Raw genomic sequence first — 69,606 nt, 5'->3', positions numbered from 1 at the left:
CTCTCTCTCTTTTTTAAAAACACTTATTTATTATATATAAGTGCACTGTAGCTGTCTTCAGACACACCAGAAGAGGGCATCAGATCCCATTACAGATGGTTGTGAGCCCCCATGTGCTTGCTGGGATTTGAACTCAGGACCTCTGGAAGAGCAGTCAGTGCTCTTAACCGCTGAGCCACCTCTCCAGCCCTTAAGTCACATCTCTAAGCCATAATCCCAGTACATGGTACTTGGGAGACAGGCAGGTGGATCTCTAAATTTGAGGCATCCCAGTAGAGTGAGTTCCAGGACAGCAAGGGCTACACAGAGAAACCCTGTCTTGAGAAACAAAAACAAAAAACAAAAACAAAACAAAAAACCTAACAAGCAAACGAAAAAAGACACATTTATAAAACACAGGTGGAAATGACAAGCAATTGAGGACACAAGCCTGAAAGGTGGAATCCAGGGTGTTAGCTATCTAATCCAACCTTGATTCTCTGTCTTTTAGGACCTCTGTTACTTGAGGGCTAAGCAATCACATAGGCAATAGCGCTTATACTATAAAGAAGAAATTAATATCTTGCCCGCTATGACCTATGTAGCTAAGACCCTTTCTGTTTTTTGTTTTTTGTTTTTTACACAAGTTTGCCTATATGTAGCCTGGGCTACATAGGAATATCCTGTCTTAAAAAAAATGAGTGGGGTCTGGAGCAATGGCTCAGCAGTTAAGAGCACTGACTGCTCTTCCAGAGGTCCTGAGTTCAAATCCCAGCAAGCACATGGTGGCTCACAACCATCTGTAATGGGATCTGATGCCCTTTTCTGGTGTGTCTAAAGACAGCTACAGTGTACTCATATAAAATAAATAAATCTTAAAAAAAAAAAAAAGAGTCAGGGCTGAAGAGATAGCTCAGAGGTTAAAAGCACTGACTGCTCTTCCAGAGGACCCGGGTTCAATTCCCAGCACCCACATGGCAGCTCACAACTGCCTATAAACCCAGTTCTAGAGGACTTGACATCTTCGCACAAACATACATGCAGGCAAAACACCAACATACATAATAATAAAAACTTAAAAAAATAAAACAGAGCAATCAGCCCCAGGGATGTCACTTTGTCCTCATTATTTCAAGTCGAGCATCTGGATCACATCTGCAACTCTGACTCACAAAATGTGGATGCAGGAGAACCAGGACTGGAGTTAGAAATGGCTTTGTTCTTGTAGAGCAAAGATTCTCAAACTTCCTAATGCTATAACCCTTTAATATAGTTCCTCATGCTGTGGTGACCCCCAACTGTAAAATTATTTTTATTGCTACTTCTTAACTATACTTTTGCTGTTGTGAATCATAACATAAAATCCATACACATGTTGCACAACTCACATAGACCCACATAAACAAAAATAAAAGGCTAAATCTTAAAAAACAAACAACAACAACAACAAAAAAAACCAGACAATGGTGGCGTAAGCCTTTAATCCCAGCATTTAGGAGGCAGAAGCAGGAGGATCTCTTGAGTTCAAGGCTAGCCTGGCCTACAGAGTGAGTTCTGGGACAGCCAAAGCTACACAGAGAAACCCTGTGTGGAGAAAATGAAACCAAACTAAAAAAACAAAAAACAAAACAAAACAAAACAAACAAATAAAAAAACGAAAAAGAAAAAAGGTGAACACTTCCTACTCTTGCAGAAAACCGGGGTTCAGTTTCTAGCACCCACACGGCAGGTGGGGAGGTGCGGGGGTGGGGGAGCATTCTCAGCTGTGAAGTCTAGTATTGGAGGATCTAATGCCCCCATCTGGCCTCTGGAAAAACTGCATTCAGATGGTGCAAAGCACCCAATACCATAAAAATAAATCTTTAAAACAAACAAGGAAAAGGACTATTATCTCATGCTCTGACTCTGGTGCCTCCAAGGAAACACTGAGATAAAACACTGAAGAAAAATGAAACTAAAATGGTGAAAGGAGCCAATGCCAGGGCAAAGAGGAAGAACGACCCCACCCCCAGTGAACTTAGTGCTGTAGCTCAATGGCAGAGTTCTTGTTGAGCATGCATAAAGCCATAGACTCAGTCATCACACACATATACATACCCTCACACACACACTCTCACACACACACACACACACACACACACACACACACTTACACTCACATTCAATCACACTCACTCACGCACACAGATTCACACTACACTCGTACACTCTCACACACATATCCACACCACACTCACACGCATCAGAAGAGTGGGAACTCTAATCTGATAGCACCTGGGTCAGGCTCTAGTGCCACCTCCCACCGGCAGGATGCCCAGCAAGCACTTAGCCTCTGAGTTACAAATTCCCAACTTTCCACATTTCTGCCCAACCATCGATGGGAACAACTCCATCTTACAGAAAGACAGATTTTTTTCAGTAACTATTTGAGGACATGTATTAGCCTATGCCATGTGAAGGAGTGGCCAGTACTTTAGTATGTATGAAGACTATTCCGTAGGAGTTGGGAAGATGGAAAAGTGACATGGTCATTGACCCCTGCGCTCTGATGCCAGAGGTATGTCTTTACCCAGGGACATTCCTGCCTCCAGATGCCTATCTCTGTAGCTGGACCTCTCCACACCTCTTGTGTGATTCCAGGTTTCAAGTCTCCCCTAGCCCATGAGCCACTGCTTTTGACTGCACTCCAGTTGAATATAAAAGGGACGATTCCGTGAGGAGTGGATAAGCTGGTGACAGTTGGTGACAGCAAGACGATCTACCATATCGGTGCATAGCTACAGACTAGATATTGGAGGGCGTACATCTGGAACTCCTTCCACTGGGGAAAACATCGAGGGCGCAAGGAATATGTGAAGCTGTGTTATCAGCTTAGGGCATGTAAAGCTGAGGTAAACATTGTTCAGCTGAGGGATAAGAGCAAAGAACAAAATTGAGTTGAGGCACACTTGAGGGGGAGCTGTCAAGAAAGTAGGGAAAACTCGTGGAGAATTAGAGAGTTACTAAGGCCTGAGAAGGCATGGGCTTTGTGCCAGGTATGAAGACCAAGCCAGTCACTAGGCATGAGGACAGAGTCATACAAGCAGGTATGAGAACAGCCCATCCTAAGAACAGTCACCAGGTCCCAGCATCCTCTGGTGTGTCTGTCATGCCTATTTATGGATTCGTGTTATCAGACTGGAAGTGATGGAATGCAGGAGTGAGTTATGTCTTCTCAGGAGCGGCCAACATACGACATGACAGGCCACAGTGGGAAGACTGAGCTTTACATAGAGGAAAAGGTTGAGCTTTACAGATAAAAACCATTCAGGACTTGGATGCCCCTAAAAAGTAGATCCCCAAACAATAACCAGTGCCTTGTATTTTATAGTAGGCAAGATAACATCACCCACTGTTAAAATGTACATTTGTGTGTTGCGTGTACAGGTGCGTGTGTGTGTGTGTGTGTGTGTGTGTGTGTGTGTGTGTGTAACTGGAGGTACAAGTATACATGTTACATGTGCCTATGAAGGTCAGAGATTGATTGGGGACCATGTCTTTGATTGCTCTCAATCCCCCACCCCACTTGGTTTTTAGAGACAGAGTTTCTCTGTGTAGCCTTGGTTGTCCCGAACGCTGTAGACAAGGCTGGGCTTGAACTCAGAAATCCACCTCCTCTGCCTTCTGAGTGCTGGGATTAAAGGCACGTGCGCCATCATTGCTGGGAGATTGTTTTAGATTTGTTTATTTTTTTTATAAAATGTGAGTACACTGTCGCTGTCTTCAGACACACCAGAAGACGGCATGGGATCCCATTACAGATGGCTGTGAACCACCATGTGCTTGCTAGGAATTAAACTTAGAACCTCTGGAAGAGCAGCCAATGCTCTTTACTGCTGAGCCGTCTCTCCAGAGCCCAAGTTTGTTTTTTCTAAGACTCGATTTTGTAGTCCAGGCTGGACTGTAACTTGATCCTTCAGCCTCCAGTTCCCAAGGGTTGGGCTCACTGTGCTGTGTGCTCTGTGATTGACTAGGGCCTTGCACTTGTTACACACGTCTTTATTAATGAACCCTATTTCCAGCCACACAGCCAGGATGCTTTTCTGAATATAGGGTCTTGCTCTGTATACCGATACCCAACGCAACAACCAATACGGATGATTCTCCAGCAGCAGAAGCTTCTGGTGAAGATACCAGGCTCTGTGAGGGATCATCATGCAGGTCAGGGCATGGGTAATTATCAGTTCCTGATTCTCCTGCTTTCCCCGATAGGGTTTTCATGGGCAGATACACAGCAAGGCGGCTTGAGAGAAAGAATTGAAGTCGACGTGCAGGCTCCTCTGTCACCTTGGCAGCAGCCACACGTGCGCACGTGTGTGAGACCTGTCTTTAAATAAGCTTTTCATTCTTTCTTTCACTTTTTTTTTTTTTTTTAGTTTTGTCTTGTATTTTAGACAGGGTTCTCCTGTGTAGCCCTGGCTGTCCTAGAACTTGCCTGTAGACCAGGCTGGCCTCAAACTTACAGAGATCTGCCTGCCTCTGCCTCCAGTGCTGGGATTAAAGGCACCTGGCTATGATTTTCTTTTCTAAGAAAAATATCCTTATGTGTTCATTGAGGCCACATAGGGAAAGAGACAATCGAAGTAAAATCATAGTTTCAGGTCACCTACAGTGGCCACTCAGGAAAGAGGGTCCTCGGACCTGGGTTTGGGATAATCTGAACCTGGTACAGAGAAAAGACAGAAAGCAGCTCTAACCAATACCCTAATTTCTGATCCACTGACTACATACTCAAGACTTAGGACTCCATATAGGCTGACCCTTTCTGTTACTTGATCACCCTCAGAAAACCCTAATTCTCCAATCACCACATCAGTTGGGTGTGTGTGTGTGTGGTCCTGTGGTCCAGGAGGTGAGGGCACCTTGGGGATCAATATCAGAGCTTTGCCCGTGCTAGGAAACCCTTTACAATTGAAGCAGAGTCTTTTTAAATTACTCATTCTGGCCTTAAAACCACTGTTTTCCAGGTCCTTTTGAACTCATGATCCTCCTGCCTCAGCCTCCTGACTAGGATTGTAAGTCAGTGCCACCACACTCAGCCTATGCCTCACTGTTTTGTGCTAGGTCTACTCTGCCAAACTTAGTACTCTGAACCCAGCCTATGTATGGTTGCTTATAATAGATGTCCTCCATCCTTGGATGTTTCCGGTTTGAAACAACTCAAATACAAAACCCAATAATTTCCATATTTCCCAAACAAGGGTCAACCTTGATACCTCTTTCTCACAGACCCACAGCAGGTAATCTAGTTGGCTGAAGTTAAGCAGGTTCCAAAGTCTGCTATTTGACTCCACGGGCACTGGTTGATGGTCACCAGAAGCACACACCTCCTTGCTGGCCTTTCCATCTCCATCCTCACCATCCTCTCAGTGTCTTCTCCAGCCAGCAGCGATAGGGAAAGTGCCATTGGAAAATAACCAACCCTATTCTAGAAACTCAGGCTCAAAAGGCCCCAACTATGTGTTTTTGGCGTCTATTAAACTGCTGGCTTGTTTTATTCCCCTCTGCAACTACCAACCAATATGTAGTTTTTCTATGTTCTTTGCCTTAAAATGCATCCTGTTAAATGTATTCAAGGCTGCTCTGTGAGAAGTGTTTTTCTCTAGGCAACCAGACTCTTCTTAATTTGGACTTTGGTCGTATTGAGTGGTCTTTGGGTATTAGGGGGAAGGCTGGTGGTCCTTCACACCCTTCTGCCTATGAGCAGAAGTCCATATCAACACACCCAGTTGGGATGGTCTTTTGCTTGTGCTGCACACCCAAAGAAGGCAGGTGGTTTGTTTTGTTTTTTTTTTTTTTTTTGTTTGTTTGTTTTGATTCAGAGGATAGTAATATACAACACAGAAGAAAAGTGAAAGTTGTGAAAGGACAACACAAATCCCATTTGTCTCCATTTAGGGACCAGGCCTAATTTGAAAAAAACGGCCATAAGCATCAGCTCCAGAACAGATCTTAAGTCCCAGAAACTAGACCATAACACACCAGCTCCAGGGAAAGATCATGAAATCCAGAACAAGGTCATAAATCCTCCTCTGAAAGAATACCCTGGGGACAACCACAAAAAACTGGAAAATATCCTCTCAGATGGGCCCTCTGCGCTGAGCAGCCCTATCTCATCCTATGGTTAAACGTCATTGCGTAGGAATGCAGACCACTGAGCACCTGTGAGTCCCTAAGCATACACCAATTAAATTTTAGATTACCTAATCCTTTTATTAGAGTTCCCTATAAGACCTGCTCTCCTTTGTCTGGGGGTCACCATTTCAAAAATGGTTGACTCCCGCATGCTGGTTGTTTCTGCAGAGTAAATACTCTTTGTCTTTGCATACTATCTGCTTCCTGCAGCGATTTTCAGACCCTTACAATTTTGGATACCGTGTCCTAAAAGACTCGAGGAACTTGAGATCCCAGATCTCTCTGCACTAAACATTGGGCACTCTCTCTTCATTGTAGTTTGGGTCTGCCAGCCTACCTGTTCTAGGCTGGGCAGATACTTCACATTTCCAACGGCGTAGTGACTGAGGAGGATATCGGCCCTCAGGCTTTTGTTCTTTTTTTTTTTTTTTTTTTTTTTGAGAGCTGGGGACCGAACCCAGGGCCTTGCGCTTCCTCGGCAAGCCTCTACCACTGAGCTAAATCTCCAACCCCGGCCCTCAGGCTTTTGATCTTCCTGAGACTCTACCTAAGGGCTCGGAGGCCCGACTGCGGAGATCATGGAAACTAAATCCAAGCGCGGAGAACCCGAGCCCCTTGGCACAGGTTGCAGAAGAGGAAAGACCCAGCTAATACAGTAGCGGTGAATTATACTACGTCCTGACAATCCCTGTCCGTCCCATCTAGTGGAGCGCCAGGGGCCTAGAGGAGAAGGTGCTACAGAACGCAACACAGGACCTTCCAGGACACTAGAAGTCCCGCCCCTCCCACAGTTTCTCTCGCGATTTAAACCATACCTCTGAAATTTCATTGGCTTAGGGTGGCTTAGACAATGGCACGCTGTTTCCCAGAAACCATCACGACTCCGCTTTGTCGTTGCCACGGTGATTGTGACGTAAACGGACATACATCACTGACACGCGACAAGTATTACATCCTTTTGCTGGCCAATGAAAACCCAGAAGGGCATTTCTGGCGGGCCAGAGAGACACTGGACCAATGCTATAGATTGTGAGCCATTTTCTGGACCGCTCCGTAGAGAAGGCGGGACTTCTGGCTTTTTACCAGCCACTTCCCCTGCTGTCTGTGGAGCGGGCTGTGTCACCAGGTGGTTTACTACCGCAAGGCCGCTTCCGGAGGTTCGTGAGAACTGGAGCTGAAAAGTCAAGAACTTTAGGCCTCTCTGATTATCATCTTCCCCAGAGTCCCGATGACCGTGGCGTGTCTGGGGGGTCCCACCCAAAGACTGAGCGTGTGCACCGTCTTCTATGGGGATATCCGTCGAACCGAGGTAGACAGAGGCTCCAAAAGACCTCCAGGTCACGACTCTCGCCTGGCCATTTTCCTGGCTCGCTTTTCCTTGCTACTGACATAATAGATGCTGACATGACCTTTGACTAGGACCTCCCGAGACTTTTCCCCGAGCGTTTGTTTTTACATGATGCCGTGCTTCTCTGCTACACAACTGCAGAGGTGGCTTTTACTACACTGTTAATGGTCTGTCATGGGATGAATCACCTTGAACTGGAGTTGATTTCTCACAAACCACTTGGTCTTCCATAGGAATCTCTGCTTCCACACTACAGAGTGGGGAAAGGGAAACCAGGATAGTTGGAATGAAGCTATGACCAGAAAGGTCATATAGCCTGTGAATGCAAGTCAGGTGTGGAGGGCCCTTGGAATGGATGGTTCTCTCTTGTCCAGACACCAAGGAGAGTAGCCATACCTCCTTTCCGTCTTCCTCTCCCAGTTCTGACGCTCCATCCTATCGTTCCCTGACTCCTGGGTTCTAACTGATGTTGGCTAAGCATCACTTTTTCTACTTTCCCCCTTATACTTCATCTCTTCTGTTACTGGCCACCACATAACATGTCTTGAGCTGGTATGTATCCTTAGTTATTGAAAACTAGCTCTTTGGGGGGCTGGGGATTTAGCTCAGCGGTAGAGCGCTTACCTAGGAAGCGCAAGGCCCTGGGTTCGGTCCCCAGCTCCGAAAAAAAAAAAAAAAGAACAAAAAAAAAAAAAAAAAACTAGCTCTTTGAGACTAGTTTCTTCCCTCTAATCGTGAGCATGCTTGATGATCCAAAGGCCTGTCTTTCTCTCATTGCACAGCACTTAATGCCAACTTGTGCTTCAGTCTCTCCACTTAGGCTCATTAGGTGGCAGCCCTGCAGAGAATTGTTTCCATAGTGATGACAGAAAAGCCCATACTATAGCCTGCTGCCCTTGATATTTGATCTTTTCAGAAGGGAGAGTATCATTACTGTTAATTTGATGCAGCTTGCTCTTTGGGGACAGCAAGCACCTATGTATGAAATCTGTTCTTAGCACCTACACAAAACCCTGCCAAGGGCCACCTTTACAAATTCTCTTCTCCCTATACTGCCCTCTTCCAACATTCCTCTCTGACTCCCTTCATAGAACATTGGCATCTTTTTACTACTCATGCTCCCCAGTAACTGAATACAAGGGTATTCAAGGCTGATACCAGCCATCTGCCAATTTGTCTCTGTAAAGGTGTCACAGATATTCTAAGCACCTCACCCATCATTGTCTCTCCTGTCTCCACTCTAGTGAGAACACATTGCTCTTCAAACGTGGCTCTACTCCATTCCTGCAGGATTCTTTCCATCCAAGGCCTTCCTGGAAATCCATATCTGAAGTCACATTTAATTTCTTTTTTTTAAAAAAAAAAGATTTATTTATTTATTATGTATAAGTACACTGTAGCTGTCTTCAGACACACCAGAAGAGGGCATCAGATCTCATTACACATGGTTGTGAGCCACCATGTTGTTGCTGGGATTTGAACTCAGGACCTCTGGAAGAGCACACAGAGCTCTCAACCACTGAGCCATCTCTCCAACTCAACTAGCCAGATTTTATGATGTGGAAATGAGGAAGAAATATTTAGGAAAGACCCCATGGAGTATGTCCTCAGTTACTACAAGTTTAACACTTAAGGTAGAAAGGTAGAATCCTTATAGGTCTCCCTACCTTCCTCCAGTTCACCCCAAGCATCTCATCACCCTCGGTCAGCCAGAGGGGAGCTTTGGAACATGTTTACCCTTATAGAGTGATTCAAGCCTTCCAGGGCTCCCTCTACCACACTTAGATTGCCACTTTACCCTGTCTCCCCCTCCCCAACTTAAGGAATCCTGAACACTCCAGCTCAGCCTCACTTCCAAATAGTTGCACAAGGCGATCCTATTCATCCAACAGCTTTCTATACCATTTTCCCAAAGTAGGAAACCCTCCATATAATGTGTAGTGGGGGCGTTGGGACCTTAAAACTGACGTGAATCTACGATTCCGTAGCAAGGCAAGACAGCGAAAGGGAAGGAGGAGAGTCCATAGATTGCCTTTCCTGTTCAGGACCGGGGAAATCCGTCAGCAGCCTCACCGCCACCGGAACCCCGGCAGGCCCTGAGGGTTCAGGGACTCAATGCCCAGTGCACTACCTTCAAGCCTGCGGGGACTAGAACGGAAGGCATCCGCTACAGGTGCCATCCTCCCCGCCGTCGGGTCCCAAGAAGAGGATCTACTAATTGAAAGGACATTGCTTATAGAACCCAGCCCATTTGGCGAGCAAAATAAACGTCTGCGGGGGCACGGGAGAGGGGAATGGGGTGTGTGTGTGTGTGTTGGGGAAATCACGCCTCTGTTGCACACACGGCCGGAAAAAAGTTTTTTCATCTGGGCTGTGATTGGCTCAGAGTCTACTGAGCCCCACAGTCTTGTGGTAAATGTAGTTTCAACCCGGCATCTGGTGGGTGCGGAGCGAACTTTTGTTCTCTGTGGCATTGCCCTAGCTGGGCGTGGAGAATGGAGCTGGGCCATGGCGACAAACACCTTTAATCCCAGCAGTCGGGAGGCAGACATAGGCGTATATCTGTGAGTTCGAGACCAGCATGGTTCGCAAAGCCAGTTCCAGAACAGCCAGGGCTACACAGAGAAACGCTATATTGAATAAAAACAAAAATGAAACAAATAAAAAAATTGGCACGAATATGAATTAACTTTCGTTTAGGATTTTCCTTTTAGAGATAACCCGCAAGTACCCAGTGCCCTGAGATCCTTCCTTTCATGTCTCTTTCTGTCTCTCTCCTCTCTCTCTCTCTCTCTCTCTCTCTCTCTCTCTCTCTCTCTCTCTCTCTCTCATTTTTTTGGTTTTTTTGTTTTTGTTTTCTTTTGAGGGCTCGGGTCTCCATTATAATGGTTGTGAGCCACCATGTAGTTGCTTGGTACTGAACTCAGGACCTCTGGAAGAGCAGTCAGTGCTCTTAACCGCTGAGCCACCTCTCCAGCCCAAAATCTGGGCTCTACTCGCCCACACTGATACCCTCACCTAAATACTCGGGTGACAGGCATGTCCAGCCATGCTTGGCTTTTATAAATGGGTGCTGGAGACTTTTGTTGTTTTAGACAGGATCTCACTATGTAGCCCTGGGTGGCCCGATACTGACTTTGTTTACCAGGATAGCCTAGAACTCACAGAAGTCTGCCTGACCCTGTCTCCTGAGTACTGGGGTTAAAGACATGAGCCACCATGCCTGGGAAAAATAATGTTAATCTGTCGATACCCGCACCGACACGGCACCGAGAATCGGGTGAAAGCCTGAGGGATTAAAGAACACACACACACACACACACTCACACACACACACACACACACGTTATTCGTGTTAAGCAAGAAAAGGAAGGGGCTCCTGTAGCTTTATTCGGCAAATATATACCCCAAGTTGACCAAGTGGAAAAGATCTGGGAAGCACAGTGGGAAACCCCAGCTCAAGACTTCGGTTACAAAAGACCAACTAAGGGTTGGGGATTTGGCTCAGTGGTAGAGCTCTTGCCTAGCAAGCACAAGGCCCTGGGTTCGGTCCCCAGCTCCGAAAAAAAAAAAAAAAAAGACCAACTAAGTACCCTGAATTTACTAGGGAGAAATCCTGGAAGACCAGCCTAAATCTCAAAAACAAAAGACTGGGAAGACAAAAGACAGGAACAAATTGACCATCGCCCAGGTGTGTTGGTACCAGGCCAGACTGCTCCTCCGTTAGGAACAAAAGGCTTCCACATGCATCAGCAGGGCTCAGCAGGGGTCAAACCCTGCAAGGGACCCAGAAGGGTCTGACAAGGGGGGTGAAACATTGCAGGGGACCCAGGAAGCCTGCCATTAATCTTACATTTATTTGTGTGTCCCTGCCATGGGATTTATGTGGAGGTCAAGAGACAACTCACAGTAGCCAGTCCCGGGTATTGAGCTCAGATCGCTGGGCTTGGTAGCAATCTCACCAGCAAGGGCACTGAGGATTTAAACTCAGGTCTGTAAGCATACACAGCAAGTGCTCTTCCCCACTGATCCATCTTCCTAGTCCCATGACTTTTCTTTTGAGAGATGACATAGCAGGGAGAGAAACTTTAGAAAATAAGAAAGACCAAAGAACCAGAAAAAACATACTAGACTGGTATCCAAAAGAAAAAAGACTAGGGGGTGGGGGGGTGGGGAGGAAAAGTTACATCTTTCAAGCAGACCCTATAGACCCTATGGTAGCTTGTAGTGATCACCTCCCTTGCCTGCCTGCCTTCCTTCCTTCCTTCCTTCCTTCCTTCCTTCCTTCCTTCCTTCCTTCCTCATATACCACTGAGCTACACCCCTAGCCTCTATACTTCTTGAGACAAGAGTTCACTGAGTTGCCTAGCTTGGTTTTGAAAGACCCCCGGAGTGGGGAGACCCTCACTCAAGTCTCGGGATGATTCGACCCCCCGCCCCCCAAGAACTCACACAAGACCATCCTTGCTGTAATCACATGAGGTTTATCGATAGGAACCAGTGCACTGAGGTCGAGACTCATATCCCACGCAGGGGCAGTGGAGTTCGACCCGAGAGGCTGGGAGAAAGGGTATTTAAAGGGAGAAACCACAACCCGAGGGGGCAGGGATGGCTTCATTGGAAAGTGTCGAGAATACCAGTGAAAAATCACAAGAAGGAGCTTCCTGTTTCTCAAGATTGTTCTCTAAGATTTTAACTTTATGGTCAGCTAGTTCCCGGGAGAAGCTTTCTGTTATCTTTACTTGGTCGGGAATCACGTATCTAAGGACCTTATCTTAAGTCCTTTCATCTAGTTACTGGGAGAGCAGTCTCAAGAAATGTGACCTTTTACCTACTTCCAGGTAGAGGACAGGGTCTGGAATTTGAGGTATTTAGGGCTTCTTAGGGGTGAGACAGCATTTTTAAACTTCTGACTTCTTAGCTCCTCTTTTTTATTCTTTCAGTTTGAACTTACTATGTAGCTGAGACTGTGAACTTGTAATCCTCCTGCCTCTGTCTCGAACACCTGGGCTCACATGCTTTTGCCACCACCAGACCTGCTCTGGCTGTTTTGTTACGCTTACTTTCATATTTTAAAGATTTAGTAATTTTATTTACGTGTATGTAGCATGTGCCTGCGTGAGTTTATGTGCGCTACATGTATTCAGGTGCCCTTGAAGGCCTGAAGATGTTGGGTCCCTGACACTAAAATTATAGGCAGTTGTGAGGAGGCTGGTATGGGTGCCGGGAACGAAATCTGGGTCCTCTGCAAGATCAGTAAGTGTTGGGCCATTTCTCCAGCCCCTCATTTTGTCTCATTTTGTTTGTTTTGTTTTGAGAGAGGTCTCATATTTAGCCCTGGCTCACCCAGGAATCTTTTATAGACCAGCCTGACCTTGAACTCATGAAGCCTATCAGCCTGTTCTTGGAGTATTGGGATTTAAGGTTCATACCACCTCAGTCAGCTTTTTCTTTCCTTTAAAAAAAGTTATTTCCAGGCTGGAGATCTGGCTCAGTGGCTAAGAGCACTGACTGCTCTTCCAGAGGACCTGAGTTCAATTCCCAGCAACCACATGGTGGCTCACAACCATCTGTAATGGGATCTGATGCCCTCTTCTGGTGTGTCTGAAGACAGCAATGGTGTGCTCATATAAAGTAAAATAAATCTTAAAAAAAAAAAAAAAAAAAAAAAAAAGAGCACCGACTGCTCTTCCAGAGGTCCTGAGTTCAATTCCAGCAACCACATGGTGGCTCACAACCATCTGTAAAGAGATCTTATGCCCTCTTCTGGTGCATCTGAAGACAGCTACAGTGTACTTATATATAATAAATGAATAAATCTTTTAAAAAGAGTTATTTCCTTTGTTTGTAAATGAGTGTAGGTGCCCATGTGCTATGGCACTTGAGGAGAAGTCAGAAGACATCTGGTGCAAGTCAGTTCTTTTCTTCCATCTGGGGATGGAAATAGGGTGTCAGGCTTGGTGACAGGTGCCTTTAACTTGCTAAGCCATCTCACTGATCGCTTTCTTCTTTTGGACTCAGGGCCTCATGTATTCCAGGCTGCTTTTGAACTCACTGTACACTAAAAAATGATTTTGAATTAATTGTCCTCAGTCTTTCTCCTAAGTGCTGGGATTACAAGCATGTGCTACCACACCTGGCTTCTTTTGTGTGTGTGTGTGTGTGTGTGTGTGTGTGTGTGTGTGTAAAACGGACTCACTCTTAGTCCACGCTGGCCTCAGATTTGTAATAAATCTCCTAGTGTAGCTTTCTGAGTTCTGCCATTATTGTCTCTTGTCATCCAGGGTGATTCTCAAATTCACACTATAGCTACAGCTACACTTGAGCACCTGGTTCTTCTGCCTCTACCTCCTAAGAACTAGAATATTAGCTGCTACGACATGCAGCTCTCAACCCATGCTGTTTGAGAGCCTACTGTACGTTAGGAACTGCATTAGCCCACTCTTGAACGAAAGACCAAGGAACTTTCTCTACTTTGAGAGACAAGCATACATAGAATTAAGAACTCAACACGGGAGAAATGAGACTCCTGACGCAAGATTCCTCATGTGCTGCAATACAGAGAAAACCCCTTTACGATAACAGAGTCAGTCTTCACTGAGACTGCCCCGCCTTTCCAAAATCTCATCTATGACTTAGATTGATCCCAAGGAAATGAAGAATCAATATTGTGATGTCTGGGGGAAAAAAGGGAAGAACAAGGTAGCCTTAGGACAAGCAGCCGAGCATAGAAAGAAACTAGTTGATCTGTGCAAAGGTCTGAAATAATAAGAATTTGTAACACTGACCTTCATTACAAGACAGGGATAGGGGACTACAAACAGAAGCCAAAACCCAACCCTGCAGCTGCCCACACAGAAGGAAATTGCCTGAGCTGGGAGTTGGGGTTATTTTCTCATGTGATCCTGGTTGATGTGGAAGTTGCTGATCTTTATTTAATTTATTTTTTATTCTATGTGCACTGGCATTGGTGTTTTGCTTGCATGTATGTCTGACAGTGTTGGGTCCTCTGGAACTGGAATTACAGATAGTTGTGAGCTGCCTTGTTTTTTGTTTTTGTTTTTTTAGATTTATTTATTTATTATATGTAAGTGCACTGTAGCTGCCGTCAGACACACCAGAAGAGGACATCAGATCTTATTACAGATGGTTATGGGGGTTGCTGTGTACAGGGGTTGCTGGGGATTGAACTCAGGACCTCTGGAAGAGCAGTCTCTCCAGCCTGTGAGCTGCCTTGTGGTGCTGGAATTTGAACCCGTTCCTCTAGGAAGAACAGTCAATGCTCTTAACCACTGAGCTATCCTGGAACCTGCTTTGTAAACCAGGCTGATCTTGAAATCACAGAGATCTTCTTGCCTCTGTCTCCCAAGTTCCTAGGCTAAAGGTGTGTGCCACCACGCCCGCTGCTGCTCTGTCTCTTTAGAAGCGGTTCTCAATATGTCTTTTTCTTTTGTGCTCCAGGCTTCAGTCGCCTGCTTCCCAAAATCTCCTACTTCTGCATTTCCAGGTTTTGGGCCAGGGCCGCTAACCCGGCGCTGGGGCCTACCCAGCAGACTCTATTGGTGCTCAGGCCCCGCCGAAATCCGATGGTGGTAGTAAATTTCACTTTCCAGCGTTCTGCCAGGGCTGGGGGTCAGGGAAAAGATGCTTTGGCCGTGGCCATGGATACCGGGAAGGCACCGCCTGTCATTCAGGCTAGTCAGCAGGAACTACGTTTACTCGAGCATCCGTGTTGTGCATTGGGCGAACGCGGATCGGAGAGGCGGGGCTTCCGGCGGTCTGGGATGTCACTTAGCAGACCGGCTTCAGGCCATACGGGTGATCAGGATTGGTGCATGAAGGACCTGGCCGACTCTGCACTCTCCAGGAGGTTCTGGTGACCCAAGACTAGGGCAAGTGAGGACGGTACTCGCAGTTGCCCGATTCGAGCCGTGGCTCAGCACACGTCGGCAGTGCAGGCCAGCGGCCCTGCCTCCTAACCTGAGTTTCCTCCGTTGGCTCATAAGCCGCAGTTGAGGCCGTTAGGGTTGTGCCGAAGCCACGCACGCACTCTCCATCTCACGGCCACAGTCTTCTGGGCGTACAACGCCCTTTTCTGACCGGGAAACTGAGGCCTAGGCGGGCTGCGCGAGGCCGTGGGCGGGAACGGGCTATGCCCAGGACTCCCGCCCGTCGTGCCCCGCCTCCACTGCAGATTCCAATGGCGGTAACCTGGCCGCTGACAGATCCAGCGCGGGTGAGTGTAGGGATCCTTTCATGGATGGACCCACTAGTTGTCCTGTCTTGCCCTCTTACTGTACTGTTGGGAAGGACCCAGTTGTTTCCAATACCATAGTCCAGGTCAAGGTGTGCCGGTGTGGAAGCCTCACTTGTGACAGCCAAGTGGGTAACGTCTGGGAGAAAGTTAAAGGAAAGCACCCACATGTGCAAAAACCAAGGCGAGACTTTTATATTTTGAAGTGTCTCTCTCTCTCTCTCTCCCCTCTCCCCTCTCCCCTCTCTTTCCTCTCTCCTCTCTCTCCTCTCTCTCTCTCTGGGTTGGCCTCAAATTAGAATTAGATATGTAGCTAAGAAATGGTCTTGAACTTCTGGTCCTTCTGCCTCTGCTTCCCAGGTAGATTTTCAGGCATGCACCATCACACACAGTGTATTTGGTACTGGAGATGGAACCCAAGACCTTATGCATACCATGCAAACACTACAAACTGAGCTATATCCCAGCCTGGAACTTAGCAATTTAGAAATGGAACGAACAAGGAAGGGGAAGTCTTGTGTGTTTGAAATAGCAGGCAGAGGAGTTGGAACTTTGTCCCAAAGGCATTGGAAGACGCGGAGTGCTTTTAACACAGATCGGACAGTTTCCCAATTAAGATTTTTAAAGCATGATTTTCTAATTTTTAATTATGTGCATTTGTGTGTGGGTATATGCATGTGAATGTTGGTTCTCTCTGGAGCTTTGTTATAGGCACCTAGTGTGGACACTGGGAGCTGAATTCATGCCCTCTGAAAGAGCAGCACATACTCTTAACCACTGAGCCATCTCTCTAGCCCCAGGTTTTGAGGGTTTTGTTTTGAAAGGCAATCTCACTATGTAGATCTAGCTGGTTTGCAACTTGATATGTAGGACCCTTGAGACAGTGTCCCACTATGTAATCATGGCTGTGCTGGAAATGTACAATTAGACCAGGCTGTTCTTGAATTCACAGACATCCACTTGTTTCTGCCTCCTGAGTGTTGGGAGGAAAGGCATGGGCCACCACACCCAGACCCCCAGTTAAGATTTTAAAAGCATCTTCTCTTTTTTCTGAGTGTAGAACAGACATGGAGGAAGTATTATGTAGAACAGAGACTGTTATCTCTTGGTCCCTGTGAATGGGATTAGTTATGGTGGTCCCTGGACGAGATTAGTAGATCTGCTGATGTGCCAGTTTTGTGTGAAGAACTCTCTCATTTGTCAGCTCTAGTACCTGGGAGGATGGAACTACTGTAGACATGGGAAAGACCAGGCGTGTGTGATGTCCCAGAGTGGACTGATTGATGGGTCTGAAGTAATAGATGTCCAGTTAATTGATCCTATTGTCTTGAGCCAGGACCTAGGAATTGAAGAGAGATAGTGCACTGGCTGGTTGCTGGTTTTGTGTGTCAACTTGACACAAGCTGGAGTCATTAGAGAGGAAGGAGCCTCAGTTGAGAAAATGCCTCCATGAAATTTAACTATAAAACATTTTCTCAATTAGTGATCAATGGGGGGAGGCCCAGCCATCCCTGAACTAGTGGTCCTGGGTTCTAGAAGAAAGAAGGCTGGGCAAGCCAGCCATGGAAAACAAGCCAGTAAGCAGCACCCCTCCAAGGCCTCTGCATTGGATCCTGCCCAGTTAGAGTTCCTGTCTTGACTTCTTCCAGTGATGGAAGAGTACGCTGAATAAACCCTTTCCTTCCCATGTTGCTTTTTGGTCATCAATACTAAGACAGATAGTTTCACAGACTTGATTAGGGTTGGTTGCTTAGGATTTGAGAGCAGTGAAGAGAGGCTTGTGGTGCCTGAGGGGAAGAGTCCCACAGATGGCTGAACAAGGGTAAGAGTTGCTTGAAAGCAGAAAGGAAATGGAGCATTGGTATAGAGGCAAGAAGGATTGACTTTCTATATGTCTACTAGGTTGATAAGGCCACTCCCACCTCCCACCCCTGACACCCTCACACCCACAACAGTAACTGAGATTGTCTATTTATTCCCAAGGACCAATTTTTTTTTTAAAATTGATGTTTTTGAGACAGGGTTTCCTATGGCTGTCCTATGGCTGTCCTGAAATCACTATGTAGACCAGGCTGGCCCTGAACTCACAGATATATGCCTCCCTCTGTCTTCTCAACCAGTACTACAGGGAAGGAAGATAAGTGTCCAAGAAGCATCTCCATTAGGATAGGGAACTGGTTCCTGCCTCACACAGCCATAGCATAGACACTATCTTATTCTTGCTGATGTAGGGCTTGATGGCCTTTGAGGATGTGGCTGTGTACTTCTCCCAGGAGGAGTGGATGTTCCTGAATGCGGCCCAGAGGGCGCTGTACCGCCATGTAATGCTGGAAAACTTCGCACTTGTAGACTCCATAGGTAAACCCCCGAGTTGAGTCCTCCATTGGAAGCAAAACTGGGACCAGGTATGGCAGCCAGCTGAGCACACCAGGTTCGGGAGCCATTACAACTGTCCCCTCTCCCTAGCTGTTTATGAGTATGGCCCTCTATCCATGGGCATGTGAGAGGAAGGTTGGGGCCCTTATATAGTCTGATAAACTTAACCATTTCCTGCATCCCTGGGGTGCTGGCTGGCTACCTTCTTCTGTGCCTGAGTTCTAGCACCTTCCTTTGGAGCAGCTGATCCAGTCGTTCCTTATGGGAACCCTTGAGCTGGGCCTGTGATCCTCCGTATGGTATGACCTTTGGGGTTTTGGGTGCATTGATTGCATGGTCAATATCCATGATATTCCATATCCTGCTCTCTGTTGGGGCTGGACTGTCCTGAGCTGTGACTGGCCTCACATGCTCCTTTTCCCTTCCTAGGACCCTCTGTCTCCCGGCCTCGTGTGATCATCCAACTGCAGCGTGGCGAGGAACCCTGGGTTCCCAATAGGACAATTGCAGGCCCAGGCAGGGGCACCCACAGGAGATCCAGCCTTGGTGAGTTGGGCTTCACCTAGGATGTACTCAGGGCCAACCTGGGCTACTACATTCTCTACTTCCTGGTTTTATAAACACCCTCCTTTCCTGTCTAGAGACAACTCCCTTCCCTTTCTGAATCTTTTCCCTCATCTTGTGGCCTTTCCTGCCCTTAAAGGAAAAACTTGAAGGGCACAGGTGCTGTGTCCATGCAGGATATATTACCCTTTTGAACCACATGCACAGACACACCCACCAGCTGGGTTTCCCCATTGAGCTGTCACATCTGTAGGGTCAGTCCTTCTTCTCAACTGTTGTTTGAACACTTCCTGGTTGGGCTGTTCCTGGCACTGTGCACACAGCATTGGCCAGGACACTGCTGAGTAGTATAGGGAGAATGCCTGGGAAAAGCAGTCTTCAACAGGATTGATAAATAGTGCATAGACTGAAGGGATGAACACAAAGAGAAAGGAGGTTAGGGAGTGAGGCTTAAGAGAAAGGAACCAGGACATCCAGTACAGAGGTCCTGACCAGAGAGGGCTATAGCTATTAGGACAGACTCTTTCCTACCAACTTCTCCCAGGGCCAGCCCACGCTTCTGGTTTTTTGTTTGTTTGTTTTTCTTCTCCCACCCTTTACACTTAGTTCATTAAGGTTCCCTTGACTGCCCAGGCAGTTTGCTGTGGTCACTTTCTGACCAGATGACCCAGGTAACTATCTTTCCTCTGCCTTCAGGATCCAATTACAGTGCAAGGGACAGACATGTGTCTGGAGCATCTCCAGGGGCCACCTGTGACAGGCCTGATAGGATATCTACTAGTCTCCTTCCTCCTGCTGGTGCCTACCCTGATGCAAAAATTCTGGAGGGACACCAAAGTGCCTGCCCATCTCTACAGAAAAAACCCACAGGGGTATCAGTGATTTACTGGGAGCAGCTACTGCTAGGTTCTAGCAGCAGTGAGGCAACTGTCAGCCTTCGATTGACCTCCCCAGTAGGGGTTCCTGAGAATGGTTCATCTAGAGTGAAGGCCTTCTCTGACCTCCTGGCCCCAGGGAAGCAGCCACGGGTAGCAGAGCAGCAAAAGCCAGAGATGCAGCTAAACCCTGGGAGAACTTTCCAAAGTATCCCAGATCTCCACGAGGCTGAGGAGGGACATGGGATAAGTGGGGCTTGCCATGAGTCTCAGGGAGACCCCAGTGTTCCAGAGGCCCCGATATGGGATGAGCTGGGAGAAGCCCTCCAGGCCGGCCCAGGTCTTTTCTCTGGGGACAAACCTTTTGAATGTAGGGCGTGCAACAAAGTGTTTGTGAAGAGCTCAGACCTCCTAAAGCATCTGCGCACTCATACTGGAGAGCGGCCATATGAGTGTGCCCAGTGCGGCAAGGCCTTCAGTCAGACATCTCACCTGACTCAGCACCAGCGCATCCATAGTGGTGAAACGCCCTATGTGTGCATGGTGTGCAGCAAGGCCTTCCGACACAGCTCCTCACTGGTGCGCCATCAGCGCATCCACACTGTCGAGAAGACATTTCACTGCAACGAGTGTGGCAAGGCCTTCAGCCATGGCTCCAACCTCAGTCAGCACCGCAAGATCCACGCAGGAGGGCGTCCCTATGCCTGTGCACAGTGCGGCCGCCGCTTCTGCCGCAACTCACATCTTATCCAGCACGAGCGCACGCACACAGGCGAGAAGCCCTATGCCTGCTCCCTCTGTGGCGCAGCCTTTAGTCAGGGCTCCTCGCTCTTCAAGCACCAGCGTGTGCATACTGGAGAGAAGCCTTTCTCGTGTCCACAGTGTGGCCGTGCCTTCAGCCACAGCTCCAACCTCACACAGCATCAGCTGCTGCACACTGGCGAACGTCCCTTCCGCTGCGGCGACTGTGGCAAGGCCTTTGCCAAGGGAGCAGTGTTGCTTAGCCACAGGCGCATCCACACCGGTGAAAAGCCCTTCGTGTGCACACAGTGTGGCCGCGCTTTCCGTGAGCGCCCTGCCCTCTTTCATCACCAAAGGATCCACACAGGAGAGAAGGCCCTGCGGAGGCCCAGGGGCAACATGCACTCCCAGGTCGGGTCTCTTGGGGCATCCTTAGACGGTACACATCCAAAGGCCACTTTAGACCCACCAGCAGTCCCAAATATTGCTGAGGCCTAAGGTCATAGCTGTGCTCTTCTCTGGAATCCCTTTCACTCACTGTGGAAGAGCCTGGGTTCTCAGCAAATTCACTGCTATGTGAGCCAGATACAAGGAGGACTTGCCAGTCAAGTCAGTTCCATTTACAGCTATATCCTGAAAGAAGCTGGAGGGGAGGAATCTGTAGAGTGCATGTACCCCCTGCACTGGTGGGGCGGGCAGCGACTGCCCCCAGAACTTGTTAGTGGGTGACCCACAGACTTTGATCTCCATGTTGATGCCACATCAGTGTTTCCTGACTATGGCTATGAAAACAGGAAAAGAGCACGCAGGAGGTGGGAGCTCTCAAACTAGCAGCTGGAGACACAGCCCCAGTGCACTCCATTTCCTTGGTGCAAGCCTCAGGCAAATAAACAGTTTGTTTCGTAACTTCAGCTTTTTCCTCTGGGAAGTGAAGAGGGAAGGAGCTTTGGACCAGTGGAAGGTGATGCTATAAAATATTCTAGCAGCTGGATATAGTGACATATGCCTTTAAACCCAGGACTTGGGAGGCAAGGGCAGGTGTGTCTCTTGTGAGTTTAAAGCCAGCCTGGTCTACATAGTGTGTTCCAGCTCCCAACTAGAGAGAGTTACACAGTGAAACCGTCTTTAAAATAATGTAAATGTTCCAATAGGATCCAAATAAAGTCCAAGTAGACTCACAGCCAGCTATGTGCTAGGTGCTGCCCAGAAGGCAACTTGTGGGCCTTGTATTGGTGTCGCTGCTTCAAACAAGAAAACTGAGGATGCACAGAAGAGTTGTGGCCTAGAGCACACAGCAGAAGCAGGACTGAACTCAGATGGACTTCTCCAGTCTCCATCTACAACCCCTTCCCTCTAGTCTACCAGGCCAGGCTCCAAGGGCTGGCCTAACCCACCAGTGGGAAATGGAGGCCTGGAGGGAAGATGTGGCCCTCGGCTCTGCAAGACAGATAAGAGTGCTGGCTGCTCATTCAAGCCTGTCGTCAGCCATTACCAAAGCCATGCTATATGAGCCTTACCTCTGAAGTGGTGCTAGTAACTGAGAGGAAATGAGACAGGGCTGCTTATGTTTGCTGGGCTTAGCCATCGTGCACCCACCTGTCCCATCCGGTCCCACACATACGAGTCCCGAGGTAAAGAGCTGAGCAGGGAAGCCTTGGCGTTTCCTATGACTTCTGAGACCTCTCTAGTGTAACAACCCTAAACCTTGAGGGCAGATGGGTGCGTGGGATTCAGTTTGCTTGCTGTGGCCTTTAGCAGACCAGGTCTCATTGGACCTGAGGTCAGACCAACAGGGAAATGAACGCCAGTATTTAAAAGGTAAAACAGATATATACTGTAATTTCTTACCTAGATAGGAATGTCCACATCTCTTGACTCCAGGACATGCCTCCTGGTTTTTACTGCTGTTGTTCATAGTTCATAATTATATGTGTGGATGCATGTATGTAAGGCATACATGTAGAAGTCCAAGGACAATTTTCAGGAATCAGTTTTCTCCTTCCATCATATGGGTGCTGGGGATGGAGCTCAAATTGTAATGCTTCATAGTACATGACTTTAACCACTGTTGGCCCTGATTTTTTTTTCAGACAGGGTCCCATGTAACCTAGGTTAGCCTCGAACTCTGTAGCCAAGGCTGGCCTTGAACTTCTGTTCTCTTGCCTTTACCTCCTGAGTTCTGAGACTACAAGCATACACCACCAGCCTGGTTTGTTCAGTACTAGAGATTAAACCTGAGGCTGTGTGCCTATTTAGCAAGCACTCCGCCAACTGAACTATATCCTTCTCCCTCGGTTTCAGGTTTTAATTAGTTCAAAGAACTAGACTTGGTGTGGCATGTCTGGAATGCCCATAGTCAGGAGGTAGAGGTAGAGGAGGCAATTCAAGGATAGTTTGAGGCCCTGTGTTTTGTTTTGAGACAGGGTTTCTCAGTGTAGCCCTGGTCATCCTAGAACAGGATGGAGCTCTGTAGACCAGGCTGGCCTGAATTCAGAGAAATCCACCTGCCTCTGCCCCGCCAAGCACTGGGATGAAAGGCATGTGCCATCACAGCCCAGCATTGAAGCCCCTATCTTAAAAAGAAAAAACTGAGTTGATACACACCTGTGTGAACAATAATACTTGTTTTTACCTTAGAGAAGATATTAAACGGATATCCACAGACATGATATTGAAGTCAGCACAGAGGATTTGGCTTTAATCTGAGTTCTCAGGTCACAGAGATACAGCTTATCTGTAGCCCAGTGTAGGGTGGAGTCATCTATGTCCCTTTGGTGGCCACAGGTAGGTGGGGGAAGCCAGGAGGTCTAGGAAAGGCAAACTGCTCAGAGCAACAGTTCTGTTGAAAGATGAGCCTTTGTGGAGAGAGGAGGGTGGGAAGAATGAGTCACTGCTGTGACCACGTCTGCTGTTGAGGATGAGTGCATGTGTAAAGTTGAGTCCAGCTCTTTAGGAACTCCCGTCCCGTCACCTGGAGGTATAGTGGTGTAGACCTGTAACCCTAGCACTTTGGGAGGCTGAGACAGGAGGATCTGAAGTTAACCCTCCAGATCAGTGTGAGGCTACTGAGAAAGTCTGGAGAAAAAAAATTAAACAGGTCAGATGTTTAATCCCAGCACACAAGAGACAGAGACAAGTAGGACTACATAGCAGTTGGGGGTCCATAGTGAGACCCTGTCTCAAAAAAGCAATAAAACCATCTTGCAGCTACCATCTATGCATAAGACACACCTGTCCCACCCATCTGCCAGTAGAGTCAGACACATCTGTCCACTAAACCTCATTAATTCATGAAAGGAGGGATGCTGTACAGGATCCAGCTGCCCAAGACCCTGTAAGAGAAAATCCTCTGAGCTAGGCCTCTTGATACCCAGTAGGCCCACTGTCAGATCCTCTCAGATGGAACTATGTAATGCCAGGAAGGCCCAGGACCAAAGATACGTTGAGGAAACTGAGTTCCCCAACAGTTCCCTGACAGTCCTGAGCCTTCTGGGATCCACGGACTGGAATTGTTACCACCTTCTCTTCCTCACCAGTCTCTGCTTGTAAGCTGAGTGCTTTTTACCTCCACGCTCCTTGGATCTACCTATTCCAATACCAAGAACTGGCCTGCGCTCCCCTATGTGTGGGAGTTCCCCAAGAACTACGGCTATACTGGGTTAGCTCCTCTTAACCGGCTACACTTGTAAAAATGCCTATGGGTTTTCTAAGTCAAATGTTAAACCAGCTAAGCTTGGTAGCACCTGCCTGTGTTCTCAAAGCTGAGAAAACTGAAGCTGCAGGTTACAGAAACCCTGTCTTAAAACAACAATACCCTCACCTTCCAATCCCACAAAACCAAACACACACATGCACCAAACTCCACACTTGGCTGTAAGTCTGTAGGTGAAGATGGAGGGGGGGGGTGGAATTCAAGGGAAATCAAATACTGAGCTGACACTGGGGGTCTCTGTCTCATGATTTTCCTGGGCAGCCGTAAACCTATACTCCAACTGGAAGAAAGCCTCTTAGGTCCCACTTGGTCAATGAGTTTGTTAGGGTTACAAGAGTAAGCATTTGAGGAGTGAGAGTGGTTAAGCTGCCCACAAAACACTCAGAGGGCCCTAATGACTGGGTTCAGCCCCTCCAGATGCATGGGGTCCAAGCTCCTCTCTACAGAGTAAAAAGCCTAAGCTCAAGACTTGAAAACCCACCAACTCCCCTACTCTGGAAAGTCCCACCGCCCCCCGAAGAAACCCTATATATACCCTGTTTTCTGCTCAGTCTCTGCTGCCTCACCTGAGCAGAGGCAACCATCTTCTGAGTTTTTCCCTCCCAATAAATCTCCTGTCTGAGGTTTGTTGTGTGCTGTGACTTTGTAGTATTCCATGGCTTTGTAGTATTCCAACTTCCAGGATACCCTTCCCTTCAGAACTGTAACACTGTCATTGGAGAAGGCTTTCTCCACCCATAGCTGTAACATTACAAGAACATGGGTGACTGAAGAATCCCAACCCTAATCAATTTTTTATCTTAAAATTTATCATTTCTAAGATCACACACAGTTGGGCAGGAAGGACTGGTGACAAAAATGCTTCCCCATCCCAAGAGAAAACATGAACACCCAAGTATTTTCAGTACAGTTATCTGAAGACTATTAATGAGGGGTAATTACATAGTTACTTCCCCCCTCCGAGCGCTTGCTCACCCGTGGGCCTACTGTCCCCACAATATCCAGGGAGCTTAACGGAGATCCCACAGAGGCCATAGTGGGTATTCCTCGCCTCCCACCGGGATTCCTACTGGTACTGTCTGGAACAGTCTGGGATGACGCCTGGACTCAAGAGGCTAAGAAGCCTCCACCTAGGCCTTCTCCAAGGCAGGACGACCCTCACGGCATAACTCAGAACAGTAAACGGCCGTAGGTTGTGCGCTGGCTGTTACCTAGGAGACACAAGGAGCGCGAGTCCTTCGGGGAGCGCCAGCTCTGATTGGTCAGGATGCCCTAACTAGCCAATAGAAACCAGTTCCGCTGTGCACATGCGTAAAGAGGCTAACCCGCAGTCTGGGTCGGCTGTACGTGAGTCCTACGGCTGAGGTTGCAAGAGAAGAACCGCTGCCAAGTCAGGAAAGGGAACCCCCGGAACTCTGCGGCAAAGCGACCCCGAGGAGAGGAACGAAGAGCCTCCCGCGTTAGAGGCCCTGGAAGCGTGCTGTCCTCCTTGCTGAGGCTCACGGGAGACGTAGTCCAAGCGGAGGGGGGCCGTTCCTGCGGAGCAGGTGCAGGATTGGCCAGGCTGGTAGGCTAACGGGAGAGGCGGGGCGATCTGTGAGTGGTAGTGGGACGCGCTCCGTGTCACTTCCTGGAAGTGCCCCAAGCTTCTCGGGCTCCCCCACGCGTCAGAGGTGAGCGCACTCCTAGCTGTGCAGGCGCAGCTTTATAATCCCCCTCCTCTGATCGCCGAGAGTGCCTCCCAGCCATCGGACCCACCCTTTTTCTGTGTCAGAGCCTGAGACCCCAACTCTGAGTGTCGCCTGAACAGGCCAGATGTCTCAGGAGAGCCGATTTCAATCCAGAACTTCTTTTTTTTTTTTTTTTTTTTGGTTCTTTTTTTTTCGGAGCTGGGGACCGAACCCAGGGCCTTGCGCTTCCTTGGCAAGCGCTCTACCACTGAGCTAAATCCCCAACCAATCCAGAACTTCTTAAGAGCTGGGACACAGGTTCCAGCTGACTACACACAAAACGGGGCTGTTTGATTTGGCTTTTGTTTCGGGGTTTCACATGCATAGGCTGAGGCAGTGTGAGGCATCCACAGTTCAGTTGTGGTCAGTGAACTGTGTCTGCCAGCCTATATAAACCCCTGGCAGTGCACCCAAGCTTTCAGCGCTGCCCCCAGGTGATGTACTTGGGCCCCAGAGTCAACTCTTCAGCTAGCACAGTGGTCTGCCTCCTGCCTGAAGCCTCAGGGCTTCAGGTTACCCTGGATGATGGTCCGATCTATGTCCTGCTTGAACTCTTGTCTACTGGGGGAACCACTTTCATCTCCCAACAGCCCTCTGTTTTACCCAAATATTTGAGCCAGTCATTTGCAGTTTTCTAGAAGGTCCTTGAACACCTTCTACTCAAGTCGTTATCTTCAAGGCTTTCTCAACTACTGTGGGCCTGCACCTTCCATGACCTTCCTTGAAGTTCTCCTGCCCACAGGGTTCTCTTTATGGCTTCCAGGAAGGATCTGGTGTATGCCTTCTGACCTTAGATGACATTCTTCCTTTTCTGTAGGTAGGACCCTCTGTCACCTCCAAAAAGACCCTCAAAACAAGAATGCCATCTCCTCTGGGTACCCCACACCTATCCTTCAGAGACTCCAGGACCACCCTTGAGGAGCCTGAGGCTGCACGACTCCATTTCCGGGGTTTCTGCTATGAGGAGGTTGAGGGACCCCGAGAGGCATTGGCCCGGCTTCGAGAGTTGTGTCACCAGTGGTTGCAGCCTGAGTCATCCTCCAAAGAGCAGATGATAGAGTTGCTGGTTTTGGAACAGTTCCTGGGTGTGTTGCCTCCTGAGATCCAGGCCTGGGTTCGAGGACAGCGACCAGGAAGCCCCGAGGAGGCCGCTGCCCTTGTTGAGGAGCTGCAGCATGATCCTGGACAGCTGCTGGGCTGGGTGAGTGCAATGACATTAGCTTCTTAAAGGGACAGATTGAAGGGAGAGCCCCTGTAACATGCTTCTCTTCAGATCACAGCCCACATCCTGAAGCCAAAGATACTTCCTCCAGTCCAGAAGATGGAGGAGTCCTCAGGGAGCCACCACTTCTCAGCAGCAATGGAATCCTCCAAGGCAGGCCCAGCGGAGGCACCGCAGGACGCAGGGATAGACAGATCTACCCAGATCAGTTGCAGTGTGAAGGAGGAAGTCAGTGCTGATGGGCAGGAGATGGGTGAGGGGATGCAACATCTGAACTCAAATCCCTGGGGTGTGTGGGGTACGGGGGTTCAGAGTAAGGTGCTCTAGGAGAGGTTTTGCAGGTTCAGGTGCGACTCCTGAAACGAGTCTGGACAATCCCCCCTGAGATAAGGACTCTGGAGAGACCGTAAAGCTGAATTTCTGAGAAGGAACAGGGCTGACCTCCCCCATGTCAAATTGCAGAGGCGGGCCAAAGGCCAATGCAGTAACAACAGCTTGATACTACTTCCCATCTGCCTCTCTTTCTCAGTATCTCCACGCACCCTCCTTCCAGCCCAGGACCCCGAGGGACATCTTGAACATCAGGAAACAGCCTCCATATCGTTCCAGCCAGGAAGAATCCAGGTAAACAGCCTCTAGCAGGCCTTGCATGTGGGAGGAGGAGTGTCTCTGGTGGCTTGTGTTCTGCCCTACAGTTTGTAGGATCCCCTGCCAGTGACTCATGTGGTTTTTACTACTTCTGAGTAGTAAATACCTTCCCCCCCATCAAGTCCTATTGGTAGCCTCTCATTAGAAAGGATTTAGGCCCCAGGTCCAGAGTGGCTAGAACTGGTGGGCATGGCTTCCTCACCTCCAGAGAAGTCAGTTACTGGAAAGGTTTACAGTATACACAAGCCATGAGCCAGTTGTTATGTGTACAGTTGGGGAGGGGATGGCCATGCAGGATTCCTGCAGTCCTGAGGTCAGATCAAAATTCTCTTCCCGAACATTCCTCAAACCCCTTCTACTGCTCTTCTCAGAGTACAGTGACACAGAGGCTGAGCTTAACCTGCTACCTGCGTGTGTATAGTTAACATGGAGAGAGTAGAGATCTGTCCCCTCTAGGTTCTTTCTGCTTCTGAGCCCTTACCTTCTTTCTCAATAGAATGTCTAGTTAGGGTGTGCTTCAAGGTTAAGAAACCCTCCTTTGATCCCTCTCTGGTATCCTGCTCCATTCCAGACTAATAACACCTCTAGATGTAGCTGTGGCAGCCACCTTCCTTTCTCCAGATCTGCTTTGGCTTGTCCTTCAGGGTTATTTTTCTCAACCTATCAAAGACCTATATGGCAGATTTCAGGGCAAGGAATCCTTTCCTTGGTATGGCCATCACAGCACGCACGCATGCCCTCGTAAACACACACACACACACACACACACACACACACACACCGTCTTGCCACCAAATTGCCCCTCTTCAGACCTTGCTTGAACCGGCTGCCACCTGGCACAAAGCACCTAAGCTTTCTCTCTCCATCACCTTTACCTACTCACCTCATCACATCAATTCCTCCTCCCCCCTCCCCCTTTGTGTGTGTGTTTGTGTGTGTGTGTGTGTGTGTGTGTGTGTGTGTGTGTGGTGTGTGTGTGTGTGTTGGGAGGCAGTTTGAGACAAGGTTTCTCTGTGTAACAAGCCCTGGCTGTCCTGAACTAGCTTTGTAGACCAGGAACTTCCGAGTACTGGGACTAAAGGTGTGCTCCACCATGCCCAGCTTCATTACTCTTTTTAATCTTCCTCCCCACCACATCCTGTTTTTGTTTTGTTTTGCTTTGTTTAATCTCTCTACAAAGCCCCAAATGTCCTGGATCTGAGTATGTAGACCAGGCTGACCTCTGATTCTGAGCACTGGGATCAAAGTGTGCACCCACCATGCCTGGCTCCTTAATCCTCTTTCTAAAAAATAAAATGAAATAAAGGTTTTGCAAATGTAGCTCACTTGGTAGAGTGCCCACCTAGCATGCATGAGGTCCTAGACTTTATCTCCAGCACTGCATAAACTGGTAATCCCAGAACTCAGGAGGTAGAGTCTGGAAAATCAGAACTTTCAAGTTATGCTCAGCTACATAGTGCATTTGAGGCTAACCTGGGCTACACAGACCCACTCTTTCTCACAGGCACTTCAATAAAGGCCAAAGAAAAAGCTCTCACCCCAAGGAAGAATTTTCAGTTTTGTTAGTCAGTGTTGATAGAAGGTAGCTGAAGCTCAGGTAGTATCTGGCCTCTTACTGACCTTCCAGCACATCCTGTTCATAGTGTAGTGACTAGAAGGATGGGACAGCCACTGTGTCTTTCTCCAAGACCTACCCACAACTTCAGTCCTTCAGACCATCACTGAGATAGACCACTGAGAAGACAGCGATGGTAGGTTGAACAGATGAAAGCTGACGCAGTACTCACAAATGCCAGTTCTAGCTTAGTCCTTAGCCTGCTGCAGATGGAGATTCAGTAACCTGCCACCCACGGGGTATTGGGTAGGAAGTGAGGCTACCTGGGAGAGGCAATGACTGGTTGCATCCTTGCAGGAGTGGGGCCTGATGGACTCATCACAAAAAGAGCTGTGCTGGGGTGTGATGCCGGAGAAATACAACACAGTGGTATCCCAGGGTGAGGATCAATGGCTCTCCCTGTCCTACCTTCCCTGCCCCATCCTCCGCACACCTCCCACATGTACTAGGCCCCCCACTGGGGCTCCCAGTGCAGTGGCCTAGCGTCCAGCTGCATCTCTCTTCTACCAGAAAGTGCCCACTCCCATACTTTTGTGCAAACCCTTATGTGTCCAAGCCCCCAAATGAATGTTCTCTCCCCCGTAGCAAGCCTGCCGCTGCTACAGCCAGAGACACATGTTGACTCTGAGCTGAGACCAAAACAGGAGACCCCACATGAAGGATCAGAGTCCCTCGGGAGCCATCCCCCAGAAGTGGGAGCCATTGCAGATCCAAGGCTAGTTCAAGCCACTCCAAGTGAAAGACAGAGCCCTTGCAAGGACCCTCCAGGCTTGTCTCCTACACCACTGCTTGAAGCCCCAGCTAGGCCCACACCTCGGAAGCTGTATGTTTGTGAGCAGTGTGGCCTCAGCTTTGATTGGAAGTCAGTTTTCATCATTCATCTCCGCACACACAGGAGAGGGCCAGGCCTGGAAAGACCATCACAGGTAGCCTGGGAGCCGGCCATGCGGCGCTCCCCTGGCCTTCGGGCCTATACCTGTGTGGAGTGTGGGCGCAGCTTCAGCTGGAAGTCACAGCTGGTCATCCACCGCAAGAGCCATGCAGGCCAGTGGCGCCACTTCTGCGGGGACTGTGGGTGTAGCTTTGACTGGAAGTTTCAGTTGGTCATTCATAGGAAGATCCACCAGCCAGAGGACCCATGAGGAGCTGGAGAGGCATGTCTCACCCTGGGTGCCTCCAGCCCTGATGCACCACTTCTGGCATCCTCTTTAGCCAAGAGGAGGTTCTAAGGCACCCCAAGTAAGTCAGGGATTGCAAGAAGATTTCCCTGTCCATTGCCAGGTTATCCAGTGTATGGAGAGGAGGCTGTTCCCTTCCTTTGGTTCCTGCTTTGTGGAGCCAGGCCTGGGTTGGAGTTACTAACCTACGACTGGGGTCCAGCTTGTACAAGAGGTGGACACTCCCTGCTTCAGGATGCTCCGAAATCACTTAGGTCCCTCCTAAGTGGCTGGGCAAGACATCTCTGTGCAAGATACTGGAAACCACATCTGCCTTTCAATCCTGCTGCATGCGACCCTCAGACTAACATGTTAGATTTCTAATGTAAGTTTTACCTCTATAACAAGAATTTCTAAGTAAACATCCTGACTTTTGGTTCCACTGACCAAAAGAGCAGCCGTGTGTGCTGGCTAGCAGGCCACAGGAACCACAGTGCAGCCGGGCCCTGAAGATCTAATGAGTCACTTCTCTCCTCCGGCCTACCCAGTTTCTTGTCCACACACATTGCTCCCCACCTCCCTGGCCTGAACTTCAAAATTCCTGAACTTGGATGGACTTGGATGAATAGTTGACTTTCCTTTGGGAGTGAGAACGGACAAGAGTGGCTTCTGAGAAGTTAGACAACACGTGGGTGCCTCAGGCTATGCATGCCTCTGGGTGAAGGCTACACCCCACATAGCCAGTTCACTACTAAACCGGAGGACAAAGGGCCACTCCCTACTGCCCAGGGAACAGTGACCCTCTGGACAGTCACTCAGGATCTTTTCAGTGCACGGTGTCCTATTAACTATGCCTGTAAACTAGGTAGATCAAAACAGATTTACTTACTAATTGTTCCGACATCAAAGCGCTGAAGCACGTCACACAAATCAAAGACAGACTCACCCTGGAAGCTACCTGAGACCCTTGGCTGATGACCTCTTTTTCCATCTTTAGCAGTCGGTAGTTGTTTACCTTGCTGAATCATTCATATATTGATTTCTGTTTGCAGGGCCTTTTGAGTGGTATGGGGCCCGATATTCCAGGGTAAGGTGATCACCTTAAGCTCAGACGATAAAGTGGGACCTTTCTTTTGTTTGAGACAGGGTCTCCTAATGCAGTAGCTGCTAACCTCTAACTGGTCATCCTCCTGTCTCAGCTTTCTATATGTTAAAACTATAGGCTTATACCACCAAGCCCAGGTTGATATTTTTAAATTCTATGTATGTTTAAGACAGTCTCACTTAAATGCCCTCAAACTATCTGTAGTCCTCCAACCTCAGCCCCTGAGTGTTGGAATTAAAGTTGTGTCATTGGGCCAGGCTAAGACTTTAAATTCTTTTAATTTTAAAATTTAGAAATACAGATCAGGATTCAGTGTTGTAGGCAGATCTCTGTTAGTTTGAGGTCAGACTGCTTTATATAGTGTGTTCCAGGATAGCCTGGGGCTATGTAGTGAGATCCTGTCTTAAAAATAAATAAAGAAATAAGCGAATAAATTCTGAAGATGGGCACATCAAAGTGTCATCTAGAAACCTGAGTTTTCAACACTGTCCATTCTTGCTCACTAATCCAGTTTATTGTTTTAGGTAGGTGTGTGTGTGTGTGTGTGTGTGTGTGTGTGTGTGTGTGTATGAGTGTGTGTGTGTGTATGTATGTATATGTATGTATGTATGTATGTATGTACATATGTATTTAGAAGCCTGAAAAGAGTATCAGGGTCTGCAAGGCCCTGGGTTCGATCCCCAGCTCCGAAAAAAAGAAAAAAGAAAAAAAAAAAAAAAGAGTATCAGGGTCTTCACCTCTGCTTGTTAATGTTCATCCTGGAATCCAAACACCAGTGACAGACTCAAACTCTGGTCCTGTTGATTTCACATCAAGTGCTTTTAACTGCTGAGCCCTGTCTCCAGTTCACAACGTTATTGAAGATTTGCTTCAGTCTGAGTCCCTCCAGGCTGCTCACATGTTCCTCGTCTTTCATGGCCCTGTTCTTCCTGCGCCTGCTCACGAGTGGTGTAAGTTTTCATATGTTCCTTAGACTGTTTGCCCATTCATTATGTTTGTCCTAGACAACTGAAAGCAGTGTCAGTCCCTACAGCAAGTTCCAGAATCTGCTCTTCACAGGTTTCTGTGTTGGTTTGTTTGTTCTTTTGGAGGGGAGCTGAAATGATCTCTCCACATAGCCCAAGCCTGTCCTCAGCTTCTTTTTATTTAGTGTGCATGTGTCTGTGCATACACACATATCTGTGTGAGTTTGCATGAACCATATGCATTCACAGCACCCACATAGCTCATAAGGGAGAATAAAATCTCTGAGACTGGAGCTACAGGTGGTTGTGAGCCACCATATGGCTGCTAGGAGCTGAACCGAGGCTATCTGCAGAAGCAGCAAGTTTTTAACTACAGAGCTATCTCTCCAGCGCCCTACCTTAAGTTCTTGATCCTTTCGTTTTGTTTTTTGAGACAGGGTTTCTCTGTCAAACAGCCCTGGCTGTCCTGGAACTTTGTATATGTACTACTGGTCTTGAACTCAGATATCCACCAGCTTCTGCTACCTGTGTGCTAAGATTAAAGGTATGCATAGAAGATGTTGTCTCTGTGTGTGTGTGTGTGTGTGTGTGTGTGTGTGTGTGTGTGTGTGTGTAGGTGTACATATAGGTATGTATTATATATTTTATAATAAATAAAACATACACATATGTGAATAGTATCCTGCCTGTATGAGAAGACCTGCAGGTCAGAAGAGGGCATCGTATCTCATTATAGATGGTTATGAGCCACCATGTGGTTTCTGGGAATTGAACTCTGAACCTCTGAAAGAGTAGTCAGTGCTCTTAACCTCTGAGCCATCTCTCCAGTCCAAGACTTGTCTTAATTGTCAAACAGTTTGTGTTTGTCATAGCTGGTCATGGTGCAAACCTGTAATCCTAGCAGGCAGGAAGGTAAAGGCAGGAGGATCAAGAGTTCAAGGTCTTTCACAGCTAGCAGGTTCCAGCCTGTGTAACCTGAGACCCTGTCTGATAAAACAAAACAACCTCAAAATAAAACAAGTAAAACTGTTATTATCTTTTGGTGGTTTTTCTAATCATAATAAAATGAGAACAAAAGACAGAATGCAAAGAGTGTTTGGGGTGTGTGTATGTGTATAAGTGTGATATATGTGTGTTTGAATGGGAGGGTACACGTGTGTCCAGGTATTGTGTGGAGACCTGAAGTTAATGTTGGGAATCTTCCTCGTCCTTCCAGTTTATTCTTTGAGGCAGGGTCTCTCAATCAAACCCAGAGCTTGCCGATATGGCTAGTCTCCCCACCCATTTTTGCCCTGGGGATTATCTCTGAATTCAGAGGCTGCCATGACAAGAGGAGACACCACATCCACCCAGCATTTATGTGGGTCCAGAGATCCAAACTCTTGTCCCCTTGTTTGTACCATGATCACTTTCAAAGATGAGCCACAACCCAACAGTTTATATATACTCTTGGGGGAAAAAAAAAAGCTACAGGGGCTGGAGCAGTGGCTCATTGGTTAAGAGCACACTGTCTGCTTTTCCAGAAGACCTAACTCCAGTTCCAGGGGATCCAGTGCCCTCTTCTGGCCTTCATGAGCACTGCATACACATGGTGCACAGACATCCATGCCGACAAAAGACCCATACATGTGAAATAAAATAATATATAAAAAAGAAAAGAGAAATACCCTACACCGAGTGGTACATGTAAGAAAACATCTATGAGACGAGAAGGCCCACAGAACCTGATCATGCCCACATTCTAGTCTGGAATTTAGAGCCTCCATAGCTAGGAAAAGAGGGTAGTGTGCTGTATAGCCCATTTGGAAAGAGTACTGGCTAATTTTATGTCAACTTGACTTGAGCTATTGTCATTTAAGAGAAGAGAACCTCAATTAGGAAATGTCCTTCCTTAAGATTGGGCTGTAAACAATTGTAAAGCATTTTCTTATTTAGTGATTGAAGAGGGTGGTACCATCCTGGGCTGGTGGTTCTGAGTTCCATAAGAAAGCAGTCTGAACAACCCATGAGGAGAAAGCTAGGAAGCAGTGCCCCTCTGTGGCCTCAGCACCAGCTCCTTCCCAAATCCCTGGGTGGTTTGAGTTCTTGCATTGGCTTCCCTTAATCAAGTGTGCCTCCCCACGCTGCCTTTGGCCATTGCGATGGTTTGAATGAAAATGGCCCCATAGGCTCTTAGGGAGTGGCACTATCAGGAAGTATGGCCTTGTTGGAGTGGTTGTGTTCTCCTCCGAGGAAGGTATCACTAGGGGAGGGCTTTAAGGTTCAGAAGTTCAAGCCAGGCCCAGCGTCGTTATTTTTTCCTTCTGCCTGCCTATCCTGATGCAGGACTCTCAACTACTTTCCTGCACCAAGTCTGCCCGTGCACTACCATGCTTCCCACCTTGACAGTGATGGACTAACCTCCGAAATGTAAGCCAGCCCCAGGGAAGTGTTTTCCTTCATAAGAGTTGCCGTGGTCATTGTGTCTCTTCACAGCAATAGAAACCCTAAGGCAGTCACAGTGTTTCCTCACAGTGATAATAACCTAAGTAAGTACGTTTTTGCCTAGCATGCACAGAGCTCCACGGTACTGCGTAAACTCTGCGGTGGCACATGCCTGGGTGGCACCAGCAGGCCCTTCTTCAGTGACAGGTTCATGAGGGGGAGGACTGTGAATGAGAAAAATAAAGAAAACAGAAAAGCAGGGACCAGGAGGTCTTGCATAAGCCAATGGCGTAGGCCAAGCAAGCTTATTAAGAAGTACAGCATCTTATTCATAGTCTTCAGGGGGAAATGGGACAGAGTCAGTGGAAAGCTATCCTACAATGTGACAGAGTCAGCAGGAAGCTAATTAAGCAATGTGGCATAAAAGGAACACAGGACATCTCAAGTGTGGGACCGATAAGCAAAGCTCCTCAAGGGGTAAGAATTGGGTTTCTAGGATCTAAGCTCACAGCTCCCTCGAGGCCCTGGCCCCAGGCCATTACTGGCTTTGCTAAATCTGTTCCTGGTTTTAGGTGAGGAACTACATTTGTCTCCACACATCAGGGCTTCAGGAAAAGCCTTGGATTGCCAGGGCTCCCCACACATGCCTATGAGGGTCAGGCTGCCAAGGTCATCTTGGCAACATCTTGAAGTCAACCAAGGATACACAGATTGATCAAAAATTTTTTTCTAAAGCAAAAAATAAAGTGGATTAAACCACTTTGTACCTTCAAAAAAAAAAAAAGAAATGAGAGAATATTAATGCTTGCAAGAATAAAAAGATCGAAGGCTTGGAGTTAAGAGCACTGGCTGCTTTTGTGGAGGACCCAGGTTCAATTTCCAGCAACTACACGGTGGCTCACAACTGTTCATAACTTCAGTTCCAGGGATCTGGGGCCCATTTCTGCTCTGACAAGTGGTGCACTTGACATACATGCAGCTGAACACTCATAAAACAGAGATAACTCTTATTAAAATATATTTTAAAGGTGATTAAATGTATCGAATGAAAAGACATAGGGTTTTTTTGTTTGCTTGCTTTCTGCTTTTTGTTTTTTTTCAGAGTATTTTAACAATTTCATGAGAGCACATTTTTAAAAATGTATGAGAAACAGCTTTTCTTATTATTTATTTAAATACTTATCAATATAGGGTCTTCCTATGTAACCCTGGCTGGCTTGGGATTCATTACGTAGGGCAGACTTGCCTCCAACTTGCAGCAACCCTCTCCTCTCTGTCTCCTGAGTACTGGGATTTTAGGCACATGTCACCACAATTAGCTTGTTTTGTTTTTGGAAGTGGTACCTTGCAGCCCAGGCTAGCCATGAGCAAGCCTGTTGCTTTCATGTTCCATGTATAGCACAACAACTACCTAAAAAAAAATATTCTCTCTACCAGACAGGCAAAGAATATCAGAAATCCAGTTGTTTTAATGAAGTGGGGAGGGTGTGTTAAAAAATACTCATGTTAATATATAAGGGACTAATTCTGATTTAGGCATGGTATCGCTCACCTGTAATCCCAATACTAGGTAGGCTGTGGTAAAAGGATTAAAGTCCAATGTTAGCTTGGGTAAGTAGTCAGCCTCTGTCCAAAATACACAAAGATCACTTGGGGCAAATATTTGCCACAAATAATACAGGGTTTCTTTGGATGACCCTGGCTGTCCTGGAACTCACTCTTTAGACCAGGTTGGCTTCCAACTCACAGAGCTCCACCTGCCTCTGCCTTTCTAGTGCTGGGATTAAAGGCTTTGCACCACCACCACCAGGCTGAACAATCTCTTAAAAAAAACAAAACAGAACAAAACAAAATTAGGGCTGGAGAGACGGCTCAGTGGTTAAGAGCACTGACTGCCCTTCCAGAAGACCTGAGTTCAATTCCAGCAACCACATGGTGTCTCACAACCATCTGTAACGATATACAATGCCTTCTTCTGGTGTGTCTGAAAATAGCTACAGTGTATGCATATACATAAAATAAATCTTTAAAACAAACAAAGTCAAAGAAAAGGAAACAACAGAGCCATTGCAATCATAACTTCATAGCCATCGTGGTTCCTAACCAAGGGCTAGCAGGAAACAGCTGCTCACCAACAATGTGATTACACTTCTTGGCCGGGGGGCTTTGGGGGAAGTAGGGGAGAGTTGGCCTCGAGTTCACCCAGTAACAACTGGCCCTGGGGGCTGTGCCACAACTCCAGCAGGACTTGCCCTACCCCCCAGTCAACACTTAAGTCCCTCAAAGCACTTTTGGGTCCTGACCTACAGAGAACACTTCCCAGAGACCTCAGCATTCTGTAGCCTGCAGTTCTTGGAGTCACTGTTAGGGGCATTTCTGGTCCCAATATTTCTGAGGCCAGGGGTTGGAGGGAGGGTGGGGGTGAGGACACTCAAACCTGTCAATCAATTCATATGAGTACTCCTACCTCCTGACAATACAGACCTCATTTCCAGAGGCCATTATGATGAGGACAGGAGATAAAAATAGGTCAGGAACTTCAGGGCAGAGACCCCTAAACAGCTGTTTTGTTCTTGTGCTTAGCCAGAAATGCCACGGGTCCTGACTTGGCTGGAGTCCAAAGTTGCTAGACTAACATTCTGGTTCCTGGTCTGTGTTTGTCTTATGTCCTTCCCTTAAACTAGCATTCCTACCCAGAGGCAGCACGGGAGAGTATGAAAACTTCCAGTCTAGACACTAATCCCTTCTGGTAAATACCTTTAAAATTGGGTCTCTACGTTTTAACAGTTTATTCAAATTCCCAAATTTTAGCCCATCATCTAAATGATTTTACGTTCACAACTCTGGATAGGGGAATGTTCTTTTTCTTTCCCATTAATTTATTTCTTTATTCACTTTACATCCCATAACAGCCCTACCTCTACTCCCGGTCTCCCTCCTTACACAGCCCCTCTCCCATATCCCCTTACCCTACTCCTCTGAGAAAGAAAATGTCCCCCCCCAAATCCCCGGTACTAACCCATCCTGGCACTTCAAATCACTGCAGTACTAAGCACATGCTCTCCCGCTGAGGCAAAACAAGGGAGCCCAGTTAGGGGAACAGGATCCACATGAAGTGTCAGGGTAAGCCCCCACTCCAGTTGTTGGGAGACCTGCGTGAAGACCTAGTTACACATCTGCTACATATGTGCAGAGGGCCTAGGTCCAGCCCATATACACTCTTTGATTGGCTCAGTCTCTTGGAGCCCCCAAGGGTCCAGGTCCGTCGACTCTGTTGGTTTTCTTGTGAAGTCAATATCCCCTCTGCGTTTCTCAATCCTTCCCCCAACTCCTCCACAAGACCTCAGAAACGAAGTCTTGGACAAGTGAATGTTACAGTACCATTAGATGTCACTGAGGCTTTAAACTCCACCTACCCTTTCCCTCATGCTCTAGCTAGTTTTATTTCAACTCGACACAAGCAAAAGTCATCAGAGAGAGGAGGGGGCCTCACTTGAGAGGATGCCCCCATAAGATCCACCTGTGGAAAAGCCTGTAGAGCATTTTCTAATTAGTAATCGATGTGGGAAGACCCATCCCATTGTGGGTGGGGCCCATCTCTGGGTTGGTGGTTCTGAGTTCTATGAGAGGCTGAACAAGCCGGGAGGAGCAAGCAGTCCTCCATGCACTCTGTGAACTTCTGCAGCCAGGCCCTGCTCTGTTTAAGCTGCTGTCCTGACTTCCTCTAAAGATGGACTATGACATGTAAGCCACATAAAGCCTTTCTTCTCTATTTTGCATTTGGTCATGGTGTTTCATCAACAGCAATAGTAACCTAACACTAAAACACTTGGTAACACCAGAAGGGTGCACAGCAGCTTTGTCACTCCTTGTGCTTTAAAATAACATATGAGGGGCAGAGAGATGGCTTGGTGGATAAGAGCATATGCTGCTCTTGCAAGAGGACCTGAGTGCTATTCCCAGCACTTACACCAGGTGGCTCACAACTCCAAGGGGAGGCCTCTGATCTCTGTGGGTACTTGCACTCACGTGCACATACTTTAGCACATGCATGCACATAATAAAAACAACGAAGAGTTGGCCATTGTGGCAGAAGCCTTTAATCCCAGCACTTGGGAGGCAGAAGTAGGCAGATCTCTGAGTTCAAGACCAGCCTGGTCTATGTAGTTTCACATCAGCCAGGGCTACACTCAAAAGATCCAGTCTCGTCCTCCTGATACCCAACAAATATACTGTAGGGCCTTAATCTTCCAGAAACACTCCTAGTCTCTTCCAGTTCACCTTTGCCTTACTTAGTCTACTGCCCCTCAGCAGATTGTGCATCCACTGCCCTCCCATGCACATCCTTTTGACAACAGTTAACAGGGCGTTGTCATCTATATTGGGTATCTTACCCTGACCCAAGCCTTGTCCTTCAGTGGCCACAAAAGACCCAGAGTTGCAGTCAGCACCTCTCTTCTCTTCACTGGATCAGCTTTAAAGCTGGTGGTTCCCAACCCCATTCCCTTCACATTGGGCTGACAGGGACAGGTCCAGGTATATGGTCCTTGGCAGAGAACTCTGTGTAGCAGGGTGGGGTAGGAAGCAGCTGTATTCATCTATTCAAATCCACACACAGACTTCTATATACACATTCAGGTTTATTCTCTAAGTACTACTGGGCCATGGCCATCTGGAACCCTGACCACTTTGTGAAGCTGACTAGTGTCGATTTCCACACTTTTGGATAGCCTTCCAGTTGGCTAGGTGATCAGAGCTTCCAGGTTCCTTCACACACAGCCTGGTACACATCTGGCATCAGACTCCGGAAAGTTTGGGCCTTGTTGTCCAGTATGTAGAGGGGGTCAGCAATGACCCCCACATCAAAACCCTCACGTGCCAGTTGTGACTTCACTAGCTTGTAGGTGTTTGTGATCTCCAGGGAGTCCTGCAAACCAGTAATCATGACCCCTGAATGTGACACCAATTCCCCTTTCCCACTCCTGCTACCTCTTGCTTACCTGGATACGGATGAAATGAGGTGTGGCATAGGCAGGGAGCCAGGAGCGGACGTGCTGGTATAGCTTCTGCCCATCAAAAGTCTTCCCAGGAGCCAGTTTCACAGCAGCCATGCCAACCTTACCCTCACACCCTGGAAAGCAGACTGGTCACTCTGGGCTGGCCTATCCCTGCTTACTGGCTGTGCAACTGGACATAACTTTTAACCTCTCTGTACCCCAACAGTGCCTTTAATTTGTAATGGCAAACCCTCTACACACAAAGGTGCAAGATGTATAAAGTCAGGCGAACTCTACATACCTGGCACAGTCACACCATAGACATTGACTTCCTCTAGGAAGTCTAGGATAGACAACACACCCTCCACCTCTCGAGTGGATACATTTTCACCCTTCCACCTGAAAGGAGAGAAGCCACGCCCTAGGATATGAATGCTCCGCCCCCTGAGAGGGATGCTATCCTCCTTAAGGGAGATCCCAGTCCCAGGAAAAGATGTTCTGTCCCTGGGAATAGAAGCTAATCCCAGGGAAAAAAGAGGACTTGCCTTAGAAAGGGCATGCTCCACCCCTGGGAAGAGAGGGCCCCATTCATCCCTAAGGAGGTAGGATACCCCAGAAGCCCTGCCCTCCCAACACACCCATGCCTGACCGGAAGGTGTCACCAAGGCGGTCTCGGAAGTAGAAGAAGCCTTCGTGATCCAAGGCCAGCACATCCCCTGTGTTGTAGTAGAGGTCTCCTACTTGCCGTACGTTCGCAACCAGTTTCCGCTTGGTTTCATCCTGGGAACCACGGTAGCCCAGGAAAGGTTGGTTCTTTCGAATCTTGGTCAAAAGAAGTCCTGGCTTTCCTGGAGGTATAAATTAAAATTAAGACCTAAATGAGAACCCCACCAGCTCTTGAGGCAGCCCTCTTGCTGGAGGTTTCTCACCGTGGACTCTTCACCCAGCCAAAGGTAGATGTACTGGTAAAGCCAGAGAGATAGATAGTTCAGCAGGTAAGAACGCTGGCTGCTGTTCCAGAAGATTTAAAGTTCGGTTCCCACCACACACATGGTGGCTCACAATCACCTGTAGCTCTACTCACAGGGCATTTGACATTCTTTCTGCCTTCTTTGGGCACCAACACGTGCACATATGTAAAGGCAGGCAAACACTTATATTCATAAAATAAAAAATTCAAGGATACGTTGATGGGAGACACTCAGACTTGAGGCAAGAGAATCCAAGACACCAAGAGGAGGACAGAGAAACTTGGGAAATCAAATAGTTCTGAAAAAGAGAAAGTAGTAGCATCAGGGTGTTCAGAGGAGGAGCTGGCAAGTGGGGGTTAGAAGAAAGACATACCTGAGTCCTTGCAAAAGCTCCAGGAGAGAAGGTACAGGCAAAGACTGCTATCTAGGGGCTTGTGACCTCTATCGAAAGCTCAAGAAAACCAACAGACACACATTGATACAGTAGACTAGAGTAAGACAGAAATGGGAGTCAGGCAGAGCCAAAATCCGCTAAGACAGAGGTTCCCAGGTGATAGTCAGATGGGCTTAAAGTTCAAGGTGAGCGTTGCAGACACCACCACCTATCACCAATATTAAGACTTTGGACCCCAGGGTGGTGGCACACTCCTGTAATCCTAGCATTTGGGAAGTGGAGGCTGGAGGATTAAGACCAGATTGGGTTATATGAGATATTATGCCCAGAAATCTGAAGAAAAAAAATATTAAACGGACTTTGGGTAGCTTGTTCCGGCCAAGGAAGTAAGACTACCCCTCGCTCATCCAAAGAAGTCTTCCTGACTTCCTTACCTGTCTCCACAGGGATGCAAAAACCCTGTTTGTCCCTCACAGGCTCTGCCGTCTCTATGTCAAACTGTACGAGCTCAAGGGGAGTCAGCATCTGGGGTAGAGGGTTGGATGCATTGGCCAAGGTACTGGGGGCTCAGCCTCAGGACCACCATCACCCTGGGAGTCCTGCCCACTCACTCGAATGAAGCAGCTGGTCTTGCCCACAGCCCCGCAGTGCCCCACATAGTTCATTAAGCCCACGTTGCCCTCTGTGGAGCCGTAGAGTTCCCAGATCCGAATGGGACCAAATCGTTGCTGGAAGTTTTCCCACACGTCTGCCCGAAGTCCATTGCCCAATGCGAACCGCACTGTATGTTTCTTGTCTTCTGGTTGCTGCAGGGACATCCCAAGAAGGGTCAGAAGGTGGTACCCTGGGAGCGGGGAGGGGTATGGCTAGGAACTCTTTCTGAAGAAGGTAGTTCAGGTGTTAATTGGGAATTACCTGGGAAGTGGTGATGAGACCTATACTTAGGGAATCTACCTGTGCTACTTAAGGAATTAGGCATGGGTGCTTGGCATGCCCATAATCCCTGCACTTAGGAAACTGAGGCAGGAGGATTATTAGTTGATTACTTGGACCTCAAAATGAGCCACATAGCCAGTTTGGATTATATAGGGAGAACCCTATCTTAGAAAAAAAATTACTAGAGTTTTTACCTAAAGTATCCCTGCAGACATTATAGGGGAGTTTTGCCTAGAGAAAGTTGCTTGGAGCAGCTTTTGTCTGCAGAGTTACTTAGCTAGGAGGAACCAGAGCATCCAGGCCAGCCTATACAATTACACCACCCACACCCAGGATGGGTCTTCCAAAGTCAATCTCTCACAGGCATGCCACAGGCTAATCTAACCTACACAGTCCTTCACTGAGACTCTCCACAGGTGACTCTAGATTGTGCCAGGATGACAAGCTAATATGATCTTAACGTCCGGCAAACTTCTGATCATCTGACACTACCTGGGGTAGGAGAGTTGTTACTTGGAGGCATTATCTATAAACATTTCTGTTGGGTGGTGACCATGCATTCTATAGGTGAGCTGGGGAACTACTTGAAACCTTATCTTCAAGTGTTACCTGTGGAATGCACCTCCCTGGGAAGGAGTTTCACAGGGCTCTTGATTTGAAACTGATGGGGGTAGGGAGAGACTGGGGAAAGCGGGTGTATTGCCTAGAGACAGTTTCCTAGGAACCACAGCTCACTGTGCTATAAGAATAAGAGCATCTCGGGGTTGGGGATTTAGCTCAGCGGTAGAGCGCTTGCCCTAGCGAGCAAGGCCCTGGGTTCGGTCCCCAGCTCCGAAAAAAAAAAAAAAAAAAAAAAACCAAAAGAATGAGAGCATCTCACATCTAGTGTGTTTATCCTGAGCCACATTGTTCTCTGTACTTCATATAGTCAATTCATTTCGTGTTTACAGCGCCCCCTTGAAGTAGGAGGTATTATTATTTTTTTTTTCCCCCTTGGTATTTATCACTAGTAGTTGTATTTGTGAACTGAGATCCAGGGCTGGGTAAGGTCCAGATTGGGACTGTTCTTATCTGTGTTTTCCAAATGAAGTCACTGAAACTGAACAAGGTACAATCACCTGATGTGATAGTTTGTCATCTTGGCACAATCTAGAGTCACCTGTGGAGGGAGTCTCAGTAAAGGATTGTGTAGATTAGATTGGCCTGTGGCAGACTGACTTTGGAACACTCACTGTGGATGTGGGGAGTGTGATTTTATGGGCTGGACTGAGTGAAGGAGAAATATCAAAGTGTGTATTAGCATGCATGCATTCATTCATTACTTGAGGCTGTTGACTGTGGATGTGATATGATGAACTTCTTTAAATTCCTGCTCCCCCGACTTTGACACAGTGAGGCACTACAACCAAGAATTGTGAGCTAAACAAAACTTTTGTTCCTAGCTTGTTTTTGTATTGTACAACAAAAGGAATCTAGCACATACAAACCCAGGTGACAAACCAGCAAAGCAGCCCACTAGAAAACGTGGAAAGTGTTTGGAATGTGTCCTATGAGACTCTGTCTTGATACAGTCTCAGTATAGCCCAGGCTAACATTCAACTCTCCGTGTAGCCAAGAGACCTTGCTTGAGACCCTTAGCTGAGTCTTTCTGTCTTTGATGTCAGGTCTCACACATCAAATAATAATGAATAGAATATCCTATTTCTGAGTCAATGTCTTCACTCCTTACATAAATTTTTATCTGATAACTTTGGAAAGTCATCTGGGGTTCCATGACTATGAGTTTCACTTTGGAGAGTTAATTTTAAAGCCTTACCCCTGGGACATTACACAAGTATCGCAGGACTTCACCCACATACAGGATCACTGTCACACCGTGCTGCCGGCACTCAGCCCAGTATCGGGAAGCAGAGAACTTGGGGGCCAGGACACAGGTGGCTCCTGGTAGGGAGAAAGATGGATGACATGTTGCCGTGAGAAGCTATGTGATTACCTGGTTGTGGCATTTCAAATGCGAAATAATGCCACACTATTTGGCATTGACCATCACACACCTAAAATCCATCAGTGAGGTGCTGAGTTTGGCTCAGTGGTAGAGCTTTTACCTAAAATCTCCCAGAGAGGGGTTGGGGGTGTGGCTTAATAGTAGAGCACCTGCCCTGAATTCACTAGAGAGGGGCTTAGCATGTACAAGGTCCTAGGCTCCATCCCCAACCCTACACAATCAATAAAATATACTAGCCTCTAGAAGACATTTTACTTTTGTCCTGTTTTGATTTTTTTTTTTTCGGAGCTGAGGACCAAACCCAGGGCCTTGAGCTTGCTAGGCAAGCGCTCTACCACTGAGCTAAATCCCCAACCCCCAAAAAACCCCAATCTTTATTGTATAGAAATACATATATATATATAAAAATTCCAAGATGCTATTCTCTCATCTCCCCATCTTCCTCCTCCTCTTCAACACCTCTGATGTAGAGGACATTATTACACCTTATTAGAGCTTCACCCAGATGTCCAGACAACGCCCCATCTCTGTATTCTTCTGATTTGCAAGCTGCATGTTCATGTAGCCATCAACGGAAACCAGGTAGCCCTTGTACTCCATGCCCTACTTAAGTTTTACCATCACTGGCTTTCCTGTCAATCCATTGAGAAAAGGCTTGGGATTGAGGGGTAAACTCATCGAGAACACCCGCAAGTGCTGCACCCCACTAGCTGCCGACCCTGCCACTGCCCACCCCTCATGACTGGAGCAGCTGCCGCTACACACCGAAAGGACGGGTGCTAAAAGAAATCCTGTTTTGATTTTTTTTTAAAGATTTATTTATTATAGATGAGTACACTGTAGCTGTCTTCAGACACGCCAGAAGAGGGAATCAGATCTCATTACAGATGGTTGTGAGCCACCATGTGGTTGCTGGGATTTGAACTCAGGACCTCTGGAAGAGCAGTCAGTGCTCTTAACCCCTGAGCCATCTCTCCAGCCCCCTGTTTTGATTTTTTAATGAAAGATTTGTTTGTTTTTTATGTGTATGTGGACATGTTTCTCTCTCTCTCTCTCTCTCTCTCTCTCTCTCTCTCTCTCTCTCTCTCTCTGTGTGTGTGTGTGTGTTACTCACAGTATAGAGGCCAGAAGAAGGTGTCAGACTTCCTAGAGCTAGAGTGACAGGTGATTGGGAGTCCTGTGACATTGGTACTGGTAACCAAACCTGGGCTCTCTGCAAGAACAGCAAGTGATCTTAACTACTGAGTTACCAGCCATGGTTGGCTTAGACCTTGTGATGTATATAGGTCAGGCTGAGCTTAAACTGCAGTGGCTCTCCAGCTTCTGCCTCCTGGGTTTGGCATTGAGCTTATGGGTATTAGTCATCAGTAAAAACCAATGACATTTTTGATCTAGCAAGAAATGCAACGGAAGGGGTTGGGGATTTAGCTCAGTGGTAGAGTGCTTGCCTAGCAAGCACAAGGCCCTGGGTTCGGTCCCCAGCTCTGAAAAAAAGAAAAGAAAAGAAAAAAAAAAAAGAAATGCAACGGAAAAGAGGAAAATACTGTTTTAATGAATCATAGAACCTGGAAAGTCTGACAAGGTATAGGTATCAAATAATATTAAAGGGTCACTATTAATCTTAATAGGTATTAGTTTTCATTATAGATGCATACTGTAATATTTATAAACATAAAGATAACAGCATCTAACCAGGCATGGTGGTGAATGCCTTCGATCTCAACACTCCAGAGTTAGAGGCCAGTGGATTTCTGTAAAGCTAGTCCAATCTAAAAATTGTGTTCTGTGCCAGACTTGGCTATATAGTGAGACCCTGTCTTTCAAGGAAAATAAGTAGAGTGTCTAAAACTGGACATGGTAGTTCAGATCTGTAATTAGCTCTTGCAAGGTATAATCAGGGTGATCAGAGGTTTAAGTCCACAATAGGCTGTATACCAAGCAACATGGCTCAAAATCTGGAGTTGGAAAAACAAAACTCAGGGTACACAGTATAGATTCTTGTCCTTTTGATTGCCCCACTGTGGTCCTGTGCGCTAGAAAGATCCTTGAAAGACTTACCAAGTTGTAAGCAGCCGAGGACTCCAAGGACAAGCCCCATCGAATGGTACAGAGGTAGAACATTGTAGACCACATCATCAGCTGTTCTCCCACAGAAGGACAGCACGTTACTCATATGTATGACCCGCTCATGTGATAGGATGGCTGGCTTTGGAAGTCCTAGATCATGAAGATCAATAAAGGTTGAGTAGGAAGAGAGACCACAACTGCAGGGTAGGTCTCCACAGTCAGATCTGCCTGGGTTTGAATCTTTCAGAGGGGACCAAGGATGGAAAATTTCCGGGTAATGTGATGTAAACCTATAATCCCAGCACTCAAGAGGGTGAGGCAACTATATAGGGAGTTCAAAGCCATTTGGGGCTGCTGGAGCAAGGCTGTTCAAAAGACAAAAAATAAAATAAATAAATAACAGTAAAGCATGAAAAATTTTGGTTGAGTGTGGTTTTGGTTTTTTTCTGTATGTTTTGTTTTGTTTTTGAGACAAGATCTCTCTGTAGCTCAAGCTAGCCTAGTCTCACTATGTAATTCACACTGGCCTTCAATCCTTCCTTCCTTCCTTCCTTCCTTCCTTCCTTCCTTCCTTCCTTCCTTCCTTCCTTCCTTCCTATAGCAGGGTCCTGGGCCTTAGTAGGCCCTGAGACCTCAGCACAGCTGACACCATGATGGGAGTATGTTTCAGGCTGTAAAACTCAGCACCACCAGTCAAAAGTAAAACAATGGCTTGATCCATCAAAGTCCGTAGTTCTGAGAAAGTCGCTAAATATAATAATCTTTGCTTTTTAGCTTCTGTGGTTCTGCTTCTGGCTAACTGTTCCTGTTAACTGAAGTATGTCAACTGAGAACTTGTTTTGTTTTGTTTTGTTTTTTTCTGATTAGAAGCTCACCCTGAAAAAGGCTCTGGTCTACACTGAGATCCTGAAAAACTACAGCAGTCACCAGCTGGCTAATAAAGAATTTCCAGGGGCTGGAGATTTGCTCAGTGACTAAGAGCATCGACTGCTCTTCCAGAGGTCCTGAGTTCAAATCCCAGCAACCACATGGTGGCTCACAACCATCTTAATGGGATCTGATGCCCTCTTCTGGTGTGTCTGAAGACAGCTACAGTGTATTATAATCAATCAATCAATCAATCAATCAATCAGTCAATCAATCAATCTCTGAAAAAAAGAATTTCCATTGGCTTAAGCCATGTCTCAGCAGTCTTTTCTGGTGAATAGCCTACAACACTTTCTTCCCTCTCTCTTTCCATCTTTCCTTTCCTTCTGCAAAAAAAAGAATCATTATTCCTTAACGTATTTATGTGTTTTTGTTTGTTTGTTTACTGAGACAGTGCTTCTCTGTGTAGCCCTGACTGTTCTCAAACTTGATCTGTAGAGCATGCTGACCTCAAACACAGAGAGCCATCTGCCTCTGCCTCCCAAGTGCTGGAATTACAGGCATTGACTACCATGCCCAGCTCGAACATTTATTCACTTTTAAAGACATGGAATGGAATGCTTTGTGAATTGTCTGTCTTGCTTACACAGGGGATATGCTAATTTGCATGTGGGTCCAATCTTAGTATGTGCTCCACTGAAATGAGCAGACTTTGAACTCTAGAACCTCCTGCCTCAACCTTCTGAGTACTGGGATTTATATGTGAATAGCACCCACTCTCTCGTTGGTTTTCAGAACTGCGAGCAATAAAACAAAATAGAGCCAACCACACTAGGGGGTCAGAGTCAAAGACAGAAGTCCGGATCAAGCACAGAGTCGGTGTCAGAGGACAAATGGAAGGTGAATAGGTCAAGTTCAGCGTGTGGGGGTGGAGGCAGGACCGCAGGCATCCTCACCAGTGGTCCCTGAAGTATAGATGAATATGGCTGGGGATTTCCACTTTATATTAGCACGAAGCTTGGCAGGCACTGGGTCAGAAGGCGCAGCGTCCAGGGCAGCTCCTAGAGCCTCTACGCCCGGAGTGGGTGAGCTGTGGCCAAGGTAGAAGCATCGAATGTTCTCAGCTAGCAGCTTGGGAAGGACTTCTTCCAGGTTCTCCTGGAGGTCTACAGGGATCATCAGAGGAGAAAAGAGGCAAATCTTACCTTCCTCCAAAGTCAAGGAGACACAGAGACAGAAAAGCAGATCCTGGAGAAAAGCTTCCTTGTTCCTAGATAAAGAATCCTATAGTGCCAGGCGGTGGTGGCACACATCTTTAATCCCAGCCCTTCGAAGGCAGATCTCTGTGAGTTCGAGGCCAGCCTGGACTACAGAGGGAGTTCCAGGACAGCCAGAGCTTCACATAGTGAGACGTGCCTTGAAAGCAACAGCAAACAGAAACTTCAAAAAAAATTTTTTTAATTAGTTAAATAGGATTGAAAGATTTAGAGAAGAAAAAGGCTCCAAGGGGTGACCCTAGAATTACTTTCCAGGTAACCTATATTTTGACTCTTATTGCATAGTCTGGGAATAGATAGAAACAACAGAAGGCTCTCTGCCTAGCTTCCAGAAACCTGTGACCTCCCTTGTTCTGTTCCTTTCTGCCCGTTCTGCCTCTGGGGCACTCACCTGGATCCACAATCAGCACACTGGCCCCAGAGCTCCGCACAGAGTGTAGCAAGGGCATTCCTCGGCTGTGTGGATTGATCCAGGCCACAGGGCAGCCCAACTTGGCCAAGCCCAGAAACACACTCAGAGCAGAAATGGTCTTGGATGGGAGTACTAAAATAGCAGTAGCGCCTTTGTCCTCCTGGATTGTGGCTTCCTTCAGCTTTGCTTTCAGGGCCCATGCTGCTTGACAGGCCTTGGCATTCAGCTCCCTATTTGTGATTGAGCTGCCCTCAGACCCAGTACACACCAAGGCCACCCGGTCAGGCCGTGCCTGTGCTTGCTGCTCTAAAGCATCCACAAAGAGTTCTGGAGGATGTCTGTTAAGGCGTCGCCTGAGGTTCAGGCCATAGAAAAGCAACTTGAAGGCGAAGGCCACATCTTTGTGCAGCCAGCGAAGTTCTGGGGGTGGCCGTGGAGGCAATAGGGATAATGTGAGAGCTGCTGCTGCCAGGCTCAGCCAGTGGGGTATCCAGGAGCTGATCCAGGGTCTGCCCAGCAATGCCAAGCCAAGCAGCACAAAGCACGTGGGGTCTCCCAGGAACCAACGCAGGGCCAGAGCCGTAGCTGCTGGCCACAGGGGCTGCCCCAGGCCAACCAGAAGAAGCAGCGACAGCAGCAAGAAGGTTAGTTTCTTCCAAACACCCATGGCACTGGCTCTTTGTGAAGTAGCTGAGAGCGGGTAGTCTCAGCTCTGACTAGCACCCGAAGCCCTAAGGAAATCTGTCTACCCATTCCCCAAATACGACCAAGTACTATCAACAACTGCATGTGACCCCTGGACTCTGTTCTTGTGTTACTTAATTCTTACTGGCTGGGAGTCGTCCTACAGTTCCAGCCCCCTGCCTGATCATTGGGACTGTTCCATCCCACTGGACACCGCCAACTGCTCTCCTCTCAGGGCCTAGCATTTGTCTCCATCTGTTAGGTATGGGAAACTAGGAAGACAGGGAAAAAGACCCACCTGACTCTAGCCAAGTGAAAAGCCAGGTAAGAAACACAGCCTGTGGTTTTGTTCGCCTGACTTATGAAACTGGACCCTTGTTCTGAATGGAAACAGGCTGCCTGTCAGGTAGACGGTTAACAACTCGGTAAATACCTTTATCGTCTGGATTTTAAACATACTTCTCTTCACCGCGAGCCTGTTCTTCCTGGTGGATTGAGATTTGGTAGAAGAAGGAACCAAGCTGAAGCCATTTTGAGTAAAGCTTCCGTCTTCAATAGGGGTCAAATAACGTTTGAGTTCCCAGAACCTCCTTAGCTGGTTGGTAAGTTGCGTGCCCCACACAGTTAAATAAATCAGTGAGAACAGGATAAATGTTCCACATAGCGAGATGTCCCTAAGAAAGTCCTTTATCCCACAATCCTGATTGGTAGAAAACTGTGGTGTAACTTGGCATAGATGCCTGTAGTTTTGAGGCTTAAAAGTTTTGTAACATTCTGCTTGGAGGTCACAGTTCAACTCTGTTCTGTTCTGCATCTCTAATATATCAATAGTGGCTTGATTGCAATACAAAACAATTTTTGTTTTCTGTTTTGAGTTGGTGTTTTGAGTTGTGTTGGATCTAAATGGACTCATAACATTTGGTGCTTTGGCCCGGAATCCACTCACTCTACCCAGGTCCCTGATTCAAGGCCTCCAGAGGTAAGCCTGTTTCTGGTTCTATTTAGAGCACCACTGGTTGACTCACTGAAGGAGGCTGGAGGTAGTACCAGTTTCAGAGTCTAAGAGGACTGGGCACACCTACCTCATCTGCCTCCTGGGCCTCTCGATAGGGCATCTGGTATGGTCTCTGCTGGTGGGACATCTGGTTCTCCTCCATCTCCTCCCCCAGTGTATTGGTTATCCTTGGCAGGTGGGTTTGTCCAAGTCTGTCAGTTTGTATCTGTAGGTTGATTCATTTCACTGTTGTTGCTTTCTGTTTTATATTCAAGGAAATGGGCCAAACTTCATCTGCTGTCCACCCCTTGGTTTAGTCTTAACTCATTCCATGCTGTCACTACCACAGAGAGACCAGAACACTGAACCAATGCTGTTGCAGAATGCAGTGCTTGGGCTAGTGGGCAGCTTTCTCCAGTAGGGAAGCCAGCAGCTAGTCCCACTACAGATCTGCTGTTCCCATGAGAATTGGATTAAGCAAGTAGCTAACTGCTGCTCCTTTGAAATTACAACTGGGAGAGATCAGAAAAGTTTTGTCTGTCTGTTTTAAATCTGTAAATGCTTGCCTAGCAAGCGCAAGACCCTGGGTTTGGTCCCCAGCTCCGAAAAATAGAGAAGAAAAAAAAAAAAACTGTAAATGCTGTGGCCACTACATGTTTGCTTCTGACTGGTCTTAAATAAGTGAGTTTACTATGGTCTGTGTGTCTTGGTTATAGATTTTTGGTTTATACATTATTGGGTATGGTTAAAAATCTGTTGGGGTTGGGGATTTAGCGCAGTAGCAAGCGCAAGGCCCTGGGTTCGGTCCTCAACTTGGGGGGAGGGGGATTTGTAACATCAGTAACACAAAGTTAGTTTCAGATTATATAATTCTGGGCTGGAGAGATGGCTCAGAGGTTAAGAGGCTCAGAGGTTAGAGCATTGATGCTCTTCCAGAGGTCCTGAATTCAATTCCCAGAAACCACATGGTATTTCACAACTCTCTGTAATGGGATCTGATGCCCTCTTCTGGTGTGTCTGAAGACAGTGAAAAAAATATATATATATTCATTCTTTAAACAAAACAAAACAAAACAAAAAGGTTATATAATTCCTGTCCTGTATTAAAAAACAGGTTTATGGGGTTGGGGATTTAGCTCAGTGGTAGAGCGCTTGCCTAGGAAGCACAAGGCCCTGGGTTCGATGCCCAGCTCCGAAAAAAAGAACCAAAAAAAAAAAAACAGGTTTATAAAAGATAGGATTTAAAAAATATTTAAAGAGGTATTAAAGCTGCACTTCTATGCATTCATATACAAGAACGTACTTTACTGGCTGTCAGACTTTGAAACATAAGGGTAATGCACTTGGTACTGATATTAGAGACACTAAATTTTTTACACTGTTAAAACTAGGTTTTGCTTTCTACAAATTATGGTTGTGCTCTTTGGTCTTCTACATAATTCTGCAAATTATGGTCTTGAAACAAAAAAGGTACTTTATTTTGATATTGCAAAATATTGCAAAAACACACAATTGAGAGATTTTAAACTTCTTTTTTTTTTTTTTTTTTTCTGGAGCTGAGGACTGAACCCAGGGCCTTGTGCTTGCTAGGCAAGCGCTCTACCACTGAGCTAAATCCCCAACCCCCATTTTAAACTTCTTTAAAGAAAGTTTTGGAGTTTTAAAGAAAATTAAAAACTGGGTATTTCATTTCATTTTTTTAAAGATTTATTTATTTATTTTATGTATGTGGGTACACTGTAGCTGTCTTCAGACACACCAGAAGAGGGCCATAACAGATGGTTGTGAGTCACCATGTGGTTGCAGGGATTTGAACTCAGGACCTCTGGAAGAGCAGTCAGTGCTCTTAACACTGAGCCATCTCTCCAGCCCCCAAAACTGGATATTTTAAAAACAGCTTTTAAAATGTTTACATTTGTAAGACTATGGAACATTTTAAAGTTTATCAGATATTTTATTATAGTATCTTTATGAATATGTGATCTTGCTAAGTAAATAAAAGACTAAAACACCAGAGCTAAACACCAGAGACTAAAGAATTTCCATCTTATGATGCAGTAAGGCATTAACCTTAACCAATTGGAACAGTTTCTCAACCTACAGGTTACATTACTTTGAGGGTCAAAAGACCTTTTTACAGAGGTAGTCCAGAGTTGCCTGCAAATCCAATGATTATTTTATGATTAGGGTTATCACAACATTAAAAAACTATGTTAAAAGGTTACAACACTTAAAATTTGAGAATCAGGCTGGAGAGATGGCTCAGTGGTTAGAAGCACTGACTGCTCTTCCAGAGATCTTTAAAAGAACTGAGAAGCACTGGCTTTAAAATACATGTTACAGGGTTGGGGATTTAGCTCAGTGGTAGAGCGCTTGCCTAGCAAGCACAAGGCCCTGGGTTCGGTCCCCAGCTCCGAAAAAAAGAAAAAAAAAATGCATGTTATTCCTTACTTAAGGACTATTCAGGCTAACAGAGACTGACTTAAAGTTGTATGCTAACCTTCTTGTTTTAACTAGCCGTGTTAAGCTATACCAATGTGGAGAACTGAATCATACAAGAAAACTTCTGTGTTCTATAATGATATAACATGTAAGGATCAAGAAAAGTTCCCAGTCTCTTTATGGACTGTATTTATGAGTTAAAATCTTACCTTGACACTAAAAGAGCTTCAATTCAGAAATTGTTATTTTTATTATAAACTGTTAAAGATGAATAAGCTGTGATATGGTCAGAACTATATTTGTAGTCACGATAAATATTACTGTAATTAATGACAGGAAGAAGCCTTATTTAGCCTCCTGTTTTATGTTCTCCAGGTATAGCCTAAAGGAAATAACTAAAAGCAGACAAGGCTTGTTTAACTTAGATATGCTTGATAGATACTAACCCTCAAATCTGTCAAGAGATCTGCTGATTAATTAATTAGAAAAGAGATCTGCGGGGTTGGGGATTTAGCTCAGTGGTAGAGCGCTTGCCTAGGAAGTGCAAGGCCCTGGGTTCGGTCCCCAGCTCGAAAAAAAAAAAAAAAAAAAAAAAAAAAAAGAAAAGATATCTGCTGGTTATGGCATTTAAGATGTTTGGACTTGGGGCTGGGGATTTAGCTCAGTGGTAGAGCGCTTGCCTAGGAAGCGCAAGGCCCTGGGTTCGGTCCCCAGCTCCAAAAAAAAAAAAGAACTAAAAAAAAAAGATGTTTGGACTTACTATGACAGAGACTCTCAGATCCTAGCAGTGACCCCAAGGTCTCCAAGAAGATAATGGACACAGTGACAAAGAGCTCCGGGATTGTGGTAATCTACTGAGAAAGACTCCTCCAAGGCTTCACCTGCCGTGAGGGCTGGCCCGAACTATGGACAAACAAGACACTGGAGAGTTGATTGCCTCAGTTTACCTAGGCTAGATGAAGTCAGTCCCCTCCTACCTACCCTCCTCCTCCACAGGAATGTCTCTGGTGCTGTCCTAATACCTCTCTGCCCCCATCCTCATCCCCATAGAAACAACTGAGGCCTGGAATGACTGTCTAGGTAACGGACTATGGACTAATCTCTGTCATTTTAATTGATACATAGGCCATTTAGATTATCATTTACCCTTCTCAGGTTTCTTATCACATTGACTACTAAGCTAACTGTAGCTTTGTCAGCTAGGGAACAACAGGCAACCAGCTCCCTTCTCCCTAGGCAATCAACCACCTTGTTAGTTCATTAGTTAGTTCATTGGTTAATTATAGCTACTGGGTCTCTTTTTTTTTCTTTTCTTTTCTTTTTTTTTCGGAGCTGGGGACCGAACCCAGGGCCTTGCACTTGCTAGGCAAGCGCTCTACCGCTGAGCTAAATCCCCAACCCCGGGTCTCTTCTTAAGAAAAGGCAGACAGGTTTACCTTGCTCAGAGGCTTCATATCAAAGGATAAACAGGCTTCAAATGTGTATTTCTTGTAAATGATTGGGCTTAAAAAACAATTCAAAATCCATGCAAGGATGTAAAAACTTAAATAAGTTCTAAGGGTCTCAAAAATAATTTAAAATATATAAACACAAGCTGTAAAAATGTATTGTTATAATAAGATTTCAGATGTTCAGAAGTTTTTTTTTTTTTTTAAGATTTTATTCATTTATGTATGTGAGTACACTGTAGCTCTCTTCAGACACACCAGAAGAGGGCATCGGATCTCCATTATAGATGGTTGTGAGCCACCATGTGGTTGCTGGGAATTGAACTCAGGACCTCTGGAAGAGCAGTAAGTGCTCTTAACACTGAGCCATCTCTCCAGCCCAAGGTTCAGAGTTTTAACATTGATGAATGAAGTTCTAATAAACTGGTATTGTTGAGGTTTGGTCTGTTGCTATATATTGTAATGCTAAATACTGGCCCCCAAGGATGAGGAAATCCTCACATACCCAAGTGATGCTATGTAACCTTGTTCCTTAAAACTACTGGTTGAATAAAGATGCCTTCAGCCTATAGCTGGGAAGAGGAGAGGTAGGCAACGTTTCAGCTCCTGGGCTTGGAGTCTGAGACAGGACCACTTGAGGGAAGAGAGAAGGGAAAGAGAGGATAAAACACAACTGGGTAGGTGAATCATAAAAACATGGCCATGAAGGCTGACTAATTGGAGTAAGAGCGGCCCAGGCAGAACACAGAAGATTATAACTCAGGGTTATTAACAGGTAACAAGATAGCCATAGAGAGTTGGTTTCTGACCAGCTCTAATGCTGTTATGCCTTATTGTAAATGTAAAGGTTTTGTGTCTTTTGTCTGGGAACTGAATGATGGGGCGTGGGGGTGTAGAAAAACCACAATTAATATTCATTGCAACCATGGTAAAACTGTGAACTATTCAGTCACAGGCTCAAGATTTTAAGTTTCCTTTGGTTATCTTCTAAATATAGACAAGGATATCTAGAACTATTATCTCCTTTGATAAACTTAAATTTCTGTGAGCTTCAGGGAGACAAAACAGTCGTAAGGCTTGAGTCCACCTGTCACAGGTTAAATGGACTCCAGAGGGGGTTGGGGATTTAGCTCAGTGGTAGAGCACTTGCCTAGCAAGCGCAAGGCCCTGGGTTGGGTCCTCAGCTCCGGAAAAAAAAAACCCTCCAGAATGAGTACAGCCTAAATTTCTGCACCTGTATATTCCTGAGTGAGGTTATCCCCTGGTCTTGAAGTTTCTCTCCTTCTCCAACTACTAGAAAATTTTAACTTCTGTCCCTAGTCTATATTTGTCTCAGCAGATCTCTGCTTGGCTAACAGACACCATCCACAGAGCACCTATGAACTGCAAACTGCTGAGCTCTGAAAGCTGACTTTAAAAAAAAAAAATGTCCAGCTGTAATTGTCCCTTCAGCTGGACCAACTAATCCATTACTTCTGAAAAATGCCCCATTTCCCAGGCTTTGACTAGTTTTTCACCCTCCCTGGGTCCTGCCAACTGACACCTCAAGTTTGAGCTTGAAGTAGCTACAGAGAACAGAAGAGACTGCATTGTCCCTGCCCACTTAACAGGCTGAAAATGCTAAGTCAAAAGAAAATTCCCTTTGGGAGAAATTTGTTTTTATGCCAAACATTCTGGGATAGTCTGGGATACCTTAACAAAAATAAAGCAAAACCTGTTGGATAGGGAGGAACAAAGGAGACAAGCTGATAAATGGTTCCAAAATCATTTTGATTGGTCCTATTGGCTAACCACCCTGCTTACCACATCAGGACCTCCTTTTCTTCTTGCTACTCAGTTTTGCTCATGGTCCTAAGGACCCAAAACAATCCCTTCAACTCTGAAATAGTATAATCAAAGGTTTGAATAATGTACAAAGCCAAGGGAGGAATGGAAGAAAGAACCAGACTGAAGCCAGTTTGAATAAAACTTCCATTGTCAATAGGGGTGAAGGCTTCTGTTCCTGAGACCTCCCTGGGTAACTGACATCCTGCTTGACAGAAAGAGACATGTACCTGGGAACCGACATCCTGGTTGTAAGTTGAGATGGGAATGCTAAGCAAGTTGGCCACCACAGTTCAATAACCCAAACGATGGGAACAGACAGGATAAGTGTACTCCAAAGATATCTAAGGAAATCCCCTATCCCTGAATCCTAATTGGTAGAAAAATGCAACTTGGCACAGATATTTGTGGTTTTTAAAAGCCCTGCAACATTCTGGCTGGGGGTGGGATGGAACGGGGAGTTGCAGTTCAGCTCCGGAGTCTGCATTCCTGATCTATCAGTAGCGGATTGATTACATTTTTGTTTTGTTTTGACTTGCTGTTTGAATTGTGCTGGATCTGAGCAGATCTCGTAACATTGGAACTCAGAGGCTGAGCTATGCTTAGAACGTCCAGCCATAGTGGACCCCTCTGGGCCCAGAGGACACACAGGTAGGGCTAGGGCCTGGCTTTGCAGGAGGCTAGAGCCCTTCCCCTGGCACCGATTCTTACAGTGAGGTATGGATGCATAGGACCTGGGAAAAAGCCTCTCTGAGCGGATAACAGGTCTAACACTGGTTGCTTTGATACTAGGTCACTAGATTACTCATCGGCAAGCTGGCTCCGAGCCATTCTTGCTTCCCGCTCAGCTGACACAGCCATCCAGTTCACTCTGGGTTCTCTAGTACTTAGTGCTTAACATCCAGGGTTCAAATGCCCTCAAAGCACGCTGGCCCCAAAGAGCCTTCCTGAGCATCTCACAAGGAGGTGTCCATCAAAATGGGGGAGGTAGAATCTCAAATCTAAAAGGTTTCTGGCCCAAAGGGGATTCCATTTCTGCATTGTCGAAATGTAGTAGCTGGAGCTGGAGAGATGGCTCAGAGGTTAAGACCACTGGCTACTCTTCCAGAGGTCCTGAGTTCAATTCCCAGCAACCACATGGTGGGTATAGAGGAATCTGATGCTCTCTTCTGGTGTGTCTGAAGACAGGAATGTAGCAGCCAACATTGGGCCTAGGACTCCTGTGCCCACAGGGCTGAACATTCAGGACTGTTATGTATGCAGCCCGCCCATCCACCGAAATCCCAAAACACATCATGCCTACCTGCTCAGGAGATTCCAGGGCACTGCAAAAGTGCAAGTCAGGACCACAGGAACCAAGCCCCAACCCCATAGCCCAGAAAGCCTATGAATCATGTACTGGCCCAGTGTCCTTTATTAGATTGGAGCCTAAAGTCCCAAGGTAGGTCCATCTGGGCCTCCATATGTGCCCAGTGAGGGAAGGGTGGCTCCAGAGGTCAGAGAATTCTAGCCCAACACAGGGGCAGAGGACAACCCTAGACACCATACCTGGCAGGGGGGTAGATCACAAATCCAGCATCAGGTACCAAGAAAGTGTTTGCCCAGCCCAACCTGGAAATGGTTTCTGAGGTGACAGGGGCCCTGATCATCTCACTGTCCCATCGAGAGAAGCTAAGCAAGTGTAGGAAAGAAATAGGATTCTGGGTCCCAAGTCCACAGGGGAGAACAGGGTCAGGGTGGGGAAGGGAAAGGGTCCATACTCCAGAGGCTTCTGGTGGAGTAGACCTAGTCCAAGGCATCTGACAGCATCAGTCAGCTGTGTGAAGCTGCCTCCCAATCAAGGTGCAGGGTGAGCTGCCAGGTGTCGCTCTAGCAGCGCACGGTGTGAGAAAACTTTGCCACAGGCAGGGCAGGGCGCACGTTCAGGCCTATGTGTGCGCATGTGCACATTGAGTGAACTCTTCTGAGTGAAGCGCTTGGCACACACTGCACACTGGAAGGCTCGCACACCGGTGTGTGTGACCATATGTTTGAGCAGGTAGTCGCGTAGCGAGAAGGATCGCCAGCACACAGCGCACTGATGTGGCTTCTCCCCTACAATGACAAAGCAAACCACATTTTAGTTCAGCATGCTCTTCCTGGACCCTGTCTGTGGTAGGGACTCCTCTATTCTCCCCTCCTGAGTCAAGTCAGGAAACTTCTCTGGAATTCTGCTCTGCAGGGAACTCCTCTCCTGCACCCTTATCACCATTTAACTATGCTATTGTCTACCGGGGATCCTAAAAAGAGAACACTGTCTGGAAAGACAACCATTGCCTATTTGGGCTACATTCACAGATCTTGCCCAAACTCAAGGACTCTTCTTGCCCAACTTGCACCAGATTTCTCTATTCAGACCATTATTTGGTTGTTTTTTTTTTTTTCCCGGAGCTGGGGACCGAACCCAGGGCCTTGCGCTTCCTAGGCAAGCGCTCTACCACTGAGCTAAATCCCCAACCCCTATTCAGACCATTATTATGAGCCACTTTTATGGGAAATAATCCCATCTTCCTTCACCTCGAGCCTCTTCCGGCAGCTCCCACTGAGGAAGTTGGCAACTTTCCCACCAACACTTCCTTTAATCTGGCTACCCCAGGCTGAGACTTTCTCAAAGGCCTTGAAGGCTTTTTTGGAAAGTTAGGCTCCCACTTCCCAATTAACCGCTTTATAGGAAGGAGTCAAATTTCTAGGCTTTTAGGATTAACATAAAACAAAGCTTCTCGAGTGCCCAATCCCATCCAGAAACCAAATCTCCTAGGATCTAGGAATATGTGCGAGTAAAGGAGATTTCCTTTTCCACTCACCAGAGTGGATGAACATGTGCTTGGTGTAGTTTTTCCGAGAGCTGAACGTCTTGCGGCAGTGGCTACACTCATAGGCGGGTTGCTCAGCCCCTGGGGCACCGGGGGCACGCACAGGAGTGCCTGAGATGGCTGTGGCCTGAGCAGCAGGGGCTGCAGGCACAGCCTGTGTTTCTCCCAGCTGAGCACTGGGGGCTGCATCTGGCTGGAGCGTGGGGTAGAAGGGGGGTGGGGGTGCAGGGGCTGGCCCAGATGGAGTAGGAGGTGTTGGCGCTGGGGGACCAGGAGCACCCAAGTGAAAGGGAAAGAGAGCCACTGGGGGACCAGGAGTCTTTACACCGGTTGGGCGAGGCCCAGCCAGGGCACAGTCGGGTGGAGCAGACGTTTCTACCGGACAACCTTCTGGACCTCCGCTGCCTTCCTCATGCCAAGCGGACACATAACTATCTGGAAACACATCTTCAGTGACCCCAGTCCCCCGAAGGAAATCTCTTCCGGCACCACCATAATCAGTGATGCCAGTGGATGCAGGTGGATCTTCTCGCGCGCTGTCAGCTGCAGCGGTAAGGAAGCCCCCTGCACAGTCGGGGAAGGCAGGGGGAGCCTGGCCCTCACCCGGGCCGCCAACGCCTTCACCTTCTTCAGCGTCGGTTTCTTCATCGGTCTCATCATCATCCTCTTCACCTCTGTCTTCAGGCGCAGCAGTCAGCACTGGCTCCGTATCAGGCCCTCGCCTTGATGGGTGTGGGGGTGCAGGTAGCTGAAGACGCTGCGGCTGGCGCTGCTTTGCCAGCTGTCTTGCGTTAGGATGACCTGGGGACGACGGCGGCCAACAAGTGGCGCAGACAGTGGCGCAACTGCGCGGTGCGCAGTGGAGGGGCACCGGTGGTGCAGTGGCGCAAGGCCCGGGGTTGGGGACACGGGCACGGCGATGATCTGTGTGCACTCATCAATGACGGTCTGGATGCGAAGCACCGATGCTGCAGTGAGTACCTGCAGTGCTTCGCCTTGTGCCACCACTAGCGAGCCGCTGTACAGGAACTCGACCAGCTGGCGCACTGTCTGCGCAGGCACCACTGGTGGCACACGAATCTCTGAGTGGCCAAGCAACAGCTTATCCTGAAAAAAGGGTGAGCCTGCGGCCAGCACACAGCGGTGAGCACGCAGAGAAGCCTCACGGATGCGCACAGTCACATCACAGAAGTGACCACCTAGCCTCTGCCCATTGAGGGTCTCCAGTAGTGAGCGTGAAAAGTTCTGTAGGTGGATGTGGTGCACTGCCTCTGTGGCTGCCATCTGCAAGATTAGGAGACAATGAGGATGGCTTTTCTTCTTTTCGTCTCTAGTCTACTCTAGTCCAATATCCTTATCCTAGCACCACTAAGGCCCCAAGCAGATCTAGGATTACCCCAAGAACCAAGCCCATTAACTAGTATCATGTGGAGGTTTTCACAAGGGTTGGGATGGATTTGCCTTCTGGCAGAATGATTTTGGGAAAAACCTTGTTTTTTCTTTACATCCCCTGAAAGGTGCTAACTTTGGGCTTTCAGACTGCACAAGGGAATGTGAAAGACCAGTAAGATGAAACTCAGCGTAGTTTAACAATTCCCATACTTCTTATGAACCCGAGACTATCAGCCTGGCTGGCACTGATCATACTATCGTACTGAGGGACTGGACAAAGGAAGATATTCTTCTTCTTCTCCTTCTCTTTCTCCTCCTCCTCTTCTACCTCCTCCTCCTCCTCCTCCTCCTCCTCCTCCTCCTCCTCCTCCTCCTCCTCCTCCTCCTCCTTCTTCTCTCTCTCTCTCTCTCTCACACACACACACACACACACACACACACACACTCAAAGGAGCTGGGAATCAGATTTGTCAGTTAACCCATCAAGCAGATAACTCCAGGTCTATGGGCCTGTTTCTTATTCAGCAAACAAGGGTGTTTCACTTGGATCAGATTGCATACACTGCTCTAAAGGAAGAGAACCAAGATACAGGATACACCCTGACATCTATCCACTGTCCACCAGCCTGTCTCTCTAGGGCCATGGCCCCAGAGCAGGGCCCCATTAAATCCTGCCCCTTACAAAGGGACGACTGAGATCTCAGACTCAACGTTTCTAGAACCTTAACACAAAAACACTCTTCCCTTTGGCGCGGCGATATTTCTCCCTTTCTCTAGAGTATTGTATACATTGTGCCAGTTACCACTGGCCTGGACTGCTGGAAGCCACCTTGCACATCCCTTCCACAGCCCTACCTTTAGGCCTTTCCTTCACGCGGCAGCCAGGGGGAGCCTGCGAACCTAATTTATCTGGGTCCTCTATGACGATGTATTAGCTCTTAAAACGGACCAAGGCTTTGAACCTGCCTCTACCAAGCGGCCTCCTTTTTCAAATAATGTGCCAACCCATAACTCCTCAAAACCCACCTCACCTGACGCCCAGACTCCTCAGATGTAGCTGAACCTTCCTGGATGCCTCAGAACAAAGGCACACTCTCCCACATCTACTACTGCATTCTTGCCACAACTCCCTCGCCCATGCCATGTACCTTGCTCCATCAACCTCCCTCCCACCCTATGCCAGAGACCCCTTCACGCCCATTACATCTGCCCCCACCGTTTCCCGCCTCCGCACCCTTGCCTGCACCCTGCAGCGCCCTCTTGCGTTCGCAACCTGCACACCGATCCTCACGCGGGCGTCCCTCTCCTGGCACGCCCCAGCCTTCTCTGAGACTTTGAGGCAGGGGGATGCCCGCTCGACCCCACCTCCGACTCCTCAGGCACCAGGCCCTGCAGTAGCTGCCTCCTGCTTGTCAACTTGAAGGCCGCACTTCCGGGCCCCGAAGCGGAACCGATAGCCGCGGCGCAGGCGGAATGATAGTCGGGAGCACGTTTCCGGTGTTCCCCCTAAAACTAGGGAGTCGTTGAGCAGAACTTCCGGTATGGTCCGCGCCAGAACCAAAATCGCAGAGCTGGGGATGATAGAGCTAGGGATCCCTAGGCTGGAGCACGCTTCCGTCGTCTCCTGGCTGATCCGAGTGAGCTGTCAATCAGTCCTCGGGCCACGCCTTCAGTATGCTGAGCCAGTCTGGAGAGGGCGCTGGAATCCGGGGGCTGAAGGCCTGGACCTGTTCTGGTGGCTTTTCTCCTACACAGGAGAGGAAGTTTCTCTTGAGTCGCTTATGCTCCCACCCCAGAAGAAGCTTTGCAGAGCTTCCCTGCAGTCACCTAAAGAACACAGGCCCACCTTCCCAAGGAAGCGTCCTCATTCGGTCCTCCCACCTCACTCCACCCAGACTCCCAGGAATTCACTTCTCTATAAATGAATGGTTCTCTATAAAAGAACCCCAGCTTGGCCACAAATCAGAATGTAGGACATGAAGTGAAGTCGAAAGTAGTCAGATACCAAGCAGCAGGGACTAAGTAAGTGCCTAACCAGGGAGAACAGCCCAGAGAGTCATCCAAACGGGGATCCTAAGTGGTCCTTTTGTTGTCCAAGGCATCCGTGAACCAAACCTATCAAGTGGTGGGTTGGTCTTCCCTTCCCCTCTATTCTTGGGACAATCATCAGCCACCATGTAAGGTCAGGTACCAGTAAGTAGGGCTAGGGAGAGGCATAGAGCTCTGGGTCTCCTTGTAAAGTGGTATTGTGGAATCTGGTGGGTGGTGCCTCAGGGAGAAGATGTCAGGATGTTTTGTTTCCCATCCTGGACCCAAGCTGGACAGCTGTGTTGTAAATGTGTTTGAAAGTCTGGTGAAATGTGAGCCAGGGAAATCTTATTAGAATCCAAATCTAGGACTGGGAGTGTAGGTCAGTTGCTTGCCTTGGGTCAGAGGCCTTAGGTCTGATCCTCAGCATCACAGAAATCATGTGCACTGGGTCACACTTGTAATCCAAGCACTTGAGAGGTAGAGGCAGGAGGGTCAGGAGTTCAAGGTCACTCCCAAATATCAGAGTTGAGCCCAATGTGGGCTACACAGGATGGTATTTGAAAAAGAAAACTCAAAATTTAACAGCTAGGAATGCTGGCAATCCTATAACTTGAGAGGGAGAAGCTGGAAGAATGGGAATTTAAGACAGCCTCAGCTGTAAGAACCTGTTCATCGGGCAGTGGTTAAGAGCAGGCACTGCTCTTCCAGAGGTCCTGAGTTCGAATCCTGACAACCACATGGTGGCTCACAAACATCTGCAATGAGATCTGATGCCCTCTTCTGGTGTGTCTGAAGACAGCTACAGTGTGCTTATATATAATAAATAAATAAATCTTTTAAAAAAACTGTTCATCGGGCTGGAGAGATGGCTCAGTGGTTAAGAGCACCGACTGCTCTTCCAGAGGTCCTGAGTTAAATTCCCAGCAACCACATGGTGGCTCACAACCATCTGTAATGAGATCTGATGCCCTCTTCTGGTGTGTCTGAAGACAGCTACAGTGTACTTATATATAATAAATGAATAAATCTTAAAAAAAAAACTGTTCATCAAAACAAAACAAAACAAAACAACAACAACAACAAAAACAAAAAAACAAAAAAACAAAAACCACCCCAGTAAAAGAGCTGGGACAATGGCTTGCATGCATGAGATCCTGGGTTGAGGTAATTAACAGCAAAAGGACCAAGCATAATGGTGTGTCATCTTTATCTCCTCAGATTCTGAGCCCAAGGAAGAGACTTTGCCTTCCCCCACAGAATCACTTTCTTCATCCTGGACAGCCTTCTCTTTGTTCATTTCTCCTCAGCTAAATGGACCCCTCCTATGTGCCCATGAGGTTCCCCCACCTTCTTACTAGACTGCTATGCCACCCAGGCCCTCCTTAACTTCATTTCATTTTCTGTCATGTAAATTACAGCCTCCATCTTGGAGCCTCCTATAGTAACACACAGACACAGCCCTATCCTGAGTTGCCTTTGAGCTTTTCCCTGTAGGCCTATGAAGCATCACCAAATTAATCTGAGGAGTTCAGATCCTAAAACCATTCCCCCGAATCTGGGTGGGGTGGCATATCCCCGAACTGTGATTTTGAGGCCAGCCTGGTCTAGAGAGTGAGTTCCAGGATAGCCAGGGCTACACAGAGAAACCCTGTCTCAGAAAAACAAAAACAAACAAAACAAAAAGATTCAAAAGGCAAAAAAAGTTTATTTAAGGGAGGCTGATCTAGTAGAGTTAAAAATAATAGTAACAAAACCAGGGCAGGCATAGCATAAATACCCAGCAGAAGAAAATAGAGGTAAGAAAGAAAACAAGCTAGCCATACTGTTTGAGTTAAGCCAGCATGGACGTCAGCCACACAGTGGACAAACAAACACATGACAGGAACAGGAGCTTTAGAGAAAGAAAAGGTACCAGAAAAAGTGTATTGGCCAGCATTGAAAAGAAAAAGGCCATAAGGGGATTTAGCTCAGTGGTAGAGCGCTTGCCTAGCAAGCGCAAGGCCCTGGGTTCAAGTCCCCAGTTCCGGAAAAAAAAAAGAAAAAGGCCAAAAACGAAACAAATCAAAATTGTACTTCAGCAAGATGGGCAGACCCAATGGAAACTCATGGAAGCTTGTGGGGATTGGGGGAAAGGAAAAGTACAGTAGGTCATTAAAGGTGTAATTATTCTGCCATTTCTCTGTTGTCATTTAAGATGAGGCCAGCTTCCTAGGTGTGGTCCCACCTTTCAGAAGGGCTGTCCCTTGGCCAGTTGATTGACCAGCCCATCTGGATTAACTCTCTTATGTTTTGAGTTGCTTGTAATGTTATGTCTCCACTACTAGTCTCCCATTAATGGGCATTTACTGCTGTTGTACCACCGTCAGTCAGGAGGCTAAAGTAGGAGTATTACTATGGGCTACAGAGTTGAGAACCAGGTTGGGGAGAGCTGCGTAGCAAAGACCCTTTTTTTTTTTTTAAAAAAAAGATTTATTTATTCATTTATTATATATAAATACACTGTAGCTGTCTTCAGACACACCAGAAGAGGGCATCAGATCTCTTTACAGATGGTTGTGAGCCACCATGTGGTTGCTGGGAATTGAACTCAGGATCTCTGGAAGAGCAGTCGGGTGCTCTTAACCGTTGAGCCATCTCTCCAGCCCAGGACCCTTGTTTTTAACACAACAATAACGACAACAAAAATATCTGGCACTCAAATCCCCAGAACCTGTGTCATGTTGAGAGAATACTCTGAAGAAAAAGTTTTTGCAGATGTGATCAATGTTGTTCATCAAATACTCTTAAAATAGGGGACCACTGAATCTTGCTGCTCATCCACAGTGAAGAGAGAGAGAGAGACAGACAGAGAGAGAGAGAGAGAGAGAGAGAGAGAGAGAGAGAAGAGAGAGGGAAAGGATATGACTGCTTCTAGGTATGTGAAGGAGAAATTTTGCTGTAGATAAAAGGGAGAACATAGCCAGCGGCAGACACATCTGGGAAAGTCCAGAGTATAATGGCTCTGAGCCAAGTAAGCAGGGCAGGAGGGGAAGAGAGAGGAGAGAAGAACCAGGTGCAGCAGCCAGGAGGCTCAAAAAAGTAGATGAAAAAGATCAGGTAACCAAAATGGTTAGATTATATAGGGAAAATCTGGAAAGGGGATAACATTTGAAATGTAAATAAAATAGTCAATGAAGAAAAGATTATATGGGGAAGGACAGGGGGAGAACTTGGCAGCCATTTGTCCCAGGTTTGAAACCTAACCAAGAGGACCCAGGTTCAAGTCCTAGTGCCCACTGGTGGCTCACAACTATGCACAACTCCAGTTCCAGGAGACCTGATATCCTCTTCTGTCTTACCTGAGCACCAGGAACTTGTGTGGTACACAAACATACATGCAAGCAAAACACCTATACACCATAAAGTAAGTCTTTGAGGTTTTTTGGTGTTTTTTAATTATTAATTTTAAATAGATGATACTGGATGGGGTAACTCCAAAGTAACGAGAAGGGTTCTTAGAGGCAGATGTACTTATAGTTGAACAAGACTCCAGAAGCTTAGAAAGAGGTAAGCATGTGACAGAATGAGGGGGCAGAAACATTACATGCACCCTAGACAACGAGCAGGAGGAAAACAGGAGCCTGAGGTACACAGCTGCACACAGGTAGATTTGCCTGCAACCTGATGATCTATTAAGTGGACTTTTCTCTGGGGCTTTCACATAAAGCTTGCCTGTCAGTGTGAGGCACAAGGATGCTCATTTTAGGTATTCAGTTTCCGGTCACTCTCTAAAGTGGCAATAGGTGACAGAAGCATCTGGGGGCTGGAGATGTTTCTGAATTGGGATCTCCTACACTGCATGAAATCAGGGAAAGCAGACAGAGCTCTGTGAATTGGAGGTCAGCCCGTTCTATGTAGCAAGTTCCAGGGCAGCAAGGACTACATAGTGAGATCCTGTCTTAAAAAGAAATAAATTAGGGCTGGAGAGATGGCTCAGCGGTTAAGAGCACTGACTGCTCTTCCAGAGGTCCTGAGTTCAATTCCCAGCAACCACATGGTGGCTCACAACCATCTGTAATGAGATCTGGTGCCCTCTTCTGGTGTGTCTGAAGACAGCGACGGTGTTCTTATATATATGATAAATTAATCTTTTTTTTTTTTTTGTTCTTTTTTTTTTTGGAGCTGGGGATCGAACCCAGGGCCTTGCGCTTCCTAGACAAGTGCTCTACCACTGAGCTAAATCCCCAACCCCGATAAATTAATCTTAAAAAAAAAAAAAAAAAAAGATTAAAGTAGCTGAACCATACAGATCTTCCTCCTTTTGGTAAGTTGGGTCTTGTCTTTGAGTACCCTCAAGTGGGAACTGCTAGTTAGCATCTTAACCTCCTCTTGTAAGCTAACTTCATCTAAGGTCCTCCACTGGGACTCTTATTATCCAGGGTAAAGTCCAAAACTCAGGTCTTTTGTCTACAAAGCAAGCCTCACCCTAGTGGGCCTAGGCTGTCTCCAAAATACAGACATCTTGTTCTTTTTGTTTCCATTTCACCTAGGGAACAGACACTCAAAATACCCCAGGGAAATTGCTTCTTGATTCAAGACAGATTGGAGGCTGGAACAACCCCTGGCAAGATGCAGTGTGAGCAAAAAGGGACAATTTAGGAAGGGAGGAAATGGGAGCTCCTGAGTTGGGGAAGGGTAGTTTAAAACCCCAGAAAAGCCTTTTAGACTGCAGTTTAAGGTGGGGCCCAGAGGAGGCCCAAGGAAGAAGTAGAAAAAGGAAACTGGTCAGATCCTGCTCTCTCCAAAGTTTACCATAAGAAATAATAGTATCTAGACAGAAATTAAAGACAACAAAGGGGGGTGGAGACGAATGTGTGCTGGAGGAGAAAGCTGTTGGGGAGGAGCTTTCATATGTAAAAACATTCCTGTAGCTCTGAGCAAGAGCTGCAATTTAAGGTAGAGATCTTCCTTTATTACCTCTCGTGGTTTCCACACCACATCTGGATCTGGATCTGGGGGTGGGGATAGGGGTATGTTATTCTCACTCTAGCCTTTGCACCACGTAGCGACAGCTTTCCCTTCCTGAGAGCTTCAGCTTAGAAGGTTTCCCCACTTACTGGAATGTGACCTTATTACCTGCTGTTCAAACAGGAATCCCAGGAGGTCTAGTCTCTACTCGATTCTCACTAATCTAAAGTCACCTTGAAGTAGTGGTTTGGGGCAGTACCTAGATGTGAAGTTAGACAATATAAGGTCTTGATATCTACTCTCTTAGTCCCTGTCACCTTCCCTTGGGCTCCAGATCCTCCAAAACATGAAAAGTTCTTTTTAATTAGAAAAAACAAATTATATTGCCAGTTAGGGTCGGGATTGGAGGGGTGAGGCGGTATTGATGGTGGCACAAATGTTTCGTGCCAGCACTTACTTGGGCTGGTAGGCTGTAGGCAGATCTGAGTTTGAGGCTAAGTCCACAGAGCTAGTTCCAGGACAGCCAGGGCTACATACCTGTCTCAGAAAACCAAAATAAGAAAATTTTTAAAAAATGAAAAAAAAAATCCATGAGTAATCTATAAGTACTTGCCTGTATCTATGTCTGTGCACCCCGCAAAAACTTGGAGGCCAGACGAGGCCGGAACTGGAATTACAGACACAGCAAACCATCATGTAGGTATTTGGAATTCAACACCAGTTCTCTGGAAGAGCAGCCAGGATTCTTACCCACTGAGCTACCTTTCCTGAAACTAAGACACTTAGCTTATGTGCTGCTGAGTGTTGAACCCAAAACTTCATGCAAGCATATGTGTGTGTGTGTGTGTGTGTGTGTACTTATCACATTTATTTGTTGTGATAGGCCACACATGCCATTGAGTGCTTGTGGAGATCAGAGGACATTTTGGGGGAGTTGGTTTTACTCAATTTAGGACATCAATATCTAGACAGCTGATTTTTTTTTTTTTTTTTTTTTTTTTTTTAAATAAAAGGATTCAGGGTTGGGTTGTGGTGGCATGCCTTTAATGTCAGAACTTGAGAGCAGAGATATGTGGATTGCTGTGTGTTGTAGGCCAGCATGTGGTTATGTGGTTGCTGGGAATTGAACTCAGGACCTCTGGAAGAGCAGTCAGTCTTAACCACTGAGCCACCTCTGCAGCCCCTTCTCTGCCTCTTTCTTTGCCTGCCATTTATAGGAACCTCTATAGGACCCATGGATGAAAAGCCATGCATACCTAAAGACTTACTGGAAAGCAGTGTAACAGCCCACGCTGCAAACGCAGCACTTAGAAGGAGGAGGGAACAGAGCTGGGAGTGGTGGTGCACAACTTTGAATCCTAGCACTTAGGAGGCAGAGGTAGGTGGGCCCCTGAGTTCAAGGCCAGCCTATTCTACAGAGTGAGATCCAGAACAAGAGGACCACACAGAGAGACCCTGTCTTGAAAACCCAGAAGAAAAACCAGCCTACCCACCCACCCACCCACCCAACCAATCAACCAAAACAAAATCAAGTGGAAGTAGAAGGATCAGACATTGAAAGTCATCCTCAGCTAAATAGCAAGTTCCAGGCCAGCCTAGGATCTATGAAACCCTATCTGAAGAACAAATAGATGAGGCTGGAGAGATGGCTCAGTGGTTAAGTCCCCCTCCAGAGGACTGGGGTTCAATTCTCAGCGCAGACATGGGAGCTTATGCCTGTCTGTAACTCCAGGTCTTAAGTTTCTGACACCCTCACACAGACAGAACCTGAAGGCAAAATGCCAATGAACATAAAACAAAAATAAGTTCTATGCTAAAAAACAAACAACAAAACAAAACAAAAAAACCAACCAAACAAAAAAACCAGGCTGGTGAGATGGCTCAGTAGGTAGGCTCAGTAGGCAAGCCTGATCACCTGAGCTTGATCCCCGGGACCTGTAAGTTGTCCTCTGACCAATGCACCCCCACTCTCACAACAAGGTAAGTACATAAATTTAAACTTAAAAAAAACAAAAACAAAAACAAAACTTGCTGAGCTTCGGGCTATGTGCTCTTGGCTTACAGTCCTTCACCAGACATTGGCTAACAGCTGCTGCATCTGATGTGTGCCCTAATGTCGGCAGGTGCCAGCCTGACCTTCCTCTACACTATCAGGTATCCCCAGGCACTGACAGGAC

At 47.0% G+C, this 69,606-nt stretch overlaps 4 protein-coding genes and 1 pseudogene across 9 annotated transcripts; 2 read left to right on the top strand and 3 right to left on the bottom strand.

Moving 5' to 3' along the window:
• The first annotated feature begins 15,630 nt into the window (after nucleotides 1–15,630).
• Znf324 (zinc finger protein 324) lies at nucleotides 15,631–21,491 on the top strand. 2 transcript variants are annotated; one of them, XM_032894426.1, is made up of 4 exons: nucleotides 15,631–15,737; nucleotides 17,987–18,113; nucleotides 18,561–18,677; nucleotides 19,392–21,491. In XM_032894426.1, the coding sequence occupies exons 1-4, from the start codon at nucleotides 15,654–15,656 to the stop codon at nucleotides 20,807–20,809; spliced, it is 1,746 nt and encodes a 581-aa protein (XP_032750317.1). In that variant the 5' UTR covers nucleotides 15,631–15,653; the 3' UTR covers nucleotides 20,810–21,491. The 2 variants fall into 2 exon arrangements, with proteins under 2 accessions (XP_032750317.1, XP_032750318.1); XM_032894427.1 differs by lacking the exon at nucleotides 15,631–15,737 and having other exon boundaries at nucleotides 18,058–18,160; nucleotides 18,561–21,491.
• On the top strand, nucleotides 18,576–31,983 carry Znf446 (zinc finger protein 446). Of its 5 annotated transcripts, none has more exons than XM_032894440.1 (6): nucleotides 18,576–18,677; nucleotides 26,571–26,954; nucleotides 27,027–27,228; nucleotides 27,505–27,599; nucleotides 29,536–29,617; nucleotides 29,824–31,983. In XM_032894440.1, exons 2-6 carry the CDS (start codon nucleotides 26,613–26,615, stop codon nucleotides 30,378–30,380), a joined length of 1,278 nt encoding a protein of 425 aa, XP_032750331.1. In that variant the 5' UTR covers nucleotides 18,576–18,677; nucleotides 26,571–26,612; the 3' UTR covers nucleotides 30,381–31,983. The 5 variants fall into 5 exon arrangements, with proteins under 5 accessions (XP_032750331.1, XP_032750334.1, XP_032750330.1 ...); XM_032894443.1 differs by lacking the exon at nucleotides 18,576–18,677 and adding an exon at nucleotides 24,714–25,570; XM_032894439.1 differs by lacking the exon at nucleotides 18,576–18,677 and adding an exon at nucleotides 24,714–25,590.
• A 7,526-nt stretch (nucleotides 31,984–39,509) lies between these two features.
• Slc27a5 (solute carrier family 27 member 5) lies at nucleotides 39,510–49,555 on the bottom strand. The gene is made up of 10 exons (XM_032894425.1): nucleotides 48,795–49,555; nucleotides 48,083–48,292; nucleotides 46,251–46,409; nucleotides 44,004–44,128; nucleotides 41,863–42,057; nucleotides 41,686–41,776; nucleotides 40,536–40,734; nucleotides 40,188–40,285; nucleotides 39,890–40,020; nucleotides 39,510–39,816 (listed from the first exon to the last, which is right to left on the bottom strand). The coding sequence occupies exons 1-10, from the start codon at nucleotides 49,480–49,482 to the stop codon at nucleotides 39,640–39,642; spliced, it is 2,073 nt and encodes a 690-aa protein (XP_032750316.1). The 5' UTR covers nucleotides 49,483–49,555; the 3' UTR covers nucleotides 39,510–39,639.
• LOC116894759 lies at nucleotides 44,558–45,449 on the bottom strand (annotated as a pseudogene).
• An 8,043-nt stretch (nucleotides 49,556–57,598) lies between the features above and the next one.
• Zbtb45 (zinc finger and BTB domain containing 45) lies at nucleotides 57,599–62,103 on the bottom strand. The gene is given in 6 exon segments (XM_032894435.1): nucleotides 57,599–58,301; nucleotides 59,051–59,870; nucleotides 59,872–59,927; nucleotides 59,930–59,977; nucleotides 59,980–60,343; nucleotides 61,817–62,103. Coding segments are annotated over 5 exon segments (1,545 nt in total). The 5' UTR covers nucleotides 61,817–62,103; the 3' UTR covers nucleotides 57,599–58,044.
• Nucleotides 62,104–69,606: the final 7,503 nt, after the last annotated feature.

The sequence above is a fragment of the Rattus rattus genome, chromosome 2 (assembly GCF_011064425.1).
Source record: "Rattus rattus isolate New Zealand chromosome 2, Rrattus_CSIRO_v1, whole genome shotgun sequence".
Classification (NCBI taxonomy): Eukaryota; Metazoa; Chordata; class Mammalia; order Rodentia; family Muridae; genus Rattus; species Rattus rattus.
This window is presented reverse-complemented; position numbering and strand designations above follow the sequence as displayed.

Excerpts from the sequence above, each read along its gene's own strand:
- Znf324 (XM_032894426.1), top strand. The coding sequence starts at position 15,654 with ATGCCCAGGACTCCCGCCCGTCGTGCCCCGCCTCCACTGCAGATTCCA. Across the intron at positions 15,738-17,986 it reads CGCTGACAGATCCAGCGCGG|GGCTTGATGGCCTTTGAGGA; the intron begins GTGAGTGTAGGG and ends TTGCTGATGTAG. Across the intron at positions 18,678-19,391 it reads CCACAGGAGATCCAGCCTTG|GATCCAATTACAGTGCAAGG; the intron begins GTGAGTTGGGCT and ends CTCTGCCTTCAG.
- Znf446 (XM_032894440.1), top strand. The coding sequence starts at position 26,613 with ATGCCATCTCCTCTGGGTACCCCACACCTATCCTTCAGAGACTCCAGG. Across the intron at positions 27,229-27,504 it reads TGCTGATGGGCAGGAGATGG|TATCTCCACGCACCCTCCTT; the intron begins GTGAGGGGATGC and ends TCTCTTTCTCAG. Across the intron at positions 29,618-29,823 it reads CAACACAGTGGTATCCCAGG|CAAGCCTGCCGCTGCTACAG; the intron begins GTGAGGATCAAT and ends TCTCCCCCGTAG.
- Slc27a5 (XM_032894425.1), bottom strand. The coding sequence starts at position 49,482 with ATGGGTGTTTGGAAGAAACTAACCTTCTTGCTGCTGTCGCTGCTTCTT. Across the intron at positions 46,410-48,082 it reads CTATACTTCAGGGACCACTG|GACTTCCAAAGCCAGCCATC; the intron begins GTGAGGATGCCT and ends TTCATGATCTAG. Across the intron at positions 44,129-46,250 it reads CCTCGGCTGCTTACAACTTG|GAGCCACCTGTGTCCTGGCC; the intron begins GTAAGTCTTTCA and ends TCTCCCTACCAG.